Raw genomic sequence first — 53,891 nt, 5'->3', positions numbered from 1 at the left:
CAGATGATCAATGCAAGGAAGATAATGAAGACGTTGTGCATGCAGTTTAGAGCTGCAAAGAGCTGGATGGAGTATGGGGTTTGAATAATTTATGAAGTTTTCAGAACCAATAGAGCTTCTCCAGTTTCAGCGAGCTCTTGGCTTGGGTGTTCGAACATCAAAGAAGCTCGGTCCTGTTTGCCTTCACCATCTGGTCCATTTGGCACCAAAGAAACCAGGTGAGAATCCAACAATCCCATCGCCCTCTAAGCCAACTTTCTCAATGGGGTCATGATAGTTATGTGGAATACAAAGCCCTGAAACCTGCACCAATGCCCAGTAGGCCGAAGAGGAGAGCACGGTGGAAACCACCTGATTGGGATATGTTCAAAATTAATTTTGACGGTGCCATTTTCACTAAAGAAAAATGCTCTGGTCTAGGTGTTATCGTTCTAAACAAGGAGGGACTTGTTATTGCTTCCATGTCTACTCAGGTTCCTCAACAACTCCAGCCAATAGAGATTGAAGCCTTGGCTGCCAACAAAGCCCTCGAGTTTGCTAGAGAGATGGACATATCGAATGTTGTACTGGAGGGTGACTCTTTACTGGTGATGACGGCATTGAAATCTAAGAATCATGGGTTAGCCCCTTTTGGCTTGCTGATACAGGACTCTTTAACTCTATCTTCAGGTTTTTCCAAATTGTCCTACTCTCATACTAAGAGAGAGAGAGCAACATAGTTGCACACAACTTGGCTCAGCTAGCAGTTAATTTTCCAAATTGTGTAATATGTATGGAAGATGTTCCATGTTATGTACTGTCTTCATACCATGCTGATTTAGCTGGTATTTTGTAATTAAATGCATCACAGTGCTGTTTCTCCACACACCAAAAAAAAAAAAAAAAAGATGTCATGATAAGCAGCTTTAACCTCAATTATTTTTTTTAGAGGGACTGATTCCCGAACTCAAACTCATGACTTGTTGCTTTGGGTGTAAGGCACTTGCCATCACACCAAAGCTTGACCTCTAGTAACCTCATATATATATATAGAGAGAGAGAGAGAGAGAGAGAGAGAGAGAGAGAGAGAGAGAGAGAGAGAGGACCCTATGGCTTGGGTACAGAACTTTACATAGTCCTATATATTGACCATTGACCAAGAACCTTACCTGACCATTGACCAAGAACCTTACCTTGTAATAATCCCTACTACATACAATGGAAAATGCTAAAAATTAAAAAATTTCTTTAAAATTACAAATTTTCTTTAAAATACTGATAAACGAACATGATGATGAATATGATCAATACCATTTAAAATATATTATAATAAATATCTTAATAACTTTTTTTTATAGGACTTACATAATAAGATTTATAATATTTCTAACATAGCTCTTTTTTTGGCTGCATAAAGAGGGAAGAACTTATATGTAATTTCTACTCATAACCTAGCCATTACGTAACTTCTAGTCTCTCAAAACAAAAATGATTTTTTTTTTTTTTTTTCATTTCTGAATGGTGATATTTGCTTAGATTGAAATGCCTTGGATGCCAGTTGAGTCAGCAGAGAGGTGTGCTAAAGCAATTGTGGACAGCACTTACAAAGGAGACATGTACTTGACTAAGCCATCTTGGATGAGGGTGGGATTTTGGATGAGGGTCTTATGTCCTGAAGTTTTTGAGTGGTGTATGCACTCAATGTTAGTCAATCGCCCATGCACTCATCAAAACAAGGACCGCTAGCTGAAACGTTAGTGTTTTAAGCCAATTAATAAATTCTAAGCAGAATTAATGGAGAGCTCGCTAGGATTTAGATTGGAAGGCGTTATCATTATTTGTGCAAATAAAAACTATATTGTACTATTTAAAGAGATTTATGATTATGTTCTGACCAGAATTTCTTTTTCTTTTTTTTTTTGGGATAAATTTTCATCTCAAAATTAAAATATCATTTTGATATTTTAAATAAATACCTGGGCATGAAATAATAAAGTTATTGGAAGTCATCACAGAAAACTAGATGAGTTGTTGGTTTTTAACAGTTATACTATACCAACTAAGATCCACCATATCATTTCACTATAAATGCCTTAAACCTGTTCTATTTGGAGTTTGGAATAACGTATAAACAACTTTTTATTCCTATAGCTAGACTTCATACTGTCTTTTTTTTTCACTGCAAAATAATTACATAAATCGTTTGTTGAAATATATTTTTCCTTCCTAAAATTTAAAAATTAGTAATCTTGTCTTTGAGAAAATTGATAGATGTCAATTTTTATTTTGTCTTTCATCCTTTTCTAACCAAAGATATGTCATATGTTAATATCATTGATCCTCTTTAACCCTAATCCTCCACTCCATCTGGCAAATATAGGTAAGGCCTATTATGGAATTTAATAAATTTTTGACAGGTCTATCCACCGGTGCTGGTGGTACCAGTCCCCCCAATTTATTAGGGGGCAGGGAATTTAAGGCTCAAATATGTAAGACCATCCTTATATCTTCAATTTCTCTCTTGCCTTCTCTGTTCTGTTCATCACAGCAAAGCTATGGATTTGCTACACAAGTTCTTGAACATTGCAGTGCCTCTCTTAATGCTCATTGCATTCCCTTTTTTTATGCCACCATTTCTGTTACTCAAGTTTCTTTCTTTCTTAAAAAGATCCATATATAGTGAGAAAGTGTCTGGCAAGGTAGTACTCATCACTGGAGCATCATCAGGAATTGGCAAGGTTTGTATCAATGTCACACCATCCAATCTTTGCAGACTTTTTACATGGGCTATTTATATTATATAATTTGGGTTCTTCGACAGTATCTTTTAATATGGTATTTGTTATGATCATAATTGTTTATTTCAAGTGTTTAATTATTATTCTTTTATTTATATATGTTAGAATTGTAGTTGATAATGTGAGTGAGAACTGAAAAAATAATAATAATAATATGATTTGTCTTGACTACCTACAATTGACAATAATTAATATAAATATATATATATATATATATATATTGAGAAATAATAACTAAATGAGTTATTATTACATCATTTTAGAACTCATTTCTAATTAAATGAATGATTATTCTAATATAAAATGCATAATTTTGTATATATGTCCTTATATATAATATCTCTAATTAAAATGATCAATAAAAACTTTTCTAATTTTTTTTCTTAATTCCTTATTTATTATTGAAGAGGGTGATTTGAACTCAAGTTGTTAAATCTTTTCTAATAATTGCATAAGTAAGGTTATCCTAAAATAATTAATTCCAAACTTAAGATTAAAAAATTCAATTGTATTAATGTCTCTAATTATATTGTGCTTTATCCTTTAAGAACACATATATTAATATTACCCATTAAAAATATAATAAATTTAACAATTAGAACATTGAAAAAAATTAAGCCAAAATCTCAATTCATTAAGGAAAAATAATCCAAATTTATGAACTTAAAAAAAAAAAATAAAAAAAACCAAAGACCATTGGTAAATATATATAAGTTTTGAAATTTTGATAATAGATTTTTACTTAGAGTATGGTTTAAATTTCTAAAACTTAAATGAATGTTGCATATTTTGTTAAAACACTTATTATTACTTTATCTGAATAAATTGATAAGAACAAATAAGTTGTAGTTTCTATCAACTGAAACTTAGATGCATGTTAAATATTTTGTTAAAAAACTTATTCTTACTTTATTTAAATAAATTGATAAGAAAAAATATGTTGTTGTCTTTATTAACTAAAACTTAGATGCCTGTTGTATGCTTTATTAAAAACACTTATTGTTAATTTATCTAAAATGCATGTTGCATATCTTGCTAAAACATTTATTGTTACATTATTTAAAGAAATTGATAAGAAAAAATTAGTTTTTGTTTTATCAACTGAAACTTAGATGCATATTATTATATGTTTTGTTAAAACATTATTATTATTATTTTATCTAAAGAAATTGAAAAGAATTAGTTGTTGTCTCTATCAATTGAAATTTAAATGTATGTTGTATGTTTTGTTAAAACACTTATGGTTATTTTATCCCTAACGATAAGAATCAAATCAGTAGGTGTGAAAAAATAAAGAAGAAAGAAGAATATTCTGGAAGGGATGTGAATGAGAAAAAAGATAAAAAGGTGAAAACAAAAAAGAGGTAAAGATAAACTAATGTGTGGCGGACAAACAAGTGGAGAAAACAAATAGGGAAAACTGTTCTATAAATATTTTAAAAAATAGGAAAATTTGTTTGGTCTTTGGTTAATGGGCTGGGCTATGACATGGGTTTAAATTTATACAATAGTATTTGGTTGATTGGCCCAACAATTTACTTATACATATAAACATTATTTTGTTTTTTTTATTAAAACTTAAATGTTCATAATATTAACGGTAACTCCAAAACGATATATCGGTATCAACGAGTACTGAAATATTTTATTCCTTTAGCCAAATTAAAACAATCTCTGTTATGAAATTAACTCCTTACTTATACCTCCACAAGGATATCTAGGTGGTTGGTTCATTGGTTAGGGGTATGACATAGACCCGGATGTCCCAAGTTTAAACCACCACATTATAGATTCTTAAGGTTTCAAGGTTTGTCTAATGGACAAGCAATGAAATAGTTCTACCAAAGGCTAGGGCACCTAGGGCAATAAATAAAACAAACGATTTAAGAACAGCTCGAGCTCTACTCAGGAGAATGCTTGTTTATGTTGTTTAACAAGTAATTCAAGCTCAAACCCAAGTTTAGACTTTAGTATTAAACAAACAAAGCTAAATCATAATAAGGTAATTGTGAACAAGAGCGTGTACATGAGACACTACATAACTATATATAATATTATTTTTTTTATAATTAAACTTGTTTAAAAATATATATATATATATATATATATAGAATTGAGATTGGATTGTATACATTTGTAAATAAGTTTATATGATATCAAATTATAATTTATAGTTTATTGATAATATAAACCTTCCATTCGTAGTTACAAATCATAGATTTTTAGAGGATTAAAAAAAATTTGTTATGGTTTTCTATATATGAGAACATAATAAGTTAATCAAGTAGCTCATGAACAAACTCAAGCTTATATGACAAAAACTTTAATCAAGTTTATACATCTAATCTCATTTGATGATCTCATGTTCAAAATATAATTAAATGAACATGCTTGAACTTTTAGTACTCAATTTGGCTCAACTCATTTAGAGCCCCAAGAATGCAACAGTTTCTTATCTCAAAAAACAAATACATGGTTGTAATCACAAAGCATTTCATAAGCTAAAAAAAACGTATAAGTACCACAACATTTTTCACATATAATTTATTTTGTGAGTTTGTAGCATGTTGCTTACGAGTATGCTAGGAGAGGTGCTCATTTAGCCCTTGTTGACATAAGAGATGATCATCTTCCAATAGTGGCAAATAAAGCCCGAGAACTAGGATCCCCAGAGGTTATTGTGGTACGTGCAGATGTTTCCAAGGTTGAAGAATGTAAGCAGTTTGTTGATGAAACAGTGAACTACTTTGGACGATGTAAGTGTATGATGTGTTTTCATTTTTCTATAGTTTTTGTGGAAATATTTTTGAATTAATATGTTGTGATTTCTGATTTGTGGTCTTTATGCAACAGTGGATCATTTGGTGAATAACGCTGGAGTAATAAGTGGTAGCTTTTTTGAAGATTACACCAAATTCACTGATGTTTCTTCGATTATGGTAATAAAGCCAACATGTTTTGATCCACTTTTAGTAATAATGTTGTGACATTAATTGGAATTTGGAAAATGAAAACTATAATGATAGAAAATCATCTCTAACAATAGTTTTTTTTCCCCCAATAATTAGATAGTTATAGTGGGGGGGGGGGGGGGGATTTGAATCTTGGAGAACTTTATTATTAGAAATGTCAAGAAGTGTCAGGTGAGCTATAAAGCTCTTGACGATACTATAGAGCTTCATGTAATATCTTATGCAGTCCTAATTGACTTGGTATATGTTGAATATGGGATGACCTAATACACATTTGATTTGGACATCAACAAACCACATATATAAGGTTGTCAAAATCGAAATCTGAATAGTAGGATCGTATGATCTTACCTAACCAAAATGATTCAAATTATAATAGGATCACATATTTGGTAGGATCCTAAGTAGAATCGTCCAAAATCGTAAGATCGTATAGGATCCTACCAATCCCACTAAAAACTAAATTTTGTTTTATTTTATCATCATTTTAAGTGTTCTATTTGAATTTTGATCATTGTAGGAATGAATATATATTGTGAATAGAAGGGATTTGAACTTTGATCATCTTAAAGGTTCTATTTCATGTATCACTTGGCCATATTCAGAAAATCTAATTGTTACAAAGTTGCTTGTGTTAGGTATTAGTTTTTGTTTTTTATATATTAGAGGAAAAAAATGGGAAATTAACTAAGTTTTTTTTAGGCTTAGTGTTTTGATTATTTGGTTGGGTTATGTCATTGTGCAATATTTATGTGTTTATTTTTTTGTGATATTACTAATTTGTAGTAAGCTAGTTTCCAATTGCTAACTTATTTTGGATTTTGAACCTAGAACTTAGAATTTGGAAAACATTTTTCATATGTGTTGATAGTTATTTTGGTATTTGGTTGCTAATTAAACATTTGATGAATTTTTGGATAAATTGTGTTAAAACTTAAGTATATTTATTTTGTTAATATAGATGTGGCAATGAATGGTATACAATTACATCATATTCTTTACTTTTTCATAGATGAATTCATAATTTATATGATTATTCAATATAAAAAGTCACTCAATGTGTTATTTTGCTTTAAATTAGAAAATAGGTAGGATTTTAAGATCAACAATCTCACCTATCTCTTACAATCCTACATAAAATCCCGACTTTGACATCCTTGCGTTTAATACACACGCATATAATGCAATCTAATACAATTTATTACATAATGCAGAATATTATAAAAAGTTTTATATTTAAAAATATTCATAGGTTAATTTCTTTTTTTCTATATTATACCATAAACATAAACATCTCAATTTAATTGTTGGGTTTCAATTAACTCAACTGACAAAATCTCTTGTTATAGAATAAGAAATCTAAGGTTCATATTCCGCCTATATAAAAAACCAATTAGTGTCTTAGCTTGATAATAAAAAGAAATTATCATAGAGCTGATAGCATAGATTGAAATTTTATTATATCTATGAATATATATATATATATATAGATATATATATATATATATATATTCATAGATATAATAGAATTTCAATCTATGACGTCTATATATATATATATATACACATCAATTCAATTGGGGTAATGCTCTAGCTGACATTTGAGTTGTTTATTCTCCTCGTAGTTGTATTGTTGTAGTCAGTAAAATAATTGTCAAAATTAATATCTTTTTAATTCTTTATTTCAATATTTTATGAAACATTAATGTTTTCATAATTTTTACTTTAACCTAATTTAAGTGTATATGTATTTGAAACTCCTTCCTAGAGACTTGAACTCCAACCCTTACCCCCCAATCCCAAAAGTATTTATACTTGTAGAGTAACCATCACGCCAAGGATGCGTGGTAGTGTATTTTTATTTATTATTTTGCTTGAAAGTGTAACCCAAATGTTGAGATGTACTTCTATTTACGTTATTTTCATCTCTGTTTTTTATGCTAATCTTTTATATGTTTTTAAAATATTAAGTTGGAAAAACTATAAATATATATATATGTGTGTGTGTTGAGTGCACGCGCGCAGGTTCCATACCATATATATTGTGTCTTCTGCATTATTCACTATGTGATTATGCCTTTGGGATTTACATTATCAACCTTGCTAAATTTACATTTAGTCACAAATTTCTTGGCCTTGTGTTAAGATGTTCATCACTATGAAATTGATTTCTTCAAGAATTGACCCTCCTTTTTTTTTTTTGTTAAACTTACATTAACAGACTCCCACTTTATGTAATTTAGGACGTAAATTTCTGGGGTTCAGTGTATGGAACCCACTATGCAATTCCGCACTTAAGAAAAAGCAAAGGGAAGATTGTTGTAATGGCTTCAACAGGAGCAAACATAACTATGCCAAGAATAAGCTTCTACAATGTAAGAAACCTCCTTCGTATTCCTTACAAGCTAGCTCACTCTAGCATTTTTTTTTTTACTGATTGATTTTAAATATGTGTTATCTTCAGGCAAGCAAGGCAGCCCTAACATCCTTTTTTGAGACATTGAGAACTGAGATTGGTTCAAATATTGGAATAACTATTGTGACTCCTGGACTAATTGACTCAGAAATGACACGAGGCCCATTCATACAAGAGGTAGGTTGTTAAGAGGAGGCATATTGAGATATAATTCAAATAAAACTTGAAAATCCTTTACCAATCTTGTTTATGTTGCATTTAATGAGGCCCAAACAAATGAGAAATAATAATTTAATAATATAAATAAATAAATTTATATGATTTATGTTCTCTTGGGATGCCCTTGAAAATAATGCTTTTTAGATTTGATGACAAAACAGTCTGTAATAAATGAATATTTGTTCTTTTTTTTTCTTTTTTTTTTGATGATTGATGACATAATAGTTTGTAATGTAGTAAAATTTGTAGTATTTTTAATGCCACTTCATACTAATTAACCTTTGGAGACTCTTATAAATAGAGAACAGTACCATGCAATTACCACTGGTATGTGTAATTTCTACTCATAACTTATCCATTATGTTTACTTCTATTCTCTCTAAACAAAGAGGATTTTCCTTCCCCTTTCTGAATGGTGATTTCTGGTTAGGGTAAAATTTCTTGGGTGCCAGTTGAATCAACAGAAAGGTGTGCCAAGGCAATTGTGGACAGCACTTGCAGAGGAGACATGTACTTGACTGTGCCATCTTGGATGGGGTGGGGATTTTGGACGAGGGTCTTATGCCCTGAAGTATTAGAATGGGGTCTGCACGCAATATTAGTCAAATGGCCACACACTCAAAAGAAGGACCTGTAGTTCAAAGATCAAAGTTTTGAGCCAATTAATAAGCAGAAGAACAAATGGAGCTCCCTATATATGATCTTAGATTGGAAAGGTTTGGTAAATTGTTTGGTGCAAATGAAAACTAAAGTGTACTATATAAAGAGATTTATTGATCATGCATGAATTGCATGGTTAAATAAGAATTAATAAACAAAATTTAATATTATATATATTCTATATCTATATTTGCTACCTTACTTTAAAGGCTTCACAACAACATTTATCATTATTTGATTTTTAAACCAAAATTTACCACCACAAACTTGTTTCTCTTATAGTTATATTGTGTACTTCAATCTTATTCTTATTCAATTCACTTTGGTCCACTTTGATTATATTCGGTCCATTAGGTCTTATTCAGTCCTTTCTGTCAACATGGGTCCACTTCGGTCCATGTTGGTTCTATTCGGTCCACTTCAGTTCATTTAATCTTATTCAGTCTATATTGGTCTTATCCAGTCCATACTGTCCATTACAATCCTATTCAGTCCAATTTGGTCCTTCTTAGTCCACTTTGGTTCTATTCTGTCCATTCGGTCTACTTTGGTCCTATTCCGTCTTATTCTGTGCACTTTGGTCTTATCCTTTCCATTCGGTCCACTTTTGTTCTATTCGGTCCAATTCGGTCTTGTTTAGTCTATTCGGTCTTATTCGGTCCACTTTGCTCCTATTCGGTCTATTCAGTTCACTTTGGTTCTATTCAGTCCAATTTGGTCCTATTCAGTTCATAATAATCATATTCGGTCGATTCTGTCCACTTCAGTCCTATTCAGTCCATATTGGTCCTATTTAGCCTTATTCGGTCCATACTGTCTAATTTGGTCTTATTCAGTCCATTCTGTCCATGTTTATCCTATTCGGTCTAGATTGGTCCTATTCTGTCTTATTCAATCCACTTTGGCCACGCTCTCAAAAGAACGACCACTAGTTCAATGGAGCTCGCTATGATCTAGATTGGAAAGGTTTGGTCAATTCTTTGGTGCAAATGAAAACTCAAGTGCACTATATAAGAGATTTATTGGTTATTTTCATTTCAGAATTAAAATATCGCTAAGATATCGATCACTTTCATATATATATTAAATAATTTCTGTGCATGAAGTACGAAGCATGTCTTTTTCTTTTCAATTATTACCTTTATACATTTTATCAAAATTTATGCAAATCAGATAATTAAAAGTCATCAATTCAAAATAGAAATATTGAGATATATTTTTCGTGCAAAATAATACTTAAATCTTCTGTTGAAATTTATTTTTCCTTCCTAAAATTCAAAAAAAAGAAAAAAAATTGTCATTAATATTTGATAGCCCCGCACACATAATGATAGCCCACTCACATTTATGTTTGAAATTAATAAAACTAGTATAACATAAAACTAAATAATTATAATGATAGCCCGTAGTTGTAATATTATATCATTGACTTCCTGTAGTTCAATTGGTACTTTCTTATTGGTAATTCTATCATACCCCCCTCAAAAAAAGGGGGTACGGTACCTACTAGTAGGTAACCTACTTTACCAGGTTACCTTTTTCTCACATTTGATAGTTTCATCCTCACATTGTGCAGTTCCAACGTCACATATGACAGTTCTTTTGTCACATTTGGCGGTTCCCTTATTTTTTTTCTCACATTTGATGGTTTCATCCTCACATTGTGCAGTTCCAACGTCACATGTGACAGTTCTTTTATCACATTTGGCAGTTCCCTTACTTTTTTCTCACATGATTCCATCCTCACAATGTGCAATTCCATCCTCACATCTGACAGTTTTTTTGTCACATTTGGTGGTTCCCTTACTTTTTTCTCACATTTGATGATTTCATCCTCACATTGTGTAGTTCCAACGTCATATGTGACAGTTTTTTTGTCACATTTGACGGTTCCCTTACTTTTTTCTCACATTTAATGGTTCCATCCTCACATTATGCAGTTCCAACATCACATGTGACAGTTTTTTTGTCACATTTGGTGGTTTCCTTACTTTTTTCTCACATTTGATGGTTTCATCCTCATATTGTGCAGTTCCAACGTCACATGTGAAAGTTCTTTTGTCACATTTGGCAGTTCCCTTACTTTTTTCTCACATTTGATGACTCCATCCTCACATTGTGCAGTTTCAACGTCACATGTGACAGTTCTTTTGTCACATTTGGCGGTTCCCTTACTTTTTCCTCACATTTGATGGTTCTATCCTCACATTGTGCAATTCTAACGTCACATGTAACAATTCATTTGTCACATTTGGCAGTTCCCTTACTTTTTCCTCACATTTTATGGTTTCATCCTCATATTGTACAGATTCAACGTCATATGTGACAGTTCTTTTGTCACATTTGGCAGTTCCCTTACTTTTTCCTCACATTTGATGGTTTTATCCTCACATTGTGCAGTTCCAACATCACATGTGACAATTCTTTTGTCACATTTGGCGGTTCCCTTACTTTTTTCTCACATTTGATGATTCCATCCTTACATTGTGTAGTTCCAATGTCACATGTGACAATTCTTTTGTCACATTTGGCAGTTCCCTTACTTTTTCCTCACATTTGATAGTTTCATCCTCATATTGTGCAGTTCCAACGTCACATATGACAGTTCTTTTGTCACATTTAGCAGTTCCCTTACTTTTTCCTCACATTTGATGATTTCATTCTCACATTGTACAATTCCAACATCATATGTGACAATTCTTTTATCACATTCTGTGGCTCTATTATTTTTTTCTCACATTTGATAGTACCATTCTCACATTGTGTACTACCAACATCACATGTGACTGTACTTTTGTCACATTTGGTGATTCTTTTTTTTTTTCCTCACATTTAATGGTTTCATCCTCACATTGTGCAGTTCCAACATCACATGTAACAATTCTTTTGTCACATTTGGCGGTTCTCTTTTTTTTTTCTCACATTTGATGGTTTCATCCTCACATTATGCAGTTCTAACGTCACATGTGACAATTCTTTTGTCACATTTGGCAATTTTCTTACTTTTTTCTCACATTTGATAGTTTCATCCTCATATTGTACAGTTCCAATATCACATTTGACAGTACTTTTGTCACATTTAGTGGTTCCCTTTTTTTTTTTTCTCACATTTGACGATTTCATCCTCACATTGTGCAGTACCAACATCACATGTGACTATACTTTTGTCACATTTGGTGGTTCATTTATTTTTTCTCGTATTTGACTGTTTCATCCTCACATTGTGTAGTTTCAATATCACATGTGACTTTTCTTTTGTCACATTTGGTGGTTCCCTTATTTATTTTTTTCTCATATTTAATGGTTTCATTATCATATTTGACAATACCAACATCACATTTGACAGTACTTTTGTCAATTTAGTGGTTCCCTTATTTTTTTTTCACATATTTGACAGTTTCATCATCACATTGAGTAGTACCAATATCATATCTGACCATACTTTTACATTTGGGCCCACCATTGAATTCACTTTTTTACTTACTTATTTCTTTATATATGTGTTGAGGTCTAAAAAAAAAAATCACAATGTTGCACCAAGGCTCAAAACGGCATAGAGAATTGAACTCTAGAAAAATACAATACTTGAGCCTTCAATAAAGAAGCGGAATGATAGGCCCAAATCCATTAAGGGTCATAAGGAGGAACCCAAACCCATGAATGGGTAAGTCTTAGATCTCATGAAACAAAGGGAAGAAGAAATCCCAGCTCGCTAGGTCAGAAAATCGCTGGGGAGCCCAATGATAAGAACTGGGCCGGGATACTTAGGGATTTTGAGGAGCCTGGGATCCCCGAGACGTGCAGTAAAGCCAAGGTTGGATTAAGACAGTTCAAAGGGGGGGACCAAGAAACACAAGGAACGGGAGTAGATATGTCCCTATCAGCCACCCAATGATGCAGAAAATGAATCAAAAGGCTTAAGAACCAACAATTCATGAACAAGGAGTTGGTACCTCGGGGAACCTAGAAAGAAGAACCATGAAGGAAGGTGGCTGAGAAACTTTCAACATGGCAGGAAGGAATCAGCTCACTTGGAAAAAATGGTAAAGGGAAAGGCAGCCAAAAGTTGACTATGAAAAGATGGGATCTAGAAGCCTTGAAAAAAGAAAGACCAAAGGTCAGCTCTTTAGGACATCTCAGAGCGGAAAGTCAGCAAGAGGTTTTTGAGGAAGAAACCCCAAAAGAAGAAAATAATGAGAAATGAGGAAGGGACCAGCCATCCAATGTTTATGTTAGCATGTATGTGTTGTAGGATTTGTGCTTTGTGCACCACCTGGTTCGAAATTAGGCCAATTTAGCTCCGGTGAACCAAGCTCAGTCCCTTAAGACAGTATATACTAGGCTCAGGATCCTTGTTTTATACTTGGGCCTATGTCCTATAAAAAAAAGGAAAAGAACCCACACAATATGTTTGTAGCAAAAAATGAGTGTGGAGGCCAGTTAGTCAGGAGGTACTATTAAGGCTGTACGAATTGGGCCTATGGCCCAATCCGAGGATATTAACTAATCCGAGAATGGCCAAATGAGGTTATAATGAGAATGGTATAAAGAGAAAAATAAAGATAGTACGAGATAAGTCCAACAAATGTCCAAAGAGAAAAGCCATCTCGAGAACAAGGATCCAAGTTCAGTAAGAGTGTCATATCACCCTAGACCTTCTCCAAAATTACATCACAACTAGAAGTTGGACGTTGAATAAGGGGTAAGTAAAGGGAGGTAACAAATATCTTCAAAAAGCTGCTACCTCCATATTAAATGCCTCCCAACTAACTCTCTGGCCGCATTAATGTAGAAGTGATACCTGAACAGTGACCAAGCAGCCTTACAGCTACTATTTAATGGTTCTGGGAGGTGTTGGATGGGACAAGAAGGAGCTCCTAGAATCCAACCTACACGTGTATGATAGGGATAACACCAAGATCGTAATATATAGCACGGGAAGGTGACCTGAAAGGGGGATCGAGAAAAAATCATAAAATCTAGGCAATAACATTGTGGGTTCTTGTAACAGTGTTCATTATCAAGATATTATAAGATAAGTTTCTCAGGCTATGCCGAGGACAAAATTTCTTACTTTACTTGCACTTAACAACCTTAACTCAGCAACTTTTATGGTCCATCTTTTAGAGTAGAACTAGTTCTTTCACCCACGATCTATAAATTCATTGTTTGGGCTTGTTGGGCTTAAACTCAATCCCATACTGAGTCTAATCCAAATACTGTCCTTACAATGAGGATGAAGATGGCAATCCCACATTGGAATGGTTTAAAATATATATGATGACAAGTATATGTCAAAATTGAAGGTTCCCTTATTTATTTTCACATTTAATGGTTCCATTGTCACATTAGACAGTACGAACATCAAATTTGACTGTACTTTTGTCACATTCAATTGTACTCAATATTTTTTCTCACATTTGATAGTACCATCCTCAAATTGTGCAGTATCAACATAACATGTGAACTTTTGTCACATTTGGTGGTTCTTTTATTTTATTTTTTTTTTCTCACATTTGATGGTTCCATTGTCACATTGAGCAGGACTAACATCTTATTTGACAATATTAGATTACGCTGTAAGCAATCATAAAAATTAGCTCGGTTTAAACATTTAATCGCTATTAACAAATCTTGTTGTTGACTTATTTTGACAAGGTTATAAACTAAATTAAGAAAAATAATATCTTAAGGACTAATGTGAAAATTGAAATAGAAGTCAGGTGACTAAATTGAATTTTAGCCAAAAACCTATACCATATCCTCAGCCCTATTTATTTGTAGGGAGATATGTAGCATGCACTGTAAACTATTCCATCAGTATGCTAATGCTAACAAAGTAACACATACAGCTTTTGCACTTCTTGTCACATAAATGTTTTCCAGGTCCCTATATATTTATTTTAGAGAAAAACCAAGTTTAAGGACCTTGGTGGTAAATCAGTAGCAAAAAGTATAATTGATTCCCTATCAAAAGACAAAATCAGCTACTTGCAAATTGGATGTCAATGGGTTCATACAAAAATATTGCAATAACATCCTAGAGGGTTGGCATTAGTTAAGTTGTATTACCAATTCAACTTGAGTTTTCAACTGCAACAAATGCAATTAGTAATTCCAATAAATTTTGGCATGAATGATTTAACAATACTTCATGTAATATGAGTAACTAAGCACTTTTTCTTTAGATAAAATTGTACATAGAGAAAGTTTGATGCCAAATAAGCCATTTTGTAGGTTACAAACAGGTTCTAACTCCAAGAGTAAGGCAACAAACTAATATTTTATCTGACCCTCTTCCCCAGATGTACAGACACAAAATGGGTTCTATCATCATTCCATGTTAGCCTGAGTTCAATGCCATCTTCAATTATTATACTCCTGGCTAGCCTGAAAGAGGAAAGAGAAAAAGTTCGAAGATTAGTGAATTGGAGAACTATTGACCACCTGAAAAATGTGGTGTCATATCAAGTAATGGCCCTTCCAGTTTGTTAAAATATTACACAATGCTAAAAAAGAACAACTTAATCTGCCAAGGAACCTGTATGTCCTTCAAGCTTCAGATTACAATTTTGAACTCCTATTATGGATATGACATAATGACCTTTTCAAAGCAGCATATCCAAGTCATGCTCTTCCTTATAATTGAAACCATCATCAAAACAAAACTTATTTTTCAATAGATCAACCTAATTCATCACAAAAAAAAGATGAGTATTTCATGCTTAAAAATAGTTTTTTTTTTTTTTTTTTTTTTTGGGAACTTCTTTTTGTGAATGGTACTTTCATCCTACCAACCCACTCCACAATCACGGAAGGAGAAAAGGACTGTTTTTTGGTAGGGTTTGTCGGGAAGGAAGATTCCATCCTGTCCGAATTGATCAATGTGGAATTCAAATAAAGAGCAGCTTGCAGATAAAGAAGGGCCAGTGAGTACTAAAAAGTATATATCCAAATAGAATATACCTTTTCTTTACTTCCAACTCTCCCAACTACGTAACAACCCAACAATTTTGCAAATTGTCCAACAAGCTGGCCAACAGCACCAGATGTTGCTGAAACGAAGACATATTCTCCTTTCTAAGGAGAACAAACTTCATGGAAACTAGCATAGGTGGTCATACCAGGCATACCTTTTTTTAAATGAAAAGCCAAAGTTAGAAGATTAGTGTACATTTACAGGGGGAATTGAACAAGATGCCCACAAAATCAAAGGAGATCTTAAGTTAATGAAACTACTCTTTGAGACATGCATATCAAAAGGGTATGTAGCATAATCACCTTCATCTAAATCTCAAGTTATTCCAATCTTTATAGAATAAGCAAACAACATACCAAAGTCTTGTATAGTAGGAAAGGGGTACATCATTGCGAGTGATCTTTCTGAGGCCTTCAGTTGCTGTGATTAGGCTATACTCTTCTCATCTAGCAGACCCCCATACTCGTTTATCAGCTGCAAATTTTCACAAAGAAAAGTTCACAATTGCAAGCTCAAAATTGTACACAACATCTTTTTAACAAGCAGTCACTCATGTATATATATATATATATATATAATTAATCTCTTTTAGTCATACAAAGAATTAGTTAATCTTTTAGTAGTCTCTAAAATGTTTAACAAGGTTATTCTTCTCTACACATTCTGCTTTCTTTCTTTTCTGTCACTTATCTCCACTAGGACCAAAAAACATACTCTGCATTTATCATCAACTATATCTTATAATTTTATTTACCAATAAAATATTCTTTATTGTGATTCCAACTACACATATTACAACTTAGATGTACACCACATAGAAAAGAAATGAAATAGAAACAAAGAAATAGCAACTCTATACCCGCGTCCTCCCTAGGACATAGAAGAAAAATTTTATTTCTTTATAAAAACCCTTCCACTTTAAATACATAGGTGTTGCCTTCTTCCTCTGCTAACCAAAAAATAATAATAATAAAATAAAATAAAATTTCAACACCACACTAACAAGAACCCACACCCCCTGATGAGCAGAACACAAAGCCACAAATTTTGGAAAAACTGAATCCCTTAGAAGCATTTTAACAAGCACTTTCTGTGCCACTTATAAGAAACTTTTTTTTTTATATATTATATATAATTATTTTTATATGGAAAACTTGATCTACGAGTGGTCATTGGAATCCATTATTTAAATTTTGCATAAAGTTTCTGTTTTTCTAAGGGGAACACAGGCCATGTCTTTACAAGTGACAAAATCAAAGCTAAAATCAAAATTGACCACATGAGACTTTAAAATGTTGTTCAATGTTTTAATTGTTGAACAACTACAATTAAATAACAAGACATGAAATAGCTAAAACTAGCAACATCCTTGGACTGCATTGTCTTTTCTCTTAACAAAATTTTATAAACACAAAGATAACTTGATTATCTCTCCCTCTTATCTATTTTTGCTCCAGTGCACTATCTGCATCTCTCTGGTAAGGGGGGAAAAAAGAAGAAACAAGTAAAAACAGCCAAATTTATTAAGAAATAAAACCATAATCAAAATCTGTCAGACTAATTCTTTTTACTTATTCTTGAGCTGTCATTTGCTATTCCTTGGAAACCTCAAGTAACATGATAATGATTCCAAATTAACTCCAAGGAGTAGTATATAACAGCTCAATAATAAATGAGGTTGAAAAGGAAACAAAGAATAAGGAACTAGTACTCAGTCAAGCACAAAATGAGGCTGAAAAGGAAACAAAGAATAAATTATTCATATTGATAAGCTGAGCTATCTTGATAGGAAAAATGAAATGGTTATATATAAGCTGAGTTATTAAAATTAGATATTACTTTAAAAAACATGTCATAAGTGTTTGGACCCATTTACAGAAGCAATACACAGAGTAAGCAAATAATTAAACTTATTTAATAAACCCATCAATAAAAGGATTAGTCTTTGGTTACACCACTGGATTAGGAGTAGCCGAGTAGGTTCTTAGTAATAACTTATATATGGGGTAGAATTTTATCAAGGAACTTAGTTCATTCCAATTAGGATAGTTTCAAATTTAACCCACCAAAACAGAGCTATTGAAGGTTTTCAGTTCAATCCAGTTAGGATAGTTTTAAAACTAACCCATCAAAACAATGCAAATGAATGGTATGGCTACAAATTTTTCACAACTGCAATAGTCATCCCTCTACTCCCTCGCAACTTTCCCTGCTCCTTGACTCAAGATAAGGCATACTTTACAGCTAGCATTTCAGTAGATAACTAGAAATTCCTCCATTTCTCAATATCAAGACAGATACACAAGTTCATTATCTATTGCATTTCACAAATCAACCCCTAAAGGTCTTCTATCACAATTGCTTAATTAATTTAACTTTTAAAAAAATAAAAAGTAAAAAACACATTTTTTCCAAGTGAAAATTAGCAATTCCATAGATAAATGTCATCCAAATACCCCCAACAACCCACATGGTTAGGTAGGCCGAAATATAAGCAAAACAAGCTTTCTATATAAAAAATGAAACAAAATGGAAAAGGGCCAAACCATAGGTGAAGAACAACTCTTTATGTGTCAATGATTCATTTCTTAACTCAATCATCGATCAAAAGGGCATTTAATAATCCACAATTCAGAGCCAGCAAATTATTGCTATTTACTCGGGCAAACAAAAGGCATAACCAAATTCTAGAGACAAAAACAAAACAAAACGAATTTTCAACTTGAATTAAGATAAGGAAAAACAAAACATACCCAGAATTGAAATGATACTGAAAATGCTAAAAATACCCAAAAATTTAGAGTCAAAATGAGAAATAAATAAATAAAAATAAAAATAAAAGAAGAAAAGAGAGACCCAATATCAAATACAAATTGATAAGACTAAAAAAAATATTAAGAGTAAAGAGAATTGAAGAAATCTCACAGGTTGATGATAGAGATCCATTTGGGAGTGGAGTAGACAAAATCTAGGTCATCAGGTTTGAAGCAGTTATTGACAAAGCGCACAACCCGAGAGAATGAGTCCTTCTCTCTCTTGGGCCATCGGTTGCAGAGATGCATCGTTTAGGATTTTGAATTAAAAGAAGGAACACCCACTAGGTTTTCAGTTTGAGAGAGAAGACGTGAGAGAGAGAACACTAATTCGTTTGTCGGTATATTCTTGCTTTTATCTATTACCTATTTAACCAGTAACTGGTTTTTCATTAAAAATAAATAAATGATCAGGATTCAAATGTGTAAAATCTATAACCAAGATTAAAAAGGATACTGTACCCCCCTAAAAAAAAGAGCACAGTAAAATGACCCCTTTCTTATTTATAAAGTGCTTGGAAAGTTTAGGGGTAGCATTACTCTCAAAGATTTTATGATATCAAAAAAGATTAGATAATTAATATCAATGGTTTATATTTCAATTGGCACTTCTTATATTTCTTACAAAATGGTCTAAAACTAAATAGTGCTAATGCTAAACCCACACAAAAGCACACATTGAATTAAAGAATGTTAAACACGCTAAAAAACTAGACCATACGTATTTATGTTGTTTAACTGATTTTGACCCACTCAAACATTATCTTCTTATAGACCAAATCCTTCTAGATATCAAATAAAATTATTTTTTATTTTTTTTTATTTTTTTTACAGAAACAATTTTTGCCACAATTTATTGAAATGGTCGAGTATAAGTAGTAAACAATTACTTTCATATTGACCTATCATTTTTTTTCCACAACTTACAGTCAATTATTTTAGCAGATTGTGCTAATATATATATATATATATATATTTATTTATTTATTTATTTGATTGAGAAGAGGTTGCGGTAATAGTTGTCTCTAGACTTTCACTGTTTGTTTAAATCTTGATGACATAAATTTAAACCACTCATTTTATAATGACTGAACCATGGGCTTTCACCAAATTAGAGAAATGATAATTCCAACAAGCATAGTAACCCCATGAAAAAATTCAGTTTAAATCCCGTTTAGGCTTCACCATGATGTTGCGGTGTAACCCCGGCCAACAACATGCAGTTTGTGAATATGAGCACCTAGACATGTCAATAACTATAGTACTATTATAGCAAGGATAATACCAATAAAGAAAATACTAAAATTACTGCAAATTTTAATACATAATTTTTATAAATTGATGTGACAATAAATGTTATTAGCGGGCATCAATCATCTAATTAATAAATGAATGTTTGAACTTTTTTTTTCGTGATTGATGATATATTAGTTTGCAAGCTCTATATAGTAAAATTTGTAATACCTCTAACTCCAATTCCAATTCTATACTAATTAACCTTTGCAAACTCTTATAAACAAAGAACCTTCCCAAGTAATTGCCACTACTATGTGTAATTTCTACTCATAACTTAGCATTATGTACACATATTTTATCAAAGCATATTAAGATGATTTTTTACTTTCATTTCTGAATTGTAATATTTCTGGTTAGGGTAATATTTCTTGGATGCCAGTTGAATCAACAGAAAGGTGTGCCAAGGCAATTGTGGACAGCACTTGTAGAGGAGACATGTACTTGACTGTGCCATCTTGGATGGGGTGGGGGTTTTGGATGAGAGTCTTATGTCCTGAAGTATTAGAGTGGTGTCTGCACGCAATATTAGTCAAATGGCCTCGCACTCAAAAGGACAGCTAGTTCAAAGATTTAAGTACTAAGCAAATAAATTCTACGCCGGAGAACTAATGGAGCTCCCAATGATCTTAGATTGGAAAAGTTTGGTAAATTGTTTGGTGCAAATGAAAACTAAAGTGTACTCTATAATGAGATTTATTGATTATTTTCGGTTCAGAATTAAAATATCACTTTGATATATTAAATAAATACCTAGGCATGAGCATGAAGTACGTAACATGTCTTTTTTTTTTTTCAATTATTTCCTTAAGACATTTCATCAAACTTTTATGCGAATCAGATAAATAAAAGTCGTTACTTTAAAATAGAAATTGAGATACATAACCAAAGCACCACATCAAGTGCAGATTTAAGCAAAATCTTCATCTCACTGCCGGATCTAAGCAAGAAAACCTAGATCTTCATTGGATCTAACCAAAAACTACCAAACCTTCACCAGAATATCAATGAATCTAAACAAATCTAGGTAACTCCGGCCTTCTTTCATGGGGTTCGTCGGTTAGATCGGGTATATCAGGTTTTGAAGAAGAAAACCCGCCATCCGACCTGCCTAAGTCGGTTTTTGGTGGCGAAGACCCATCTCCGACTGTCACCAGCGTCGGGTTGGTCGGTTTTTGGGTTGACCCGGGCGGTTTGGGCAGGTGGGTCAGTTTCCGAGTTCCCGTGAACACCCCTAATGCTTGTGGGGTGTGGGAGGCAAGAATCGAGGTTCAAGTCTCCAGAAGGAAGCTTCACACACATATACACTTTTTTTTTTAGAAAGATATACTCTTAGATTAGGCAAAAATATGATTCTATCTTGTATATAAAAAAATTTTTTAAAAAAAAAACATTCTACTAAATGGTTTAAATATAAAAAATATATATAACGTAATTTAAATTCAAAAGCTTATGTAGAAACAATATTGTGGAGGTCTCAGACTCTCAGGTCAATCCATCACACTATTGTGGGCCTCAAAAGTTTATGTGGCACAATTAAAAGTCAACCAAAAATCAAACACTTCAATTTATATATATATATATATATATGATTTCAAATAAAATTAAAGTCAAGATATTTTAAATTATAATCATATGAGAAATAAATTACTAGTATATATTTTTATTTATTATTTTGGTTGAAAGTCTAACCAAATGTTGAGAGGTACTTCTATTTATATTATTTTCATCTCTATTTTTTATGCTGATCTTTTATATATTTTAAAATATTAAATTGGAAAAAAAAAAAATATATATATATATATATATGTATGTATTCCAAACCTATTGGCATATTGCATCTTCTGCATTATTTCCTATGTGATCAAGCCTTTGGGATTTACATTATTAACCTTACTAAATTTACATTTTTAGTCACAAATGTCTTCTTCTAGTGTTAACATGTTCCCCACTATGAAATCGATGTCTTCAAGAATTTACCCCATCTTTTTTTGTTGTTAATTTTTCAAGTTTTGTACTTACATTATGCATTATTAGCATTAACAGACTCCCCCTTTATGTAATTTAGGACGTAAATTTCTGGGGTTCAGTTTATGGAGCAAGCATAGCTATGCCAAGACTAAGCTTCTACAATGTAAGAAATCTCCTTGGTATGCCTTAGTAGCTAGCTCACTCTAGCTAGCATTTTCTTTTATTTATTGGTTTTAAATTTGTGTTGTCTTCAGGCAAGCAAGGCAGCCGTAATATCCTTTTTTTGTTTTTGAGACATTGAGAACTGAGATTGGTCCAAATATTGGAATAACTATTGTGACTCCTGGACTACTAATTAGCTCAGAAATGACGGGAGGCCCATTCTTACAACAGGTAGGCTTTTAGAGAAGGTGTTTTGAGAATTGATTGAAATGAAACTTGAAAATCCTTAACCAATCTAGTTTATGTTCCATTTAATCCGGACCAAACAAATAGGTAATAATTATTTAATAATATAATTAAATATAAATAAATTTATATGATCTATATTCTCTTGGGATTTCCTTGAAAATATTACTTTTTAGATTTTTGAACCTAGAAAAGAGATTTTTAAGGTTTCACCATGATGCTGGTGTGTAACCTCAACAACATGCAGTTTGCAAATATGAGCACCTATACATCGTGTTAACTATAGTACTATTATAGCAAGGATAATTCCATTAAATAAAATACTAAATTAAAGTTATTACAAATTTTACTATATAAAATTTATAAATTAACGTGGCAATAAATGTGATTGACGAGCTTCAATTATATTTCTTCTCTTTTTGAGAAAAAACCACATGATAAATGAATGTTTGAATTTCCTCAAAAAAAAAATGAATGCTTAAATTGTTTTTTTGTGATTGATGACATGTTATTTTATAAGCTATAGGTAGTAAAATTTATAATATCTCTAACATCACTTCTATACGAATAAATGAGTAATTCTTAGGTACTCTCGGAGTACAATGAATGGTGCTTCCTCCTCTCACATTCATAATGAAATTCACTCATTGAATTCATAGTGAACCCCACCATGAATGTGAAAGAAGAGAGCACAATTTCATTATTTTCTAGGAGTATCTAAGATTTTTGCTTAATGACCTTTGGATAATCTTATAAACAAACCTTAACCATGTAATTGCCACTACTAAGGGTATATTTGGTATGGTGTAACAGCTCATGTAATGAAATAGCTATTCATGTGTAATAGCAATCCAGTCATTTGATTGCATAATTATTACATGAATTAGTTATTACAATGGAATAACTATTTTTTAAATTGAAGAATAGTTATTCCTCTTTAAGATAGATGTAATAGTTATTTCATAGTATATATAATAGGTCTTAAAATTAATACTATATTTTTAAAAATATAAATTTTCGTTATACATCATCTTTTACAAACTTTCCATATGTAACAACTAAACTTGTAAATAATAATAGTTATTCCATTATAATATCTTCTACACATCATTTCCTTATACATCATCTCTTACAAACTTTCACTACTCAATAACGCTCGATCTAATTACAGTGTGTATCTATTTTTTGCAATTATTCTCAGCTTTGTTCTTATTCATTGTGAATCTGCCATAAGATTTAATTACCTAATGAACCAAGTAGTATGATAAATGTTGTAGTAATCTTCCTTCAGTGTACCAAACGTGTCCTAAATGTCATTTATACTCTTCTAGACAAAGAACCTTTGCAGACTCTCATGAACAAATTAAGAGGATTTTTTATTTTCATTTCTGAACGGTGATATATCTGGTTAGGGTAAAATTTCTTGGATGCCAGTTGAATCAACAGAAAGGTGTGCCAAGGCAACTGTGGACAGCACTTGCAGAGGAGACATGTACTTGACTGTGCCATCTTGGATGGGGTTGGGATTTTGGACGAGGCTCTTATGTCCTGAAGTATTAGAGTGGTGTCTTTACCCAGTATTAGTCAAATGGCCACCCGCTCAAAAGAAGGACCGCTAGGTCAAAGATCAAAGTTTTGAGCCAATAAATTCTACGCAGAAGAACTAATAATGGAGCTCTCTATGATCTAGATTGGAAGGGTTTGATCAATTGTTTGGTGCAAATGAAAACTAAAGTGTACTATATCAAAATAGATATTGAAATACATAACCAAATTCATCATTAATCATTGTTGATATGTGGCTCCTCTTCACAATTAGTTGTTGCTTCTGGAAAATTATAGTTGTTCACACAATTATACCAATAAAAGATCCACCATCCTGTCACTTTAAATGCCTTAAAACCTGATATTGTTCTTTTTTGGAGTTGGAAAAAATCCTTTGTGAGAGCCCGGATCACAGGAGTACCTAAGTTTTTTTCCCACGGTCAATGGTTTGAATTACTACATTTGAGAGTTGTACATCAATAATAAAATAATAAAAGAACAAGGGAGGTGGAAGATTACTACAACATTTATCATACGACGTGGTTCATCAGGTAATTCTTAATGGTGGATTCACAATAAATAAGGAAAGAGCAGAGAATACTTATCAAAAAAAAAAAAAAAAGGAAAGAGCAGAGAATAATTGCAAAAAATAGATACACACTATAAACGGCCAGCTTTATTGAGTAGTGAATGTTTGTGTTTAATTTGATAACAAAAGTAAAATGTTCAAACTTGAGCTAAAAAAAATATCTAAAATTAAAACTTAAACTTTGGTTAATTCATTAGTGAAACCAAGATAGAGTTCAATATCAAGCTTATGAGCTTGAGTTCCAATACAAGTACATTATTAAGCTCATATCAAATTTATTTGTTTGGAAGAGTGGTTTCAACTCTCAATTAATTAAAGTTCTAGTAAGATATGAGCTTATTGTTCTAGTAAGATATGAGCTTATTTGTTAAGCTCATATCAAACTTATTACCCAGGCCATAAATGAGTTTAGGCTCAGCATATTTTGTATCAATTCCTAATGTTCACAAGCCTATTCAAGAATCATTATTTTTTTGCTTGGGCTCAGCTTGTTTATTAAACAAGCCTAAAACTAAAACTCAAGCTTAACTTATTTATAAACAAACAAACATGGACCAGATTTTTATCGAGTGAAACCCAAGCTGTTTATGAACAGTCAGATTCATTTACGACTTCACACACACTCAAAGTCACTTGTAGTTTTATGTGGAAAGCCACATGTATAGGGTTGCAAATGAATTAAGATATTTATGAATAGCTCAAGCTCATCTCAAGAAAAGTTTATTTATATTTGTTTATTTAGCAAACAAATTAATTTTGAATAAAATAATGTGTTCGTGAATAAGCTCGTAAACATGAGACTCAATTTAACGATATATAATATAATATTTTTATGTATACTTGTCTTTAAATATATTTAAATAGATTTGAGATTGGATTATGTAAGTTTTTAAATAGATTCATATGATATCAAATTATTATTTGCAATATATTGACAATATAAACTGTCTATTCATAATAAAAATTTATAAATTTGTGAATGTTTAAACAATTTTAGTCATAATTTTACTATATGGAAAAAGAATAAGTTAATCAAGTAATATATAATATAATATTTTTATGTATACTTGCCTTTAAATATATTTAAATAGATTTGAGATTGGATTATGTAAGTTTCTAAATAGATTCATATGATATCAAATTATTATTTGCAATACATTAACAATATAAATAGTCTATTCATAGTAAAAATTTATAAATTTGTGAATGATTAAAAATTTTAGTCACAATTTTACTATATGGAAAAAGAATAAGTTAATCAAGTACCTTTTGAACAAGTTCAAGCTTATTCAACAAGCAAATGAACCAAACTTAAACATATTTTTTTTATGAAGCACTCCAACTTGGTTTGTGTTCAAAATAAAATTATATGAACAAACCTATACTTTTAATACTCAACTCATTTATACATAAGGTAGTTTTTTTTTTTTTTTAATTACAAGTTTTCCTCTCTTTTTATAGAAGAAAGGAAGATGATGGCACAATACAAATGTTCAAATTCTATTGGCCATCTATCATCTTTTGATATGCTTAATTGAGTTAATTCTATTATAAATTTTAGGGAAATACTAACGGATACTCTTAGGAAAATTGTTAATAATCTATTTAAAGAAAATTTTTATGGAAAAAAAAAAACAATTAATATTTTAACAACTTTTTTCATTTCCCATAAAAATGTGTCAAAAATTTTTTTAAAATGAATTATTATATTAAGAATGCACCTTTACCGTAAGTTAGTAATTAATCCTTGGGAATCACTCATACATAATTCCTCCTCAGTTATATTTTGTATTATTTTATGGATTTTGTTAATGTATACTCCAAAGAGCGGTGCTTAAAATACATTTAATATTTTATTTTATAATTTTTTTACAATTTTTATACAAATAAAGTCAAATTATATATAATACCGAATTAATGAATTTGTGTGTGAAGCCGATGAATCATTAACTATAATCTATTACTACTACCTCTATCCCAGTTTGTTTATCCTCTATTCCATTTTAGGATGTCCCAAAATATTGTCTTGTTTCTAAAAATAAAAATTATTATTTTATTAATGTTCTTATTATACCCCTACTTTATTTTCAAAACTATTTGAAAAGAAAACTAACTAATATTTAATAAAATCAATTTAATTGGAGCAACTTTTTAGTTGCTTCATTAAGAATAACTCTTTTTAAAAAAATTGATGAATTTATTTAAGGATGGTTTTGTAAACTTATACATTTTTATAAGGAATATAAGACAATAAATAATATTTTCTTAAAAAATTTGATTTTTCAAACAAAACAAATAAATTGGGATAAAGAAACTATAATTTTTTGGTCTTTTACAAGTATTGGAAGTGTGCATAATTGGGGTAACCCCGTAACAGTAAGACCACGCCTTTAATTCCGCATTAATGACTTGCTGCTACCATTAATTATAAGCCTGTTGAGTGTTGAGTGTTGAGTCTTACAGATTTAACCTAAGGGGCCGTTTGGATTGAGTTTTTTGATAACTCAATTCTCAGTTTCCATAACTCATAACTCAAAAATGATGGGACCCATAGCAAAAAGGTTGTTTGGCCAAACGATAACTCTGTTTCCATAACTCTGTTTCCATCACTCAATTCTCTGATTTTTGAGTTATGAGTTATGGAAACTGAAAACAACAAAATGTTGTTTTCAGTTTCCATAACTCATAACTCAATGGTATTTCCGTAAATAAACACACATGAGGGACCCACAGCCGCAACTTTTGACCACCTTTTTTTTTTTTTTTTTGGGCTGGCGTTGGCTTTTTTTTTTTTTTCCTTTTCTTTTTCTTTTCTGGGTTGGCGTTGGCTGTTTTTTTTTTTTTTTTTTTTTTTTTTTTTTTTTTTTTGGGTTGGCGTTGGCTTTTTTTTTTTTTTTTTTTTGCTTTTTTTTTCTTTTCTTTCTGGGTTGGCGTTGGCTTTTTTTTTTTTTTTTTAAGTACCTAGACTCACTTAAAAAAAAAAAAAAAAAAAAAACAAAAAAAAAAAAAAAGTGAAAAAAAAAAAAAAAACACTGTACCGTGACAGGTGTGGGCCCTCCAAATAGTGTGAAAAATAGTGAATGATGAAAACTGAGTGATGAAGGCAAACGGATGTGAAAAATTGAGTGATGAGTGATGAGTTATGAGTGATGAGTGATGAGTGATGGAAATTGAGTGACGAAAATTCCTTACCCAAACAGGCCCTAAATTTCTTAAATCTTCTTCAGATGTTGGTGAAGTGTTAAATGTATTAGTGATTCAATAAATGATGATTCAACCAACCTGCAAATCGGTCAATTATTGGTGGGCCTTTGGTCACGAGTCGAGTTCACTGTTCACTACTTCATTCATTTAAAGCTTCAGTTTCTCTCTGTCTCTCTCTCTCTCATTTCAGTGTTTCACTAAAAGCTATGGATTTGCTGCACAAGTTCTTGAACATTATACTCCTCCCCTTAACCTTCATTTTGTTACTTCTCTTTATGCCACCATTTCTTCTTCTCAAGTTTCTTTTTTCCTTGAAAAGATACATATTCATGGAAAATGTGGCCGGCAAAGTTGCACTTATCACTGGAGCATCTTCAGGAATTGGCGAGGTCTTTATCCATCCCACACCATTTATCTTTCTAGAATAAGTATTTTTCATGTCTTATTTCAAGCTTATAATATTTTTATTTTTATTTTTACTTCAAATTTAAGTAATTAATGAAAAGTAGAGTGGATGAAAGCCCTATCTAGATAGAGTTGTAAATGAACCGATTTTTTCTTAAATAGCACAAGTTTGGTTCAGGAAAAAAAAAATTTTGTATACTTCAAATTTAAGTAATTAATGAAAAGTAGAGTGGATGAAAGCCCTATCTAGATAGAGTTGTAAATGAACCGATTTTTTCTTAAATAGCACAAGTTTGATTCAGGAAAAAAAAAAAATTGTATATGTGTATTTACTTAGTAAACGAATCAAGCTCAAGTTTATATAGATTTAAGTTTGACCATTAAACAAACCAATAAAATCAAATTATTAGCATAGATTTGCTAAGGAGTGAAAAATTTTAGTCATGATATTTACTATATATGCATTGGAAAAGAATAAGTAAATCATGTAACTTGTGAATAAGTTCAAACTTGTTCGACAAGAAGATTAACCAAATTTGAACAAGTCATTTAGTTTGATGATAAGCTTGAGTTCAGTTTGTGTTTGAAATACAATATAATGATATAATATTGAACCTTTAAACCTTGGCTTAACTCAACCTGTTACTAACATTCAGTAGTTTTCTTTTTTCATTATAGATGTTCTTCCTAACTACTTACTTTTTTTTTATTTACCTAACATGTTATATTTTATTCTTAAATCTATATATTTTTAGTGTGAGCTAGAATCAACGTTTGGTTTTAATTTTTTTTGCTATATACTTATATGTCCAGTCTTTTAAACCCTCGATTTTTTTTTTTTTAAGTACAATTATAGTCTTGTCAACTCTCAACAAAAAAACTAATCCAAATGCCTAGAAAGCACAGACGCGGCAGGGAGGGTGCCGCACCCAAGTCCGACGCGGGATGCAGCGTCTGTCGCGGTTGCCCATGCGTCGGTGCTGAGTCTAAGTTTTTTTTTTTTTTCCTCAGATTCACGCCGACGCGACTTAATTCGCGCCGAATCGGCTTCGATTCGCGCCAAACCGGCCTGATTCGATTAGAATCGAGCCATATCGGCCATATCGGGTCGTATCGGCCGACAACCGAAACAGGCCGGAAATGGCCGAAACAGACATAAATCAGCCTTGAATCTAGCCGGAAAAGCCTAAATTCTCACCTCAAAGACATAGTAATGTGTTTCTTGCCTTTTTCTTTCTTTGTTTTGTGAATCAAGGCATAGTAATGTGTTTTTTAAGAATATTTTAATAGTAAAAATATATAGAAAATATAAATAAAAATATTTTTAATAATTTTTTAATCGCCGAGTCCCGCCGCACCCGCACCCTACTTTTTCAAAAATTGCCGAGTCCCGCACCCGCACCCGCACCCGCACCCGCACCTGAGTCCCGAAACGCACCCATGCTTCATAGCCAAATGCACACTTATATTTATAAGTGATTTAATTTTATTTCATGATTCATGTATTTTATATATATATATATATATATATCGTAATGATTTTTGTATTATTCTCTTATCTCTGGTTGTTTCTTTGTTTTTTTATTTATATTGAAAAATAAATAAAAATTATATTAAAGTTTTTTGGTAGTGTGTGAAAATAAAACATAGGTTATATCAGGTAGATTCAACCCATCAAAGCAAAGGAATAACAACTTGTTTAGTCCAAAATTTTTTTGACCCATACTGATTTGACTCACACCCAACTAGATTGAACTCGAACTCATTTTGCCCAGCCAAGTCTCTTATATTGCTAAGAAGTGAGTAGTGAAAATGTAAACTTAATAAGCATTTAATCTATGTTCTTTTTTTTCTTTTTTCTTTTTCATATATCTTATTCAACCATTAGAAACTTTACCAGTTGAACTAATTGGAGCATATATATATATATAATATCTATGTTAGGGATTAGAATACTCTTAAAGTGGGATTAGGACTAACATTTCTAAATACTGTTTATTCAACTATTAAAAATAAAATAAATAACTTGTATTATATCTTTCATCATAAACAATATAATTCATGAATGTATAAATTTTATCTATATCAACAACAATCACTTTAGGTACCCTACGAGCTATGTATAGATTGGACCTCTTAGAAATTGGGCTATCAACTAGCAAACTCCCTCGCAAAAAGAGTAGTTTTAGCTACAAATTTAAATATTTGGGTAGAAGAACCACCCTCTAATTTGAAGGTTGTATTTCACAAGGACTTTATTAAGTGCCCGTTTGGTTCCACTTTTTGAGCCCAAAAAGGGCGTTTTCAAAAAAGCTAAACCCAGTTTTGCGTTTGGTAAGCTCAAAACGCAACTTTTTTATAAAAGTTGCATTTTGAACTTTTATAAAAACTGAAGACAAAACGCGCAAGGAAAATGGGGTCTGAGTGGTCCATAAATCAAAACGCGCTATGCGCGTTTTGTTATATTACTGTTGCAATAACCAAAAAGACTGAAATACCCATGCAATTTGACGCCCCTCATCTCTCATCTGTCTCTTTTTTCTTCGTCTTCCTTTTCTTCTTCCTCTTCGTCTTCCTCTGCTTCTTCACCGGTCTACCCCCACAATCAACAAAACCCATTTCAACCTTTGATATTCCGAACACAGAATCAACAAAACCAAACCAAAAATAACTCAAAATCAACACAAAAACAACTTAAAATCAACTCAAATCCGGAAAACCCATCCCAAACCCAACTCAAAATCAACCCAAAATCCATAGAAAAAAAAAACCCAAAATCCCAAAATCCTTATGTTTCAATCATCATCATCATCATCTTCTTCTCTGGAGTGTGAAAAAAAAAAGAATAAAGAAGGAAAGACAAAATAAGGAAATAAAGAAAAAGGATGAAAAAAGAGATGCAGAGACTTCTTCATCATCATCATCATCATCTTCATCTTCTTCATCATCATCATTAGCTTTTGAAGTGTCAAAAAAAAAAAAAAGAGATGCAGAGACCTTGAGCCGGCTTGAGGGATGAGAGAGGTTTGAAGTGTGTGGAAGATTCTGGAGTCAGGAGTGGAGTGTGAAGTGGAAGGGAGAAATAAGGAAATAAAGAAAAAAAAAAGTAGGGGCACGTGTGTGGAGGAAGTGGCAGGAAAAGAGAGAAAATAAGGAAATAAAGAAAAAAAAATGGAGGGTACTTGTGTGGTGGAGAAAAAAAGAGGGAAAAAAAGAAAGAAATATGGATAAAAAAATAAAATAAAATAAGGGAAACATAAAATAAAGAATAAGAAATTAAAATTGAGAAATATTGTTACAATATTTTCACAATAAATTTTAAGTAGTATGTTATTATTAGTTAATATTGGTGAGAAAAAAATAATTTGTTTAGAAATTGAAAAAAAATAATTATAATAGCACGTTCAAATTAAAATCAGTATAAATTATCACAATACTTTTACAATAAATCTTAAGTGGTAGATTATTATTAGTTAATATTGGTGATAAAAAAATAATTTCACAATATTGATTTAAGTATGAAATAAACTCTCTTATATACATTGTCCTTTTTGGTAATTTATCTTTCAAACTGTCACTTTTATAAGTGTTAGCCAAACACTCAGTTTTTTCAAAAAACACTTTTTAACAGCTTTTACCAAACACTCAGCTTTTTGAAAAAGCACTTTTTCATTATGCACTTTTTGAAAACTCCACTTTTTCATTATGCACTTTTTCAAAAAGCTGAACCAAACTCACCCTAAGCAATAAAACTTTACAGTCTTTACTTACCTTATTCCCCCCGCCCCACACACACACACACAAAAAAAAAAAAAAAAAGAAAGAAATCAGACTATCATTATATTAGTGTCATATCTATTGTCTATTGACTTGTGTTTGTGAGTTTGAAGCATGTTGCTTATGAGTACGCAAAGAGAGGTGCTCGTTTAGTCCTTGTTGCAAGAAGAGAGGACCGTCTTCGGACAGTCGCAAATAAAGTCCGTAAGATAGGATCCCCGGAGGTTATTGCTGTGGCTGCAGATGTTTCCAAGGTTGAAGACTGTAAGCGATTTGTTGAAGAGGCAGTGAACCACTTTGGACAATGTAAGTGTCTACGAAAAGTTTTCATATTTTCCTATGTATTTTTTGAGATAATATTTTGGAAATGTATATGTTATGGTTGGCTGGTTTTCTGCTGCAGTGGATCATTTGGTCAACAATGCTGGAGTGACAAAACCACGCTCGTTTGAAAAAGTCACCCAATTCTCTGATTTTGCTTCACTTATGGTAATAAATTTGCATCTCTGTTCTAATACTTTTGGAACAAACTTGTCATGACATAAATTGTATAGTTGAAATTAGAAAAGATATTGTGGTAGCTATTGTCTATTAGATAATGTCATTTGAGGACACTGATAGTTGTGACAAAAGTTGTGTGAAAATGCAAAATAAATCTAGTTTTACACATTTTAACACAATTTTTGTCACAATTGTCCTATTTGGCAGATAGTGAGTAATTTATTATTAGAGTTGGTGAGGTATGGTAAAAGATGGGTTGTTAGAGTTAATAATAGTGGAAATGTGGAATAAGACAGAGAAGAAGAATGGGTAGCGGCAATGATTTAGAAAGGGCTATTATACCAACTAGTGTATAACCCCGTGCATATGCACGGGGTACAATTAAAAATAATCGTAATTACATGATTCAAATTATACATAATATTGACTTACATCTTTTTTAAACTATACATTTTTAAAATATTTAATTGAATTTAAACTTTTCGGTTTTTGTATCCAATAATGCCCTTACTACAAAATTTAAAAAATTAGATGGACACAGCACAAATTTGGACGTCAATTGGATTTGGACTTTTCGATATTTACACTCAATAATTCACTTGACCCAAAAATTAAAAATTAGATGAGACACATGACGCAAAATTAAAATTTTAATTGAATTTTCTCTAAACTTAATTTAGATTAAATATTTTGTTTAGCTAATGTTATAAAATTTATAAATTAATAAAAAAACTTATTAAGTATATCATATTGAATATGGAAATAACTCTCACAATCAAATTTATAAATCATTGAATTATAATTTTTTTTTAATGATATTTGATAACTAATAGACTGAATATGTACATATATATATATATATATATATATATTTTAAATTGTGGTTCTATGGAAGAACGAAGTTGAATCAATTTTTATTTTATTTTTTTGAGATAGAATTCTACTTTGGCCATTGATAATGAGGAGATATAAAATAGAATTTTAGTAACATTAATTAATTAGAGATTAATAATAAATAGTTTTAGAAGAGTCGTATAATAACACGTATAATTTCCATCACAATATGATTCTTACAAATAGATTTCTTTTAAGCATATTATAAGCAACTAAAGTGAACGGTAACTTTTTCTCAAATAAAAAAGGTTAATGGTAACATCCCTTGGGATGTATACAAAATATTTCTAGCAATTAAGGTGAAAAAAATCCTAGCTAAAAGAGAATGCTGAGAATATCCTTGGAAGCAATTGATCAAATGAGGCTAAGTTAAAGCTGCAAAAGAGTAAAGAAATCAAATTTAGCACCAAATTTTATAAGACAATAACAACTATAACCATTGTTATCGATAAAAAAAATAAAAAAAAAAAATAACAATTACAACCCATCGTCAAGAAAATTTCCTCGAGCAAAATTGTTTTAGAAACCACTTTAAAGAAACTATAGAGAGCTTTAATTTCACAATGAAATATTTTAATTATATACGGTTTCATATGATCTAGAGGATAAGTGATTAGAGATGGCATCACAAAATTGTCTCTAACCACCATATATGAAAGAAAAGCCAATAGGCAATAACAAAATGCTATTCTAAAAGAGAACCAAATAATAGCATCTGAAATCTACTAAATGAACAAATATAAAAGATGAGAACCAACTTAAAAAACAAAAATTATAATAATGATTAGAGCACAAATATCATTTAAAATCAATAGCCAAATGGGTCTTCTGAATTAGAACCTAATAGTAAATCTGGGGATCCCCAAATTCATCAAAAACACAAAATTTAAACTCTAATCAACCACCAATCTATCCAAACCTATTGTATCTGAAATTTCAACTAAAAATTTTCTCAAATTTGAATCACACACACAAACCAAAATTCAATAATATCAATCAAAAAAATCAACTGGTACATATCAAAAGACATTAATTCAGATTTAAAAAGTAGAGAAAAAAAATTCTGATGTGGAAATTTGTGGAGCTAGCTAACGTAGCATCATATTATGAAGTCAATCGAAAGTCAGAGGCTTCAGTTTTATAATATATATATATAGATAAGATAAAATTATTGAACATCATGAAAGCTACACAATTTTGAGAAAAAATATTGATGAATTGATAGCAAATTTCAATGTCATAGTCATAAAACTAAACATTCCCAGATTTCATCACCAACCAAATGGGCCAACTATACATACCTGACTTACATAACCGTCTTTATCATCAACGACAACACATAGGTCTCTCAAACTCTCAAAATATACAATTCATTTATCGTAATTCTAAAAATGCTTTGAATGTTCTGTCCTATGGGTAGCATAAAAAAAAAGTATCTCACTTTCCTATTTTTAACACCGTGAGAATCATGAATAGAATTACTAACATAGGTTGATATTAGGCATCAGATTTATAAGCAAAATACCATTGCCAATAGTAATCTGCAAGAATTAAAAAAAATCAGCAAAATGTGAGCTCATCCAAATAGTTAACCTACTGATATGAAATCATGCTCTTGTTGCATATGGTCTCCCAGTCAATTTTCACATCTTGTTTTTCTACAATCCCCAATAACAAAAGTCACATGTCCTGCAAATCTATCCCATCCTACCTTTTTGTTTCTCCAAAGGTTGCAATTGCTAAATCCTATGTCAATTGTCCCTAACCTCCCCATACTTTATTCAAGAAACTCACTTCCAAAGGTGATTTCTTTCCTGCTCAAATCTCCACAATTGCTTACCCAACAAAATTGGGTTTAAAAGTATCCAACTTTCTCACCCATAATCTTTCATTCCGAGCAATCTCAAAAAAAAAATTGATAAATAGCACCAACATAAAGAATAACTTAGAAATCGTCAAAAATTAATAACAAAAAGGTAGGATGGAACCCTTCACTTACTAACCCAACAACTTTTGAGTGTAAATATGCTTTATTAATAGAAAATTAAATAATAATAATAATAATTACCAATGCCAAAGTTTACCAGTAAAAAACAGCAAAAATCATTCAAACAAAATCCAAATAACTCAACATAACAAAGTATTTAGCCTTTTGAGAGAGAAAGTAACAATTAGACAGCAAGGATCCAAGGTCATACACAAACCTAATTGGCCAACACAAATTAAATATACCAATATGAATATGTATGTTGAGCATACATAGGCCAATCCGTCATTCATATACTTAACCAAATATTGATATCACAATTCACAACAAAATTTAAAAGAAATCTGTAAATAGCATTGTACGTGCATAAACAATTGGGTTCCACACATCCAATCCAAAGTTCAATTTAAGCATTTCTTCAAACACTGGTGTTACAATAATAATCTACCAAAATTGAAAACCCAAGAGGGAAAAAAAAAATGAAAAAATGGTGTTCCAATACCGAAAAGAGAGGGAGAAAGATTAGGTACTGTTGTCTATGATGCACCTTTCTTCGTATTCATTTGGCCAATCTGATTGCTAAAGAGGACAATGTCAACGTTGTAAGCTCTTTGTGATGAGCTCTTCAATTGTGTAGTTGTGGCACTGCAAGGTTGAAAGATAAGTGGAATGGAAAAATTAAAAACAAAACTAAAAGATACATGGAGACCATATCATTTATCTCAAAATCTTTAGTTCAGACCTGGAGTTTTGTGAGTTCATTTGAACAATGGTGTAGTTGTTAACATCACCGCAAAAGATTGATTCATAATTTGGTTGTCCCCATTTACCCAAAACTGCTATTGAACTTCTATCTTAGAAGACCCAAAATATCAAACCTCCCCCAAGCTGCCAATGACTAAGATACATCAGTAAAAACTATTTAATCTACAATATATTAAACACAAATTGATATTAATAGAAAAGGATGAAAAAAGAGAGATAGAAATATGTGTTCATAACACCCAAACGAACTCACTGAAAGTTGTTCAAACACAAATCCAACTGAAAGAATGACCTAATATACAAACCCATGACCCACATCAACATATGTAAACATATTACTTCAGAATATTTAGAATTGAAGTTTATTTGAGTTGAGGTCAGAAACAATAACAAATCTTATGAAATTCGCAGGTTTATCCACCATTCTAAAACTCCAATAACAATGATTTTTGTAATGGGTTTTAATAAACAACTAATTTAACATATTTAGGTATTCAATTGTAATTTAGAAATAACATCAATTTTTGTTAGGTGTCTGCAACTGGATAATATAGCCCATCTTTGGTAATAACTCAATTAAATACACTTTCCAATCTCAATCCTAAATCCAAAATAAAAGAAAGCCAACAAATTCAAAATATTCTAAGTATGAATTAAAAGCAATGAGAACAGAGCTAAGTCTAGAACCACATATTTACTACACTCTTGACAAAGTGACCCTCCTCAGCCAAACAAAAAATCTTAAATGTTTACATCTCAGCACCAATAAACCAAACAAAGAAAAATATTAAATGTTTCTTATTTATATTTCTGAGGTCAAAGATTAAACCCATCAAATTTCCTGTCATGCATGGGCTAGAACATAATTTCAAAAAATCATACACTCGAAACTGGTCCCTGCAGTAATAAAAATCTGATAGTGAAAGAACATTAAAAAATTCTATATGGAGCTCAACCATGAAGAACATCTCCTCCAATGCCTCAAGCAATCTCTTCCTTATCTTCAACACTACCAAACACTACAATAACAATCACCAGATTGATAACCTCTAAATAGTTGCTCTATCCATGACCATCCTAAATCTCTTTCACACCATGTTGCTAGCACTGCAATGATATCCACCACCCCTAACTCTATCACCACAACTACTATCATTAATGTAACGCTTCTCTTATTTGCATATGTGCTGAATAACTATGATTTATTTTACGCATTGAAACAAAAGGAAAACAAATAAATATTTGAAGTAAATATAAAAAATAAAAACTTTCAAAAGGGTTAACTAATTGGTGCCTTCACAGAATCTTACCTTTGTGTTGCCAAAAAAAAAATAGGAAGTGCAATAGTATCACCCTGTAAAAGAGAACTGAACAAAGTAAGGCAAAATGACATATCTCACCATACAAATGACATTTTGTAATAAGAAGACTACTTTTAGCCCATCCCAAATAGGTGTCAGTACACTATTATTATTGTTATTGTTATTATTCCTAAATAATATCTGCCAGAAATGTCATTAGTTCCAACTAGAATTTCATGATCTTGACTCTTTTTTTTTTTTTTTTAAATCCAAAATCTTAATCACATAATTAGGTTTTGAATTGTGAAATATAGAAAAAGAATACAATTTTGAAAATAGTTTCTCTTAAACAATATAGGATGACTCTGTTAATCTTTTAAAACAACTTTTAAAAAAAATCAAAACATAATGCAGCAAAAAACTACTTGGCAATATGGTATTTCTTTCATGGACTAATTGAGCACACTAACATACCATACACAAATGATACATGTTTTTAATAAAGATGTTCACAAAGAACACAATTGAAGGATGATTCTTTCATATCCAAGTGAGAAGCATTTAAGAAACAGGGCACCGAATGTCCAAGACAATACTTCCTAATAACTACAGTGAAGAGTTGTTAAATGAAACTGGTGCAATCAATCATATAGTTTGTACCATGTTTCTCCGCATATTTTCAATGGATTTTAAAAAGGGACCATTCAAAAACAACAAAGGCAAATTCAAAATCAAAGCAACCCAAATATGCAAAATTGATTCTAGATACCTAAAACCAATTTATGCCAAGCCAGCTAACCTAAACAAAATTTCTAACCAAAATCGCTTAATCAAAACTAAATCTAACCCATCTATTTAAACTAATTAAACAAAACAACAAATATTCACTCTGCAATTTGAAATCATTTCAGAAACATCAAACAAAATCTATCATAGAACTAATTTAAAATAGATAAAAATTGAACTGAACATTGTTAACAATTAGTCATATGCAATAGAAAATTTTAAGAACTTAACACAATTATTTTTTCCTATAATTTTAACCAACATGAGATCAAAACATGCATAAAAGGAAATAAACAATAATTGTAGCAGTAAGTATATGACAAATTGACAATCAAAATCAAATTAAATAAATCAAACTTCTTCAATCTCCCTCACGCTCTCTAATGGAAGGAGATGTCTGTTTTTCTATCCTCTAAATGGTATTTAAGAGTGTGGTTTAGAGGAAAAAAAAAAAAGTAAAAAAGGAAGATAGATCTTGAATCAAAATCAATTCAGTTAAATACCCCAACCTAAGACTAAATCAACTCAAACGTTTAAAGCAATATAAAATTTTTATAAAAAATAAAAAATTACCGATAAAGGTTTCTGGCGTTCTGACAAGAAGATGTTAGATTTCTCTTGTTACCAATGCTCTTTCCAAATAACGAATTCAGATTCTCTCTTATTTCTCTATCTTTGCCATCTCCAAACCTAAATCATATATAACCCCAAATTTCAAAATAACAAATCAAAACGTAATGTAACCCAAATACCTATATAAAAATCAATCCAACCAAATTTCTCAAAACCTAAATCATATTTCATACCCATACCCAGATCTAAGAAAGAATGAAAAAAAGAAAAACTTACCGGTGGTAGTTCTCTCTATGTCTGTATCTCAATTCCTGCGTGCACCTTTAGGTTACCTCTGGTTCGAGTGGTATAATTCTGGCAAGGGAACGGACAGTGACGGGTATGAACTCTGTCTCCTTCTCATCTCTGATACCATATGTAACAACTCAAGGAAAAGCGCTAGCCACATCTGCGTTATACCTCAAAAGAACTAGTCACAATTGAGACTCCTTGCAGTTGTTAATAAAGCCCAGTTCAACCCAATAAATACCCGATGTGGGACTCATTATACACCCACACACATCACACAATCAATTAAATTGGGACATCACATATAATGAACTTCTTGTTTTGTTCCAAAAAAATATTCTTGTTAAGCTGCGGTTAGTATCATTTTTGTTCACTAGTGACAAAATATTTTTCACAACTATTAAGATAACTTTTTAGGATTGATGCATGATAAAGGTGATGTTAATCACAATAAGTTATATTTGTAGTTGTGAAAAACATTGTAGTTCTAGTATTACTAATTTGTTAATTTAATTCTTAAGTCTTAACTTGCGCACTTACATTAATTGATTCCCACTTCAATTTGTTAGGATATAAATTTTTGGGGGTCAGTGTATAGTACCCATTATGCAGTTCCACACTTGAGAAAAAACAAAGGGAAGATTGTTGTAATTTCTTCAACTGGAGCATGGTTAGCTAATCCAAGATTGAGCTTCTACAATGTAAGAAACCTCCTTCAATGCTTTATGGCCACGTTTTCTTCCTTCATGATTAATTGCTCATAAATCTGTGATGGCCACAGGCAAGCAAGGCAGCCCTACTATCTTTTTTTGAGACATTGAGAATTGAATTTGGTCCGGATATTGGAGTAACAATTGTGACTCCTGGATTGATTGATTCAGAAATGACACAAGGCAAATTTTTACCACAGGTAGGCTCGTCTCAATCAATCTGTGCTCCACTTTACGCTGCACCAAGGAAATACATTGTCAATCAAATGAAACATATTCGTATAGTCAACTAAAGGGGAAAAAAATGCATGCAGTGTTGCATGGCTAGTAAACAAATAATCAGTTTTTCAACAATGATTGGACTGATTTTTCTGTTAATGTATTCATTTATTGTTGGACTTCTTCTAAAAATAAAAATAAAAAAATCTCCATGAGATGAATGTTTGCAAATAACAACTAAAGTTCAAATCACACAGCATGGTGTTAGACTGTTAGTTGATGCATGTGGTACCTGCCCACAAGCAGTATTGGCTGCTGGTCGAATAGTGTTGTTTTACTGTTAGGACTTGGCTTGCATCCAGATCAAATGTGTTCATTGTCATGTATGTGTTAAGCTCTAGTGTACTAGAGCACTGAACGGTAGCCTTACCTTTCAATTTGTATTAAATTTGGAATAGGAGCACCTAGGCTTGACAATAAATTAACAATAATTATTGAATGTTAATTTTTGGTTAGGCTGCATGGGTTCCGGCTGAGACAGCAGAAGGGTGTGCCAAGGCGATTCTGGACAGTACTTGCAGTGGAGACATGTACTTGACTGAGCCATCTTGGATGAAGGTGTTGTATTGGATCAAAGTCTTGTGCCCTGAAGTATTGGAATGGTGTTCCCACTCAATGTTTGCCAATAGGCCACAATCTACAAAGAAGAACTCCTAGCTGCTAGCATCAACCCAAATAAGCCTAGTACATCAAGCTAGCAGAGTTCATTGAGCTCATTCAGATTGAACATATTTAGTATTTATGTTTGATGCAAATAAAAACTCAAGGGACCCTTACAAAGGAATTCGTGTGGTATGTATTTCGGTTGCATTGAATATATTTGGTTAATGGAAGTCTAGGGCGGGGCTTGAGACAAAGCTCTAACTTTGGCAAGCTCTACTAGTTTGAAAATCCTTCCTTTCTGCTTCATCATTTGGTCTAAAGAAAAGGAAATAATTGAGCAAATTTTTTCTGGTGGGAATTGCTTTTAGACACTGAAAAATGTACCTTCAATTCAAAGTGAGGGAGATTTGCTATGTGAGCGGTGAGAGGGGACCAGAGTTTTAAGTTTTTTTTTTTTCAAAAAAAATATATATAGATAATAGAATTTAAGTTTGTTTTGGAAATTATCATTTTATAGTTTTGTTAATGGGTTTATGATACAAATTGAAACAACCAAAAAATCTAATACCAAAAAAAAAAAAAAAAAGAAAGAAAGAAAGAAGAAGAAGATATAAGGAAACATAAAAAAGAAGAAATTTTTTAACTCCTCACTTATTTCAAATAGGTTTTATTTATTTATTTCATAAAGTACGGACTTAGAGTAGTAACGGAGATTCTAATTAAGCCTAACCTCATCAAGTAAAACTAATTCTACACATGATAATCCCATGATCAACTTAATTTTTAATGGGTCATGTCAATTTTATGGGGATGGACGGATAGGCGAAATAAATACCTTTTGAGGTGTACATGTGGTAGGTGGGGAAAATAGTGAAAAGATAGGGCACCTAGAGGATTACCAAGTGATTCACAAGGTAGAAGTTAATGACAGATTCACAAAGAAAAAATAGAGTAAAGAAAAGACAGAATATTTGCATAAAGCCAATATTATTGATGAGATAAAGATTACACATAAATGGAAATGATGACAATGAGAGTACTTAGAGAGAAAGAGCCGAAAAATATTTTGAAGATAATAATAGAATATGTATAAAAATATATATATTATAACTAGAATATGTATAGAAAATGTTAAATTATATGTATAACTAATTTAAATATATGTTAGATAATATATATATATACACACACATTTAGGATGCGGCAAGGCAAACAAAACAAGTAAATCCCGGCATTGCTCCATCACATGCATCTTCAAGGTAGAAAAAATTTGAGTGGGATTAAACGTTGCAGAGAAGGTCAAGAGGGATGGGTTGTTTTTACCATCCCTAACTCAATATTCACTCATATAGAATTTTTTCTATGGATTACTCGGAATAATAATAATGACAATAAGACATCAATAGTCAAGTCGAGGAATCACACATCAAAAGAGATGGCAATAAGCCAACGTATAAGTTAGCTCGTCAAGCGAAGTTCGTAGATGATTTTGTAGCATGGGTTGAGGAAATCACCGTTTTTTAAAAACAGTTATTGCTTAAGATGTAATCGACTGTTTTGATTTTATTAATAAAGTAATGCAGTAACTTCTTAAAAAAAAATAAAATAAAAAAAGACATCAATAATAGTTTTTTCTTTTCAAGAATAATTAAATTCAAAACAACCATGTGTTTGAATTCAATTAAAGAAGAACTTAATATACAGGCACCCACCCAAGACACTGTAATTAAGTTTTATTCTCCGAAATATATCATATAATTGGGTTTGAAAAATCCATGCACCCCCTAAGTTTATTTTCCTATTATGAAAATGTGCTTAGGACCATATTCCAGCCAAATCTGCCAATTGCTTCGGTGTATTGTAACCCCAGGCCTTAAATTTCGAGTTAATGGTCAGTATGTAACAATTAGCTTTGTCAATGAAGATGTTGACTAGTAATACTCTTATATCCATACATGAAACCTAAACTTTTTTTAATACTCTTTGGATATTATTGGTAAAGTGTCAAATCGTGTTAGCAATTGAATTAATTATGGTCCCACTAGCCTACATGTCCATCAATTATTAGTGGCATATAATTGATCAACTTCGGACCCAGCTTAAGCTTTAGTTGCCAAATTTGCCAACATCTTAATGAAAGCTCGAACCCATGCCAGTACTTTGAGTTCATATTGATTATTTGATATTGAGCCACCTGAGCAATTCAAAACTTGGCTGGACTCATGTACATCTTTTTATATTAGTACTTGAATGAAAGAACAATTACTGACAGTTTTTAGAGCCCTTAAACAATTGATTAAACTTAAGTAATTAGCCAAGTTGTTACTTAGTCCAATTAAACAAGTCTAGGTTATCACAATATAAAAGATCAAATCATGCAAAGCAGCGGAAAATAAATAACACAAGATATGATCACCCAGGAAACCAAACCGGTAAAAACCTGAGGAGGATTTAACCTAACTATCCTCAAGGTAAACTTAAATCCACTATCTTGAAAGAATCGAAGTTCATACAATAAGACTTACAAGCCCCCACGCTCGACTTCTTATTGCTACCAACCAGTAGAACTTACTAACACGACCACGTGCAAGCTCTGAATCCACGGACTCCTTCTTTCTTGGATTCTCACCAGCTACAAGCACACCCGCTTGTGTATTCTTTAAACTTTAATGGCAGCAACTGAATTGATCATCAAGGTGTAGATAAATCTTCTCCTTGAAAACCCTAAGTTTGTGTAAAGGAAAACTCCTCTAGATCTCACAAGAAATTTACACAAACCGCAAATATAAGCAACACTAAAACGTGGCTAGGGTTTGCCTTTTATACTTAGGACAAATAAGAAACCCTAAAAACGTTTTAAAACAAATAGGGCTGAGTTGGACGAATCTGCAGAAAAGCATTCTGCCCGAGCTTCGATCGGTCGAGCCTAAGCTTCGATCGATCAAGCCAGGCTGAAAGGCACAATGCTTCCTGCTTTAACTCGATTCCAACTTTACATTGACACACAACTTTGAGCTAGCTTTAAACACTTCTAAACATATTGTTTTGATCATGGTTTGCCAACAATACACATTAGAGTTCTAAATACATAAAATCCTAAACTTTAGAACCTAACAATTACAAATTAAAATAAATGACATTGTGTAGCAAGTTAGCTATCACGGATTTGCTACACAAGTTGTTGAACATTGTACTCCCTCCCTTAACATTCATTGCGTTACTTCTCTTAATGTCAATATTTGGTCTTCTTGAGTTTCATTTTTCCTTGAAAAGATACATATATATGGAAAATGTAGCAAGCAAAGTAGCACTCATCACTAGAGCATCTTCAGGAATTGGCGAGGTGTGTATGAGTGTATCCATTCCAAACCATTTATATATCTTTATAAACAGTGTGGAAAGGGAGGGGGAGTCTCTACTCTAACCCTCCCTTTATTGAGAGTGTTTTTTATGCAGTTTTCATGTCTTATTTTGTATTTCAAGGTTAAAATACTTATTTTGTGGTAATAATAGAAGTAAGGATCTTGAAGCCCACCACTTATTTTTTGATTCATTTGATTATATGATAAAAATAATTATAAGTTTAGGAATATTACATTTTTTACAACTATTGACATGATATCTGTTTATGTATAATATACAAAATATTAGCAGTAGACTTAAGTGAAAGTGATATAACTCCAATTACAATGCATTAATAATTATAAGTAGATATTATATCCTTGTAGCATTACTAAAAAAAAGGAAAATTATTTGGTCTTGCGCGCTATGTTATAATGTCCCATAATGTTAAAGAGTGAGTAAAAAAGAGTAAGGATTGAAGATGTAAACTTATGATTGTTTGTTTTTAGACTCCTTAAAACACAACCAGATTAACCTAGTTAATTAGCCAAATGATTACTTAGTCAAATTATTAAATCTAGGTTAACACAAATATAACATATCATTGTAAAGTGCGGAAAATAAAGAACACAACAATATGATAACCCAGAAAAACCAAACTGGTAAAAAACCTGGGAAGGATTTAATCTAACTATCCTCAAGATAAAACTGAATCAACTATGAAAGAATTGAAGTTTACAAAATAGCGACTTAGACCACTAACATCCTATTGCTACCTCGAGTAGGAAACTTACTACCACGACCACGTGACAGCTTCGAGTCCATAGACTACTTCTTTCTTGGATTTCCAGCAAGTACAAGCACTTCTACTTATGTATCTTTAAGGTCTTAAACCTACAACTAAATTGATTACCAAGTTCTTGACATAATCTTGAATCTTGGAAACCCTAAGTGTATGTGAAGGCAACTACCTCTAGATCTCATAAGAGATTCACACACACAGCATAAAGAGCAACCCTAAAACGTGGCTAGGGTTTTCCCTTTTATACCTAGGGCAAAACATAAAACCCTACACGTCAAACGAGCTTGGGTTAAGTTGGAAATTCTGCAAAAAAAAAACTGCACGACTTTCGATCAATTGAGTCTAATTCTCGATCAATCGAGCCAGACAGATTTACACAGTAAATCTTGCAGCTACTCAATTCCAACTTTACATACAACCACATATTTTGAGCAAGTCTAAACAAGACCAAAATGTTTTGATTATGGTTTGCCAACATTACAAAATGAAGTTCTAATACATTAGTTCCTAATTCCTTAGAACCTAACAATGAATATTTATACTATCTTGCAGATCAAAGTACTCTCAAGATGAGATAAGACTAATGTTTTCAATTATTTAACAAGAATAGAAAATATTTATTTTATATTTAATCACACACTATATAACTTATGACACTATACAATTCAATATTTTACATCTATGCATGGCTTACTAATGTCATATTTGTTGACTCTGTGAGTATGTATAAAGCCTGTTGCTTATGAGTACACTAGGAGAGGTGCTCGTTTAGTCCTTGTTGCAAGAAGAGAGGACCATCTTCAAGTAGTCGCAGATAAAGCACGTCAAATAGGATCCTTGGAGGTTATTGTGGTCGCTGCAGATGTTTCCAAGGTTGAAAACTGTAAGCGATTTGTTGAGGAGGCAGTGAACCACTTTGGACCATGTAAGTGTTCGATATGTTTTTATTTTCCTTTGATTCTTTTTGTAAATTTTGGAAATGTTTTATAGTTGATGGGCTTTTTACAACAATGGATCATTTGGTGAACAATGCTGGAGTGGCACTAATAGACTTGTTTGAAAAAGTCACTAGATTCTCCGATTTTGCTTCAATTATGGTAATAAAATTGCATTGTTGCCATACTTTTGGAACAAGATTGTAATATAAGGGAACCTTTTGGTACCCAGTAATATATTATGTGTCACCATCACTAAAACAAAGAAATTTATTTATTGTGTTGTTCAAATGACATCAATCACATTTATTCATTGGCACATTAGTTTATAAATCTTTTGTAGTATAATAGATAGCAATTTTAAATTTTTCCTTAAAGAATGAGTGATGCTAAAGATATTACAAATGGTACTATATATAAATCTATGATATGTCTATGATCATGAATTCATGGGATTAGCATACATGCATGTACCTATTATTAACTCCATGTCCCCTTTTTTTTTATTGCTTGCATTTACAGGTTGCTACTTCATGTTTTTTAGGACATAAATTTCTAGGGTTTAATATATAGCACCCATTATGCAATTCCACACTTGAGAAAAAGCAAAGGGAAGATTGTTGTAATTTCTTCAAATGCAGCATTGTTAACTAGTCCAAGATTTAGCTTCTACAATGTAAGAACCTCCAAATTATTATGCCTTACTCCACGTTTTTTTTGTCATTGATAGCTCCTAAATCTGTGATGAATTCAAGCAAGCAAGGCAGCACTAATTTCCTTTTTTGAGACTTTAAGGACTGGATTTGATCCAGATATTGGAATAACAATTGTGTCTCCTGGATTGATAGAATCAGTAATGACAAAAGGCGAAATTTTATCACAGATAGGCTTAAAGGAATTACATACATTGTCAATTAAATTAAACATAGCTCATCCCTTACCCCTTAACTCAAAGGAAGTACATCTTCAATTAAAGGAAACAAATGTACAGTGTAATTAAGATATGGTTAGTTAATTCTGGACCACTCTCATTACAAAAGCATGGAAACTTGGGTATCATTTTTTAGATATTATACATTAAGTTTCCCCATTGAATTCAAACACATGATTGCATTGACTAATGCAATACAAACAATGTTATCCTTCTCGAGGATAATTAAATTTAATGCATCTATATGTTAGAATTTAATTGTAGAAACTAAATCTCATCAACGCCAGTTAAGACAGTGAAGCCAAACATAATTAGTGCATGGCTAGCTAGTAAACAATTGATCACCAATGATTAGACTGACTTTTTATTGATCCATTTTTAAAAAAAGAAATTTCTCCATTAGAAGAATGTTTGTAAATAACAATTCAAGTTTAAATCACATAGCATAGTGTTAGACTATTAGCTATACGTGGTACATGTTCACAAGCAGTTTTTGTACACTTATTTGCAAAAAAGTCTTAATGACTTCTACTACGTGTGATTTTCACTCCCATTATATGTACATTGCTGCTTTTATTCTCTCACAACAAAGAGACATCTTTCTTAATATGATTTCCGGTTAGTATGCATGGGTTCCAGTCGAGGCGACAAAAGTGTGTGCCAAGGCAATTGTGGACAGTGCTTGCAATGGAGACATGTACTTGACTGAGCCATCTTGGGTGAAAGTGTGGTGTTGGATCAAAATCTTGTGTCCTGAAGTATTTGAATGGGGTGCACACTCAATGTATGTCAATAGGCCATGCACTTCAAAGAAAAACTCCTAGTAGCAACATTTGATGTTTTATGACAACAAATTCTTCAACAGGGCTTAAATTTAATCCTTAATATCTCAAGGCAGATTAAGGTCATCAAGCTAAGAAGAGCTAGTGCAGCTCCTTTGATTCAAATTGAATTTATTTAGTGTTAACCAGTAACATTATACTACAGGTCGTTTCAAGCAGTGATGTTGAGCTAAGACAAATTGTTCCAAGCAGTAATGATAAGCTTCAAGTCTTGTTTAGTAGTGAAAGTATCTGACAACTCGTATTGTATTCATTATAAGACAAGAGAATGTTGGTTATATTTGTTATTATTAAGTCTATGAATCCATTTGGGGAAAGATTCTTCCACTATTGGTTTCTTTCTTGATCTCTTTTCTACTTCCTTTCATTTATGGCGACTCCGGTTAATAGGTACCTTTAGGGCATTTGTTAATGAACTATTTTAGAAAATTTTAAATACCACTTTTATGGGTATTATTAAAATTTGGGGTGGGGGAATTTAGTTGGAAACACTTGGAAATAGGAAGTGTCAACTAAGCCACAAGGATATTGACCTTTCATTCAATATTTAGTATTACTTTGATATATTATATCAATATCTAGTCATGCTTACGTTGGAAACACTAGGAATTAGGAAGTGTCAATTAAGCCACAAGGCAATTGACTTCTCATTTAGCATTTAGTATTACTTTGATATAGTACATCCATATCTATTCCTGCAATGCATAACATAAGTGATTTTTCACCTAAGATATTTGCATCAAACATTAATTAGTCATCTAATTTTTTTATATATAGATACTATAGAATTGTAACCTATAACATCTATTCTATAATGAATTTTTTTTTTTAAAGAGAGTGAGAGTTTCAATCTATGGCGTCCACTCTTAATAATAGCTCTAATGGTTAAATAAGAAATCTGGAGTCTAATCCTCACTTACACCTTCTTATTATCAGTTTAAGGCACAATCTATTTTTGATGTAAGCAGCTAATTCGAGGATAAGAGATTTACCAGTTGAGTTAACTAAAACTCACATTAATCATCTAATTAAAGTGAAAGATACATGACCAAATATATAATTAATCAATGAGATGTGAAGTAACGGTATATTCCCTTTTCAAATTTATCTCCTAATTATAAAAATAAACAAACTAGTCATACAATCAAAACTAAAAATAACTATCAAAAAAAGAAAATAACTAAAAGTAACTAATAACATTTGAAGCCTTCTACCAAAACTCCATCTCATGCAAAATGTGTGCCAACCTACTATATAACGACTCCTAAAACCCTGCAACACGAAGTGCATTAAAACTAAAACATAGAGGATTTGTCCTCTCTCTCTCTCTCTCTCTCCATTGTAGCAAAGCTATGGATTTTCTGCACAAGTTCTTGGGCATTGCACTGCCTCCCTTGATGCTCATTGTGTTCTCTATCACTTTGGCCCCATTTCTCTTTCTCAAGTTTCTTTATTTCTTAAAAAGATCCAAATACAGTGAAAACGTGGCGGGCAAAGTCATACTCATTACTGGAGCATCTTCTGGAATTGGTGAGGTTTGTATCAATCTCATACTATTAATCTTTTGTAGATGAGTGATGGTATAATTATTACAAATTTTATTCTACACCTACAAATTTTTGGGTCAACTTTTAAAAAGTGATGATAAGGATACTACAAATTGAATTATAATTCATTATTTCTTTATTAGTTGTTGAAATGATACCAATTATATTCATTGTCACGTCAATTTGTAAGTCTTTTAAAAATTCTTTTTACAAAAAGTAAGAGAGGGTATATCATGTATATTGTATATGTAGCCACTCTTCACATAAGATTGGGTCTACACTTGTGGAGTCTACCTCTATGCGAAAGGGTGGTTACATATACTGCATACATGATATTCTTTTTCAAAAAGTAGAGAATTGGGGTTTCGATTCTCTTTATTAGAAGAATCGGTCAATATTACTGAGTTACAACTTACAAGGCTTTTAATATAAATTTACAATGTGTGAGTTTGTAGTATGTTGCATATGAGTATGCTAGGAGACGAGCATGTTTAGCCCTTATTGCAAGAAGAGAGGACCGTCTTCAAGAAATTGCAAATAGAGCCCGACAACTAGGATCCCCAGAGGTTATTGTGGTACCTGCAGATGTTTCCAAGGTTGAAGATTGCAAGCATTTTGTTGATGAGACAGTGAACCACTTTGGACAATGTAAGTGAATGTATGATAAGTTTTCATTTTCCTCCCTAAGGATTTTTTTTGTGGAAATATTTTGAGATGTTAGTGTTATGGTTGGTGGTTTTTGTTCAACAGTAGATCATTTGGTGAACAATGCTGGAATAACACGCTTTGAATTATTTGAAGATTCCGTCCAATTCTCTGATTTTGCTTCAATCATGGTAAAAATCGAGACCAATATGGTTGCATTTCTGTCTCACTTTTGTAACAAGGTGGTGCTATTAATTGCACTTGAAATTCCAATATATATATTCTAAATAGAAAGAAGAAAATCAAAAAATGTTGAAAGAGGAAATGTAAACAAAAGAATTCACATGATTAAATTATATATATATATATAGAATGCCATAATATTCTATAAAACTGTATTTTAAGTATTTTTTATTTTATCAAAATATTTATAAGAAAATGTTACCTATTGGAGAGACTGCAAAATATGGCATTTTTTCCTGTTATAATATGTTTTTGATCATGTCTTCTTAGGATTTACAATTATCTTTCCCTTAAATAAATTTACACATTTTAGCACCAAATTCATGTTTTGGCCTAGTATAGTAACTTATAATATGTTTTTCATTATGAAATAGGCTTCTTGGTTCAAATCCTACTGGCTACTTACATCCAAATACTCAAAAACTTTGCAACAAATTCTTTACACCCTAGAGTTCAAAATTGTTCTTGCACATTAGATTAGTAAAAACTAAAACGATCGTATCTATTAGGAACTTGATGCTAAGCTATGGTTCTACAAGAATTAGCGCCCTATAAATTTTTATTTGCTTTTTTAACTTGCTTTCTTGCATTAACTGAATCCCAATTTATATTTTTCTAGGACATAAATTTTTGGGGTTCAATATATAGCACCCACAATGCAATTCCACACTTGAAAAAACGAAAGGGAAAGATTGTTGTACTTGCTTCAACTGCAGCATGGTTGGCTATGCCAAGATTGGGTTTCTACAATGTAAGAAACCTTCTTAATTGGAATGCCCTACTCCCACTTTTTTTTTTAAATTGATTCATTTGTAAATCTGTGATGGCTACAGGCAAGCAAGGCAGCCATAATATCCTTTTTTGAGACATTGAAGATTGAACTTCGTTCACATATTGGAATAACAATTGTGACTCCTGGATTGATTAAGTCAGAAATGTCCACAAAATTATCAAAGGTATATTGTGAATTAAATGAAACCTGAAAGCCTCCTTCACCAACCTCTAATCTTGAATCAAGTTTCAAAACTTGCATTTATATTAAAGGCAATGAAGTGTCTTAAGCCACTAGATACCAAGAGGGTAAGATGTTTTAATAGCATTGAGTAATGGTATGGCAAAGACCCTTTAAAATGTGAAAATGATCACTTAAACCAAACAATGATTGTACTAACTACTAATTAACTTGTTGAATCTTTTTTTTTTTATTGACATGGTTTATGACACATCAATTTGTAAGCCTTATGCAGTAAAATTTTTATATATGTCTAATACCACTCCTGTTATATGTGATTTCTACTTCCAACTTAATCATTATGTACACTTCCACTATTATTTTTTAAACAAAGAGGGAACTTTTCATCTTCTAAATGTGATTTCTGGATAGGCTAAAGCAGCCTGGACCCTAGCTAAGTCAACAGAAGGGTGTGCCAAGGCAATTGTGGCCAGTGCTTGCAGGGGAGATTTGTACTTGACTGAGCCATCTTGGATGAAGGTGATGTTTTGGATGAAAATCATGTGTCCTGAAGTATTGGAATGGTATTTTCACTCGAGGTTTGTCAAGAGGCGCCAAACTTCAAAAGACTCCTAGCTGCAACATCTAGTGTTTATGCCAATAAATTCTTCAACATAGTTTCAATTTAATCTCCATGCATGAAGGCATATAAAAATCATGAAGCCAAGCAAAGCTAATGGGTCTCGCTTCAATTTTGATATTATACCTTTAGAGTTGAATTAATTTGTCAACTTGATAAATTATATCAATATCTGTTTATGAAGCACATAACTTGTCTTTTTTTCCTTTTTCTCTTTTTCCTACTGCATTTTTATAAAACCATATGCAAATTGATAATCAAAAGTTATCAAATGATTTTTTTTTTTTTTTAAATCAAAAGTTGGGGGATTTGAACGTGAAATTTTTTGTTGAAAACACCAGAAGATGTCAATTGAGCTACAAGGCTCTAGGTGTCATCAACTGAAAGTAAATTTGTAGATACAACACCAAATATACAAGTTTATAACTAACCAATGAATTATATCAATTATTTTGAGATGTTAAATAGAGTAAAACTAGTGGATATCACGGGCAATGCGCGGTGTATTTTAATAAATTTAGTAAAAAATTATTTATGATCTATTAATTTCATGAATACTATTATTGTTTGTCATAATTATTCTATGAAGTTTTCTAGTAAGACAAAATTCAAACTAAATAAATTGGGAAAAAATTCCTCTAATTCATGCAACCAACAAATGTCACCATATTATATTCACATTGTCACCTACAAACTTGGTGGTTCTTAGATGTCTTTATTGTATGATTTATGCTTTATATATAGATTTTATAGTGTTAATTTCTACATTTCTTGTGCCACTAAAGTCTCTATCTCCATTATATCAACACTTATAATTTTTATGTCAATGAAAGTAGTTTTTCTTTAGTTTCAAAATTGAAATGAGATAAAATTAAGGCCCATTAATATTTTAATTGAAGAAAAGTTTAATTTTCTAAGACCTTAATTATAATAGGGTGAAAATTGAAAGATTAATATCTTAATCAATTAGCTATAAAAATTGCTAGAATTTCATGATACAACAATAGAAACAATAATGCCATAATGACACAATAATATCACAATTTAACCTCCAAATTTTAATTAAGCTAAAAGTAGCCAAAACACCAAATATACTACAAATCCTTACCAAGTATATACATCATACGAAAAAACCCAAAATCTAAATTAGCACATAATATGAAAAAGCCATCCTAACCACATTACAATGCTACATCAATAAAAATGAATGCATAAAATCTAAACAAAAAATTAAAGACGAACATAATATTTTGGAAGTTAACATACCTCTCAGAAAGGAAACTAAAGATATTATGAGAGAAATTATGAAAGTTTGATTTTTAAGTCCAAAGGAAATGAGGATTTATATTAGACAAATGTGGAGACAAATAATTATATTACTCAATATTCATTGAATCTGACTCTTGCAATTCTACATTGAAGTTAGTCTTATGCATAAAATTTAAAAGTTTTCTTAACTCCTATCTTTCCAATGACTTTTTAGATCCATCTTTGTCTATCCAAAGCATTTCAAATTATAAATGTATACAACTTCTTTTAATTTTATTAATGCATCAAAATTAATGCATATGTCATTACTTAATAATTTGATATAAATGCTAAATTTAGATGAGGTGGAATCCCAAATGAAAAAAAAAATGTCATACAATGCGCCACTTGGTAGAACCGCATACTCTCACACATGAGATCTCTGCTTTTTTATATATATATATATATATATATATTGATTTAACAAAACCAATGGATGGTTTAGACAACGCAACCATCTCCGTTTATGGGATAATCAAAGAAACTCAGTGATGTTCCAGATTTACTTTCATGGGGACCAACATCATCTAGGCCAAGTGGAGGAGAAATAATACTAACAACATTCAGCCCTAATCAGTGAAACAGAGAAAGGTTTTTGACAGATTGCTTAAAACCCTTTTTTCTCGTCTAAAATGTTGTACCAGACAGCCTACCTGCTTGTATATATCCTCTGCAACTCATGCCCTTAAGTTAAAAACCACTAGCCTTTCACTTCATTCCATTATAACATAAATCCTACACACTTCAAACACTTATCTCTACGTCTCTGAAGAGAAGTCATGGATTTCATTCACCAAATCATGTACATTACAGTCTCTCCCAAAGTCCTAACCATGTTTGTCTTCATTCTAACAATATATATATATATATATATATGTTCTTCAAACTTCTCCTATCCAACATAAAATCCATATTCATTGAAAATGTGGGTGGAAAAGTAATACTCATCACTAGGGCGTCCTCTGGCACGGGCAAGGTTTGAACCATCT

The 53,891-nt window shown here is 31.6% G+C and overlaps 3 protein-coding genes, 2 long non-coding RNA genes and 1 pseudogene across 10 annotated transcripts; 4 read left to right on the top strand and 2 right to left on the bottom strand.

Moving 5' to 3' along the window:
• The first annotated feature begins 2,390 nt into the window (after window positions 1-2,390).
• On the top strand, window positions 2,391-9,218 carry LOC115962772 (11-beta-hydroxysteroid dehydrogenase-like 4A). The gene is made up of 6 exons (XM_031081646.1): window positions 2,391-2,717; window positions 5,341-5,533; window positions 5,631-5,716; window positions 7,993-8,124; window positions 8,214-8,342; window positions 8,815-9,218. The coding sequence occupies exons 1-6, from the start codon at window positions 2,535-2,537 to the stop codon at window positions 9,019-9,021; spliced, it is 930 nt and encodes a 309-aa protein (XP_030937506.1). The 5' UTR covers window positions 2,391-2,534; the 3' UTR covers window positions 9,022-9,218.
• A 5,963-nt stretch (window positions 9,219-15,181) lies between these two features.
• Window positions 15,182-19,236, bottom strand: LOC115962774. The gene is made up of 3 exons (XR_004085598.1): window positions 18,949-19,236; window positions 16,011-16,497; window positions 15,182-15,434 (listed from the first exon to the last, which is right to left on the bottom strand). It is a non-coding gene; the product is annotated as an uncharacterized LOC115962774 (long non-coding RNA).
• An 8,779-nt stretch (window positions 19,237-28,015) lies between these two features.
• Window positions 28,016-40,985, top strand: LOC115963877 (11-beta-hydroxysteroid dehydrogenase 1B-like). The gene is made up of 6 exons (XM_031083096.1): window positions 28,016-28,235; window positions 32,142-32,334; window positions 32,432-32,517; window positions 39,693-39,824; window positions 39,905-40,033; window positions 40,569-40,985. Exons 1-6 carry the CDS (start codon window positions 28,053-28,055, stop codon window positions 40,767-40,769), a joined length of 924 nt encoding a protein of 307 aa, XP_030938956.1. The 5' UTR covers window positions 28,016-28,052; the 3' UTR covers window positions 40,770-40,985.
• Window positions 33,584-39,257, bottom strand: LOC115963878. Of its 5 annotated transcripts, none has more exons than XR_004085936.1 (6): window positions 39,112-39,257; window positions 38,836-38,952; window positions 37,486-37,529; window positions 35,958-36,298; window positions 35,021-35,325; window positions 33,584-33,798 (listed from the first exon to the last, which is right to left on the bottom strand). It is a non-coding gene; the product is annotated as an uncharacterized LOC115963878 (long non-coding RNA). The 5 variants fall into 5 exon arrangements; XR_004085935.1 differs by lacking the exon at window positions 33,584-33,798 and having other exon boundaries at window positions 34,982-35,325; window positions 35,958-36,055; window positions 36,153-36,298; window positions 39,112-39,256; XR_004085934.1 differs by lacking the exon at window positions 35,021-35,325 and having other exon boundaries at window positions 35,913-36,298; window positions 39,112-39,256.
• Window positions 40,986-43,848: 2,863 nt separating the features above from the next.
• On the top strand, window positions 43,849-47,549 carry LOC115963491 (annotated as a pseudogene).
• Window positions 47,550-48,864: 1,315 nt separating this feature from the next.
• Window positions 48,865-51,799, top strand: LOC115963875 (11-beta-hydroxysteroid dehydrogenase-like 4A). Of its 2 annotated transcripts, none has more exons than XM_031083095.1 (6): window positions 48,865-49,102; window positions 49,570-49,762; window positions 49,865-49,950; window positions 50,622-50,753; window positions 50,836-50,958; window positions 51,387-51,799. In XM_031083095.1, exons 1-6 carry the CDS (start codon window positions 48,920-48,922, stop codon window positions 51,588-51,590), a joined length of 921 nt encoding a protein of 306 aa, XP_030938955.1. In that variant the 5' UTR covers window positions 48,865-48,919; the 3' UTR covers window positions 51,591-51,799. The 2 variants fall into 2 exon arrangements, with proteins under 2 accessions (XP_030938955.1, XP_030938954.1); XM_031083094.1 differs by having other exon boundaries at window positions 49,865-50,001.
• Window positions 51,800-53,891: the final 2,092 nt, after the last annotated feature.

This window comes from Quercus lobata, chromosome 10, assembly GCF_001633185.2.
Source record: "Quercus lobata isolate SW786 chromosome 10, ValleyOak3.0 Primary Assembly, whole genome shotgun sequence".
Classification (NCBI taxonomy): Eukaryota; Viridiplantae; Streptophyta; class Magnoliopsida; order Fagales; family Fagaceae; genus Quercus; species Quercus lobata.
This window is presented reverse-complemented; position numbering and strand designations above follow the sequence as displayed.

Excerpts from the sequence above, each read along its gene's own strand:
- LOC115962772 (XM_031081646.1), top strand. The coding sequence starts at position 2,535 with ATGGATTTGCTACACAAGTTCTTGAACATTGCAGTGCCTCTCTTAATG. Across the intron at positions 5,534-5,630 it reads AGTGAACTACTTTGGACGAT|TGGATCATTTGGTGAATAAC; the intron begins GTAAGTGTATGA and ends TTTATGCAACAG. Across the intron at positions 8,125-8,213 it reads CAAGAATAAGCTTCTACAAT|GCAAGCAAGGCAGCCCTAAC; the intron begins GTAAGAAACCTC and ends TGTTATCTTCAG.
- LOC115963877 (XM_031083096.1), top strand. The coding sequence starts at position 28,053 with ATGGATTTGCTGCACAAGTTCTTGAACATTATACTCCTCCCCTTAACC. Across the intron at positions 32,335-32,431 it reads AGTGAACCACTTTGGACAAT|TGGATCATTTGGTCAACAAT; the intron begins GTAAGTGTCTAC and ends TTTCTGCTGCAG. Across the intron at positions 40,034-40,568 it reads AAGGCAAATTTTTACCACAG|GCTGCATGGGTTCCGGCTGA; the intron begins GTAGGCTCGTCT and ends ATTTTTGGTTAG.
- LOC115963875 (XM_031083094.1), top strand. The coding sequence starts at position 48,920 with ATGGATTTTCTGCACAAGTTCTTGGGCATTGCACTGCCTCCCTTGATG. Across the intron at positions 49,763-49,864 it reads AGTGAACCACTTTGGACAAT|TAGATCATTTGGTGAACAAT; the intron begins GTAAGTGAATGT and ends TTTGTTCAACAG. Across the intron at positions 50,002-50,621 it reads TGTCTCACTTTTGTAACAAG|GACATAAATTTTTGGGGTTC; the intron begins GTGGTGCTATTA and ends ATATTTTTCTAG.